The sequence below is a fragment of the Juglans microcarpa x Juglans regia genome, chromosome 4S, assembly GCF_004785595.1.
Source record: "Juglans microcarpa x Juglans regia isolate MS1-56 chromosome 4S, Jm3101_v1.0, whole genome shotgun sequence".
NCBI classification, from domain to species: domain Eukaryota; kingdom Viridiplantae; phylum Streptophyta; class Magnoliopsida; order Fagales; family Juglandaceae; genus Juglans; species Juglans microcarpa x Juglans regia.
This window is the reverse complement of record NC_054601.1, coordinates 16,629,585-16,701,673: the sequence shown is the minus strand read 5'-3', so window position 1 is coordinate 16,701,673 and position 72,089 is coordinate 16,629,585. Positions and strand designations below refer to the sequence as shown.

Below are 72,089 nucleotides of genomic sequence, written 5' to 3'. Positions count from 1 at the left end.
ATCAATCAGTCATGCATAGCATAAGCATCAGTATGGACAATCATGAATTTAAACTCTCAGCATGAAAATTTTTATGAAAACCTTATGTTTATTATGTTTACGTTGTGATGGATTTCTTGCTGAGTTTTCGACTTATTTTAGTTTATTTTCATGTTTTTAACCACCCAAGTGAGAATGATGAATACGAGCAGGCATGCCAGGATTAGAAGGAGCAGTTAATTTTAGTTTCCGACTTTCAAAAATAAAATTTGCTTTTATGACATGAATTTATTCAGTTTATTCATTTAATATTTTTGGAAGACATTTTATTAGACGTTTTTCTACAAAATAAATTTCTAATTTCATTTATGAACTAAAAGATCTCTTTGCCAGGTTTATTTTATGAAAATACGTGACACTCTTAGCCTGCAGGAAGATGGTGTTACAGAAACACTTAGACCTGATAGCATAGTCCTCCAAGCCGAATAGAGGCCCAAATGGGCTAATGTTAATTGGCTATTAAGGGGCAAAAAGGGAATTAGACAAAACCCTAACTAGGGGTTAGGGCATGGTGGCGCCTACTTGGCAAAAGGAAGGCTATTTTGTGCTTTGCCTATAAATCTCATCATTTAAGACCTAGGGAAAGGGCACTCTTGGTTAGCACAAAGTTGCCACTTTGCAACCATGCATGAGGGGTTCTAGAAGAAGCCAAAGATAGAAAAGAGAATGAAGGGTTCGACACACATAGGGCACATGCCCCACTCTGGGATACCCCATATGATAAGGATAAAGGTAGGTAGTCGATGAGATCCCACATTGCTTGGGAAGGAGAAGTTCTTGCTCTTTATAAGGTTTTAATAGGACTCCAATTGTATCATTGACTAATCCGTTTGGAGTATAAACCATGTGGTTTGGACTATTTTGTGCCCATATGTGAGTTCTTATCATTATAAGGCAGTTTGTTTTTCGTCGTCACCACATCCATCTTATGGCACCTACTAGAGTTAAGTGCTACCTCGCTCCTGTGTCATTTAGAAAGAACCCATTCAAGATTCGCCAACTGTGTTTCATCAATCTAGGGGTTACCACTTCCAATTTATGTACTCTAGAGTGGGCATAAAAGTTCCACTACGACGTTCCCTCGTCCTAGCATTTGGGGTCGTGACAAAACATGAAATGACATACTCTTTTGAGAAACGATACACAACCCGAAATGCATGTGACATGAACTTTGAGACTCTTCTTCTTTTATGAAAGACCTGATCATGCATGATCATGAGTTACATAATTTCATGCGACACCTTTAACCATATCACATTTACGGCTTGAAAAAATTTGAACACACAATATACTTGACATAAAACAATGTTCGGTGCCTAGCATGATAAGCAATAACATTTGGATCTTGGCAAACTAGTTAAGGCCGAGTATCACAATATCCATAGACAACACATACAAGCATGGCAAACTTGTTAAGGCAGAGTATAAACAACACATACAAGCATGGCAATAACATTAGAACTCGCATATAGAACATTTGACATTCAACAATTCCATAACCCAATTTGTTCGATAACATGAAAAGTTTACACAATACAAACGAATATTTTCCAAAGGTAGGTTAAGAGCTAACTTACAAAATCCGACGTAAAGAACACGGTCAAGCAAGCTAAAATACAACTTATTAGAAATAAGGAAATCATAACCCTTAATCCGACATGTGTGTGGTGCACGTTGCCATGTGTGGTGATCATCACTCTTATGGCCGAAACCTTATAGAGAAAGGAAACCCTAGTTTGGACCTAAATGGCTGCCGAAAGTCTCTCTTCCTTCCATAGGTCTCTTGTTCACTTGTGCTTTGCTAATGGTGGGTAGGTTTTCCTCTTGGAAAACCCTAGTTTTTCCATGGTTTGAAAACAATCCAAATGAAATCCTAAACACTCTAATCTTCTTCAAATCTCAAGATAGAGTGGTGTCTTTCCTCACCAAAACCGAACCCTTTCTTCCCACGAGAATCCTTGTGAGCATGTGTGCTTTGAAGAAATGAACGTAGTAGAGACTTAGTAGTTGTTACCGTGCAGATTTCCTTCTAACATGGGCTCCTTGCTTCTCTTCCCCACCTTGTAGTTGGGTGAATGGAGATGGTATAGGAGTGGGTAATGTTTGGTTGGAGAGAACGTGAAAGAAAAATGACTTATTCTTCCCCTATGGTGGGCATGCTTGAGAGAGAAGAGAGGTAGGGCTGAGCACCGATCGTGTTGGAGTCTCCGACTCTGACTCCGACTTTGTCGGAGGTTGAATCTGACCTCTGACTCTGACTCCGAGACATACAGAATCAGCTCCGACTCCGACTTGTCGGAGCGGAGTCAGATTTTTTGATTTTTTTTTTTTTTGTCTTTTTTAACTTCATATTTGACCCACTTCTTTAAAAAAAAAAATTGCGGGCTTTCAAATTTCAATTTTCTCAACATTACAATCTAAACTAATTAAACTTTTGATTATAACAAAAAATACAACTAAATAAAACAAGTAACATACTAACATGCATTCAAAAAAAAAAAGTCCTATTTTTACATGTACTCGTATCATCCATATCCTGATATCCACATCTAACTAAATACTAATCACTACAATAAACATCCACAAACCACACTTACCATCCATCATCCACATCTATTATAATAATATTTACTTACCACTACTACAATAACGTGCATTCAAAAATTAAAAAGAAAGTCCTATTTTCACGTGTACTCCCATCATCCATATCCTGATATCCACATCAATGACATCATTCTAACAACAAAAAAAAATTCAAAATGTTCTAAGAGCCAACCAAAATAAATGTTTCCAACAACATTTAAATATTTAATTACGAACTTCCAAATGCACCAAAATAAAATAAATTACAAACTTCCAAATTACAATATTCTAAATGCCCAACAAATGAAACAAAATATATTAAATGTCACAAAGTACAAACTTCCAAATGTTCCAACTTCCAACTTTCAAGTTGTGCCTGAAAAAAAAAATATTAGTAAGGAAAACAACCCAACTTTAAAATCATATGAAAAATAAATTTAAACAAACATAAAAAGCATTAATTCTACATTAAGATGTAACTCAAACCTCAAAGGCTCAATATGTCCAACTGTTAATCATCTTCACGAAGTAAGTTGGTCATACCAGTGATTAATTCTACATTAAGATGTTAAAGTATAGGAGGTTAGTATCACAAAATGTCAAAATCAACATATATAACAACTTAAAAAATCTCTAAATACATTACCTGAGTCTAACTTATAACTCTCCGCATCATCAATGGCATCTGTATAATTTTGACTCAAGCATATAGGAGTTGACTTCAACCAGTTTTGCGTGTACACAAGAGCTTCGACAGTTCTAGGAGTCAAAGAACTCCTAAATGGATCCAGGACACGGCCTCTGTGCTAAATGCCGACTCAGAAGCAACGGTGGTGATCGGGATGACCAAGATATCTCTTGCCATTAGAGCAAGAACCGAATATTTGCTTGAGTTGACTTTCCAACATACCAAAATTTCAAAATTCCCCGTAGGAATCTCAATATCCTCCAACAAATACCGCTCTATTTTAGACTTACAATCCATCAAGGATGTTGATTTTCGATCTTTATGGAATCCCAACAAAAAGTCCATGGGATCATCATCATTACAGGTACTACTACTCCCCATTGATGCACTAGTCTCACCACTCCGACTCCGAGTTGACTTAGACCTAGTTACGCAGCCACCACAAAACCCTACATATTGTTCATACAAATATTTCATATTCCTCTATAGGAGTACAACAAATTCCTCACCCCTCTCATCGCCCAATGTTTTGTTAAACCAATATTCTTGAGCAACCAATTTGTACCGTGGATCAAGAATGGCAGCAACAAACAACAATCTATTTATTTTTTCAAGATCACCCCAATATTTATTATATTTTGTCTTCATTCTCAAAGCCATTGAACTCAAGCGTCGATTACTATTGTTACAAAAAGCATTCAAGTTTTTATGAATATTAATGAGCTCTTGGACATACAAATTTGATGTGACATATAGTGTACCAGAAATACGCAGGGTGACATTATAAAATACATGAAGAAACTTCGAAAAGTTTCTTATGGTCTCCCACTCATCAACCCCAGGAGCTCCTAGACCCTTTTTCCCATGCTTATCCTCAGACAAATAAACTCGTGAGTAGGGATCCTCATCAAGCAAAAGTTGGAAGGCTTTTTTATAGTTCTCAGCCACATCCAACATAAGAAAAGTCGAGTTCCATCTAGTAGGCACGTCAAGACACAAGAAACTAGAACATGTCACTTTTGACCTATCAACACTAGACTTGAAAGTGGCAAGTCTTTGGGGAGAAGACTTCACATACTTAATCAGATTTCTGACTCTTATGATCGAGTCATCAACATCTTTCAAACCTTCACTCACAACAAGGTTTAAGATGTGTGCCGTACACCTCATGTGAATAAACTCATGAGCTGCAACATAATCCTCACTTCATATTTCTCTTGTTCTCAACTAATCAATAGCAGAATCGTTAGAGGTAGCATTGTCCACCGTAATTGTGAGGATTTTGTCAATGCCCCAATCAAGCATACACTCCTCCAACTTCCTCCCAATCGTTGCCCCCTTGTGGTCGCTAATCCGAACAAATGAAATGATTCTCTTTTGCAACTTCCAATCACTGTCAATAAAGTGAGCGGTCACACACATGTAATTAATATTTTGGATAGAAGTCCAAGTGTCGGTGGTCAGGAACACTCTTTGTTTAGTGGTCAAAAACATTTTCTTCAAGCTATCCTTCTCTTTCAAGAATAGTCTCATACAGTCACGCATTACAGTAAATCGAGAAAGAATTGGAAACCTAGGATCAAGGGATTTAGTGTATTCCCGAAACCCTTGGCCCTCAACAACCCTAAATGGTAATTCATCCACTATCACCATCCTAGCAAGAGCTGTCCGGATTGTTTTCTCATTGTACTTGGTCATCCCTAAGCTCTTCTCCCATTGGCCTTCAATTCTTGCTTCCGGGACCAAGAATGTTTGAGTCTTGTCCAACTTATTCTTACGGTTTTTGGGACAAAGTTGGATGTGTGTTTTCATGGCCGAAGTGCCTTGCCTTTTGGGATTGCATTTCCATTGCCTCCCACAATGGTTACAAGTAGCTATAGGCTCTTCGGGATCATAATCGGGCACTCTTGTGAAGTGGACCTATACCAAAGACCTATTCTTGAGAACTCTACTACTAGGTGGAGGGCGAGGGTTAGAACAGAAGGCACTAGGAATGCCTATCGAAGATTCTATTGGTCCGCTGGACTCTTCAACTATGGGACAGGGAGCATCAATAGGCTGTTCTGGGATGCCAGGAGAAGATGCAGCTGTGGATGTAGGAGTGTTTGTGCCTTCTATATTCATAATTTAAGAACTAAAACACAACAAACCAACAAAATAGTACGGTTAAGACAATCACAAAATAATCTAACAATTTCTCCTTTATTAATTTCTTAACTGGCCACCTTACAATTAAGAAATATAATATATATATATATATGATAGTTTTTGAAAACATTTATAGTTGTGTTTGATTTAAAAAAAGAAAAACAAAACGGTTGGCCATGAATGCTTCCAAACAAACCCTTTGTAATTTACATAAAAAGATGCTTTTATTAGCTGCAGGTATGGCAGTTTTTATGGTACTTGGGGTCTTAACTCTTTAGGTGCTGAAATCTGCTGGATATAGCCAGCTTATTCATTAGAGATGAATTGCCATCATTGTCGGGTAACAGTTGATTTTCTTTGGAACTTAAAAAGCTAGCTCTATTTTATATTCTAGACATCTTTTTTTTTTTTTTTTTTTTTTTTTTTTTTTTTTTTTTTTTATCGGTGTTTTATATTCTAGACTTCTAGAATATGTATATGCATGTGTAACATGTGTGGAACTTAAAAGCTAGCTCATTTATATTTTAGTTCGTGTAGATACGTGTGGGCACACACCTTAGTATGTGAGGCTGTATATGTGCTAAATAAATGCTTCTTGTTTCCAAAAATGCAACCTAAAATGGGTTATATAGTTACTAGGTCATTGTACAATAAAAGAAAAAAGGACCACTACGGCACTACGTATAATCAATGACATTGTAAATTAGTGTAAATTATCAGTTTTGTGATAACTTAACTTGCACAAAAAAAATATTCATTCGGGAATGCAAACAAAAACAAGCAAGAAAGACACATTTCAATCCTTTTTTTTTTTTTTTTTCATTTCAAAATTCCTTATTTGGTTTACACATAAAATTATGGAGATCATTTTGTTATGTATTAAACTATAATGCCAAATCTGGAAATAAACATAGAAAAAATCAACATTACCAACCTCAAAGATTTGATTAAAGAACAGAGACATGGGTTTGGGTAACCTACCGACTTCGAATCTTCAATGGGCAGTGATTGATCTATGATCGAGGGACGGTGTTCCGTGTTTGCACAGCTGCAATACACCTCAAGAAGCCATCGACGGCGACGGGTCACGAGACCTAGGGTTTCAAGGGAAACTTGAGAGAGGCTGCGGGCGAGAGGAGCTGCGCGAGAGAGGGGTTGCGCGAGAGAGGGGTTGAGCGAGAGGAGCTGCGTGAGGGAGGGGCTGCGCGAGAGGAGCTGCCCGAGAGAGGGGTTGTGCGAGAGAGGGGCTGCGCGAGTGCAGCTGCGCGAGAGAGGGGTTGGCTACGAGAGGGAGGGGAGGGCTGCGGCGCTGCGCGAGAGAAGGGAGGGTTGACTGCTGAGATTTTGAAGTGAAGAATGAAGATGATTGATGAAGATGAAATCATGAAAGAATGGAACTCGGGAACCCTCAGCACCTAAACGATTAATGGGCAGTGATTGAAACGGCGCCGTATTGTATAGTAGTATACTCATTAATAATTTAATATGAATCTATTTTATATATTATATATATATATATATGAATAGTCATAAAAAAATATATGATATATATATTATTATATATAAATATTAAAAAAAAGGCACCATATACGAAATATTAGTAATACACTAATATACTTGATATATATATATATATATTAAATCTCTAATATCTTATACTTGATATATATATATATATTAGTAATACACTAATAGTATTAGTATATTAGTATTAGTAATAGTGATTTCGTATAACTATATTAGTATAAGTTATAGTAATTTAGTATAACTATATAACATATTAGTATAAGTTATACTGTTATAGTGATTTAGTATAGTTATAATACTATAAGTTATAACTATAGTCTATATTAGTATTAGTATTAGTTATAGTGATTAGCATAATTATATATTAGTTTTTGCTATAGTGATTTTAATTCAGTATAACTCTATAATAGTATTAGTATAAATATTATACTTACTATATCACTGATTGTATTAGTACACTAATGTCTAATACTAGTATATCACTATAGTTAATAGTATCATATAGTAATATAGTATTAGTAATTAATACTATAGTGATTTATATAGTAATTTATATATAGGCTTAAAGTGGTTTACTAATTTATATATAGTAATTTATATGAATAATACTTTAGTTATTATACATTAGTATTATATGTTATTATAAATTTATAGATTAGTGTTTATCCATTAGTATTACAATATTACATGTTGATGTTATTATGCATCTTAGTGTTTATAGTATATTATATATATAATTTATATGAATAATACTTTAGTTATTATACATTAGTATTATATGTTATTATAAATTTATAGATTAGTGTTTATCCATTAGTATTACAATATTACATGTTGATGTTATTATGCATCTTAGTGTTTATAGTATATTATATATACATTAGTATTACATACTATTATATTTATACATTAGTAATTTAGTGTTAAATGGTAGTAATATTGTAAATTTGTAATAGTATGATATTTACATATAGTCATATACTAAACTATTATTAGTTAATTTAGTCTATATATTATAGTATAAATATATTATTTAACTATAGTTGTATAAAATTTAAATAATTAATATATAGAAAAACACATATTTTTATAAAATATGTATAAAATCGGAGGCGGAGGTGGAGGCGGAGTCGGAGGGCCACGTCGGAGGCGGAGGCAGAGGTGTAACCCCTGCTCCTTTCTTCTTACGTAAGATTTTCTCTTTCTTACATAAGGCTCCTCCTTTCTGACGTAAGCAAATTTCGATGACGGAATTATGCAACAGTCTGCCATTCTTTCTGGCGACTGCGAACATCGTCATGTGTACCCAACCATGACGACGTGCCTCTCGAGATATTAGGCGACTTCTAAGGTACGCCTAGTGTTTTAAATGTACTGAAAATATTTATATGAGGTATTTCCAGTATCGTTGAGTTAAACTTGTTTTTAAATGAGACAATTATAATATTTTGAAGAGCTCCAAAATATTATAATTGTCAGAGATCATTTTAATATTAATTATTAAAATGATTCCAGTTATTTGAAATATTATTGGGATTTAAATTATGTTGAAAGCTTTAGTTAAATTAAATGGTTTCATCCTTTTAAATATATTAAATAAGACTTCATCATTTATTAATGATGAAGAAATATTATTTTATAAACTAAAGTTAGTTTAAAATAATATTTACCTTAATTCCTCTAAGTGCTTCTAATTAAGTTAACGTTTACGCATTTTCAAATAAGTATTTTAATATCTCAACGTTAGATCGTTTTGAGAACCCCAAGACTAAGGGACTGGATTATAAACCCAGACCCCCCTCTCTCTTTCCCTCACTTTTCTCCAGCCCTCTCTCTCTCCTCCCTCTCTCCTTCGGCGTACGCTGTACGCAGCTCCTACGCCCGAACTGCTCCATGCCTCAGCCCGGCGCCACCATGCGTCGGCAGCTCTCATCGCCGGCACTGTCGCACTCCTTTCCCTCTGACGAGTCCATCCACGACAGCCCCTCTCCCTTATGCTCTCTCTTCCTCTTTACTGGAAGTGCAAAACCCGAATGGGCTTGATGCACGTAGCGCCGCCATGCGTTGCCCAACGGCGCCACCACTCCCACGGCAGCTTCCTCTGCCACCGGCCACCACCCTCCAGCAAAATCAGCACCTCCCATGAAGCCACCTTCCTTGTAGCACGCACGTACAAGAGACCCACGCACGGCTTCACAGTGCGCGACCTCTAGGGCCGCCGTGCGCGACTCCCACGGCCACGATGGACCTCCCCTTACCTCCCCCTTCCTCCTCCATGTGACCCGAGGCCAGTAGGCCTCCTCCATCGCAAGGCCTCCCTCTCCCTCACACGCACGGGTTGCACACCGTGCACCACCACCCACGGTGGGTAACCACCATCATTAGCCTCCTCAGGCCACCACCAAGCTATATCAACCACCCACGGTCCCGATCTGTCACCCATGCATGTACAGTTTCTCTCACTCTCCCACGGCCTTTCACCTACTGTGCGGCCAGATCCACCGTCGTGAGCCACCGTGGCGCCACCTCGACGCCACCACGAGATCCACCGCATTTCCCTTAGCCAAGTCCTAGGTCCAAACCACCACTTTACGTGGTGGGTAATCACTGCACGTGATGGACAGTCACTGCGCGTGATTGACCGCCACTGTACACGGCTAGAGCCGCCATGTTATGCCCCTCACCACCATCACGAGGCCTTCACGAGCCCTTCCAAGACCACCCTTAGCTATCCAAACACCCAAACAGTCAACGTACGTGGGTTAGCCGCCACGTACGACCTCTCCAACGTCATCGGCTGTGACGATCAGCGAGCAACGCATGGGTTATCCCGTCGATGGTATAACTCTCTATCCCTCGTTAATTATGTTAGATATTGATTAGTTAATTAGGTTGTGGACTGTGCTGTTAGTATTAGGGGAATGACTGGGTTGTATTGAGATGTGTTGTGTAGTGCGCTGTGATGTGTTGGGCATATCTGTGTAGTGTGGTGAAGTGATGTGCCGTGTACATGAAGCGTTGGGCATATTGTGTAGTGCTGTGTATGTGAAGTGTTGGGCTTATTTGTGAAGTGTTGTGGACTGTGCTGTGTAATGCATTTGTGGAGTTTGTGCTGTAATTATGGCATGGTTGTGCTGTGCAGTGTAGTTGTCGGGCATGTGCTGTATTGGTGTCGTGGAATGTGGAGTGGGAACAGTACACGCTGAGTGTACTTTGTGTGTGGCGTAGTGTGACACAAAGAGAGTATATTTACTCTCCTGGCATATTGTAGATTGGGAAGAGTACAAGTAAAGTGTACTCTGTATGGCGTGGTGTGTGAATGGAGTACATGTGAAGTGTACTCCATATGGTGGAGTAATGCACCATGTGGTGGGTATGCCATAACGGTGATGGGTCATGGCGTGTATGAAGGGAGTATACGCGGAGTGTACTCTATATGGTGGAGTGATGCATCGTATGGTAAGTATGCCATAACGGTGATGGGTCATGGCGTGTATGAAGGGAGTACACATGGAGTGTACTCTATGTAATGGAGTGACACACTATATGGCGGGTATGCCATAGTGGTGATGTGGCATATGCGAAGGGAGTATACGTGGAGTGTACTCCATGAGGCAGTGACACTTTGTGTGGCGTGTCGCAGAGATAAGGATGGTTGTGCAGTTGATGGGTGTAGAACATGATGAATAGTGTTGAGAATTGTGGAACAATGTCCCAAAGTAGTTATGGTGCAGCCTGTAGTCTGAGGTGACAAGTGTCACCGTGATTGACTTACGGCTGGAAGTATGCGTGAAGTAGCAGAACAAGTGTAAGAGTACGCAGCAGAAGCGTGACTGGGCAACGTCACGAAGTGACGTGGTTACTGACAGTCATGCTTATGATGGATAAGGAGTTAGCTTTAGAATGGCGTAATGGGAACGTGACGAGATGTCATGATGTGACGGAAGTACGTGAGGAACCGTACTCGTGATGAGTAAGAAGTTGGTGTAGAAGTGACGTAACAGGATGTCAGGTGACGTGACAAGGTCACGGTGTAGCTTGAGAGTAGTCTCGAGCTATGTGACGTGACGCAAGGCGTGGTTGTGAATGGAGCCTTGTCGCACTAAGTGTTGGGATGAACTGTAAGAAGGGACAGATAACATGAAGAGTCATGCTAGCCGAGTTAAGAGAATGTTGGTATCGGAATATGACCCTTGTCCCTCCGAGCAGGTGATCAACATGTTATATGTTGATCTTAGGTGATACAGGGGTAAGGTACATGTGTAATCTGGTTAGACACATGTGCCGGGTGGATTCACCATATGTAATGGGTAATTTGTCCTGAGCACAGTTACACAGTGCTTAAGCCTCAGAGTTGGCTTAGAGCCGTGTGGCTTGTATGGATGGGAATGAAGATTAGTATGGGCTAAGATGCATGAAGATAGTGACGAGTGTACTGTCTAAGGAAGAGATGCGTGACTTAGTTGGTCTGAGTCATGCGTCGGAACATGGTTAATGAGAAGAATGAGACAGAGGTCTTAGTGTCTTAATCCTAAGGTGAATCATGGGTTCACTTTAGTGAATGGGCACTCGAGGCAAGACATTGAGTTGGAAGATGTGGTGACCGTAAATGGTCCCCGAAGGTTCTAACATAGAAAAGGGCACGTAAGTGCACGGGATAGAAGGAGAGTGTTTCAAGTATAGTGTAGTTCTATTTCTAGTTCAGTTGCTTATGCATTAGATAGAGAATGACGTTAAGGTGATGTATGCATGTAGGTTGCCAGCTGACACGCGCATGAATGGACTGCATGATATGCAAATAGCATGGAGTCCAGGTAAGTATTACGTTCATGCCCTTCTGGAGTTTTCTAGAAATTACGAAACGAAAATGAAAAGCTTTTCTCTTTAAGAAAATGCTTACGAAAGAAGATGCCAAGCTTTCAAACGTATATGTACGTACGGCCCCTCCATGATAGCCCATTTTTACGCACCCAAAGTTACTAATTGTACGCATGCGAATGGATGACTATATGATGTATCTATTGTATGTATTTTCAAAGAAAACGAACTGATGTAAATGCATGAAAGACGAGCTCGAGCCGACTCCTTCGTGGATCCTACGGACCGACGCGGTCGCGAGCGCCGCGAGGTGATGCTCACGGACGCCACGAAGGCCAACGTTCAAGGTGATGCTTGCGGATGTCGCGAAAAGCGAAATTTGAGCCCGTGCTTTATGTATTATGGACGGTGCGAACTGATACTTTTGTGTACGCCGCGAGGTGATGCTCGTGGACGTCATGAAAGAGGACGTTCGAGCCCACGCTCACGAAACAATGTTTTCTCACGAAAAGAAATGTTTCCTCATGTTAAATGAAAGAAAGAACTGAATGAAAGCTCTAGCTCTTCAGAGCTAGCATGAATGAATGAAGCTCCAGCTCTTCAGAGCTGGCATGAATGAAAGCATGAAATGTATGAAGATACGTAACGGCCACATGAATGAATGAAAGGGTACCAATGAATGGGCAGATTGCAATGCCGGGTAAGTAATACTGGTAGTGCACCCAGTGCTGCCCCCTACGAAAAGGGATTCCCAACCTGTGGCCACTGGCGAAATCCAGGTCAAAGGGTCGCTAACCCTAACACACGGGGCGTAACAATGTGTACCGGCCTATGAAAGTGAAAAGAAAGAATGTACGTATGTACGCATGCACGAACGCACTTTAAGAAATGAAGGCACTGATGGGTGACACGTTTTACGAAAAGAAAGGAAAATCCCGTCCAGTGACGTTTTCAAACGAACGCACGTATGCACACATGCATGTAAGTATAGTATGTATGAATGATGAATGCATGAATGAGTCGGATTGTCAAATTTTTGCTCAGCCCTAAAGAGAGGTGAGAAGCTCTTTGCAAAATCACAAAATGACCTTTAGGTGACTTCTTTGGGGGGGCCCTGAAAGAATTCCTTATATACTTCTCAATTTCCCACACTCGCTCTCTCTCGTACCATCATTTCTGACATTGGAAACTCGAGTATATGTGCATGGAGGCCATGTGGCATGCCCTTCCTCTCTTAACTAAAACTTCCCACTTTCCCTAATGATCAGTGCTTTTCTTTGAAAAACCAAAAGACTCTTCATCATGCATGACAAGTGGCGTGTTCTTGCCCTAATTCCGAAACCCTAAAAGTCTCTTTGCATCCTCCTTTTGTATCTAGGTTCAATTAACCTTCGGGCATGTATGTATTTTTACCAAAACCCTAAACCAAAAGTTAGGGTTACGCGTGTGCATGCTTGCCATGTGGCAAGTGGCGTGTGTGTGTGTTTGTGCCCATAGCTGACCCTCTCTCTTCCTCTCTTCTTATAAAGATTCTTCTAGAACTTTGGGGAGTGTGTGTGCCCCTTCCCCATGCAACCCTTCTTCTTCCTCATCATTTCTTTCTTCTAGAAAATCCCTAACCGTGCATGCGTGACACATGGCAAAGTGATGGTTGGTTTTCCTTGGATAGACATGAAGCCCTTGGCCTAATCCCTAAAGTCTCTTGGAGACTCATTCTTGAGGACCTTGGTATCCCCATGCTCCTTTCCCCTTCTTCCCCTTTCACGTCTAGCTTCAGTGTATCTTAGAGGTGGACTTGCATGTGAGCCATGTGGCATATGGGTGGTTTAGTGGGGGGTGTGCCCTATGTGTGGCAAACTTTTCATTCTCTTCCCTTTCTTTGGCTTCTTCTAGAAGCTCTCATGCATGGTTGCCAAGTGGCAACTTTGTGCTAACCAAGAGTGCCCCTTCTTTAGGTCTCAAATTATGAGATTTTAAGGCAAAGCACAAAATAGCCTTCCTTCTCCCAAGTAAGCACCACCATGCTCTAAACCCTAGTTAGGATTTTGCCTAATTCCCTTTTTGCTCCATAATGGCTTATTACTAGTTAGCTGTTTTGGGCCTCTATTGGGCTTGGACGCCTATGCTGTCAGGTTTAAGTGTTTCCTTCATGGTTCTAGCATCTTCTTGGCTTTTAAAAACATTGGGTCAACTCTAACTAAGTTAAAATTAAATAAAAAATAATTTAAAAAAAAAAACAGTGAGGATTTTGGGGAAAATCCAGGTCATCACACAAAAGGATGTCTGACAGTCCTTCCCAATAAAAAGGATTGGAAATGGGACAAAATCTCACTTTTGAGATCTTAAACATCTGAGAACTTTTGGAACCTATTTCTTCAGAGAAAGCAAGGAAGAAATGGAGCAACGATGTAGCAATCCTGATGCTGAGAGGTTGGTTAGCTTCAATGACAGGGAATGTGGGGTGCAACGACCTTAGGAGTAGACCTTATAAACGTTGTGAACTCCATAAAAGATTTCACGAAATGAGCGATCGATTAAGTTTTAGTTCGATAGTGTAATCAAATCCCAATCCACTATGATGATAGAGTTGTCTTTCTATTTAATTAGGGCATTTAGGAGTAGAATTTTGCCAAACTAATTGCACCAGTAGACTTGGATGAATATATAGAATTTTACTGTGCAATAAAAAAATTCAAGTTTTTTGGGTGAATAGTAGACGAGAGTGCCTTTGTTTTTTATTAAGGCATTTAGGAAATGAATTTTGTGAAATGAATTGCACCACTAGGCTTGTATAAATATTTAAGATTTTATGGTGCAATACAAATTTTGAGTTTTTTTATGAATAGTAACCCTTTCGGGAGAGTGCCACGTGGCAACTGGTTCAAACAGTTGTCAAATCACTATATAGAATGTCCAAATCTACTTAGGATCATAAGGAAAACTTTTTAGGACACATGCTCAACCCTAACCACTCAATTGGAAACCCTAGGACACATTACAAGTGGAGGACAAATGTGCAAGAGCACTCCTAATAGATTCTTCATCTTATCCTTTAAAATACATCAACAAAATCCACTTTTTCTATTTTACATACTAATTTTTACAATATATCATACATTAGTTTATTTATTTTTTCTTCATATCATTTAAATATTATACTTTTTAAATTTTTTTTTTCATTTCAAATATTTTCTCTAACTATCAATTATATTCTCAAATCTTTTGATATTTGCAATATCTCTCCATATACAATTTCATATAATTATGTTCTATTTTAAATTAATCCAAATTTATAAACTAAACCAAAATATAAATTAATTCAAAAAATAAAAAGAAGAGATTATATAACGAAAAGAAAAGATTAATTCAGTTTCATATTTTGTCTTTGGCGCCCAACAAAGAAGTGTGGGAATGAGAGATGATCTTGAATGAAAATAAATGACTTTTGAAGAAATGGAGAAAATCAAATAGCAGGAGAGAGAAACTAATTTAAAATGTTTACATTGATGAATAGTTCCCTCCACATCTAGCATGTTATTATAGCAGAATGTAAAATGAATGATGAAATACAAGATCTATTGAATGGCACTTTTAAGAGAATTTCTTTATTTTTTAAAGAAAAATGTATTATAGAGCATCCATTGGGAGTGCTCTAAGTGTTGGAGTGTAAATCAAGCCATGTGATCGTGTCTTATACCAAATACTATTCCATCCAGCCAAACACTATTTAGTCAACCAAAAGAGGGTTTCAACCCTGAGATGGACAATACTAGAGAATCTAGTTTTGCTTATACTATTTGGTGTTTCCATTATAGCTTGCTCATGGGAGATAGAGGTTAAGATTTTGTTAGATGGTAAATATGACTTACTTGATTAAGTGAGTTTGTGATGCAATTGTCGTTAAAAGTAATGACTAGACTATTATGATTGTCTTTGGGGGCAAAGGCCCTAATCGCTTTACCCTCAATGAAAAATAAACTATGGTTATCTCACATGCTTTTGTTGAGTACAAGAGATTTATATGACATCTTGAAGTCACAAATTAAGTTTGTTGAGTGACATTTATGGTCTCCTTGTAGATTCTTAAAAATCGCAGTTGGACTTGTTGACTAGAATCTAAAGTTTATATTGTGAGTTTGACCTAAATGAAATTCGCGATGAGTCGCTGCTGACTTCATGGTTGTACAAAGGACTTTTATATGTAAAAGCAGAGTCTCTTGGTAGGAGCATGTTTTGAAAAGTTACTACACATTAGAATGCACATGAAGAGAAATGGTCATTAAACACCACTTGAGAGTCATGGTTTAATAATTTGTAGTTGACCATGTGATTTCTCTCTACCTTATGGTATTGCTCGTCGTGCGCATTATACTGAGGTGTTCTATGGTCATGTGGCGTGATTGGAAGCATTTTTTGGTAAGCACACACATTCACCATAAATTTAGGAGTTATGGTGAAAAAAGTATACTGACAAGTTTAGATCTACTCACTCACACGAGCGATCGTCTTTGATGCTACAAAGAGTTAGCAAGTAAAGATGAGACAATGTGTCACTCAGTACTTGTCCAGAAAGGGATAAGTTGTAAGACACAAAAGATATCTTACCTTAGTAGGAGCTAAGATGAGGTCCATCATATTTAATAGGACCGTGCATGGTTAGCCACAATCCATATAGCCTGTGGTTTAGCCAGATGCGAGAACCCCTTTGGTGCTTCGGATAGCGAGCAAATGGGGGGACTCGGGTTAGGCGCTGAGACAACGACTAAACTATGATCTGTACGGTGTATTGAGATTAGATATACTACACGTGCTTTTACGGCCAACTGTAGAGGTGAGTGAATGAATCCTTACTTCATCACTGTGTGAGTCATGTAGGTCATAATTGATGACCTTAATTTATTTATGCCGTTAGGAGACCTTTGACTATGTCACGAGATTGATGTTTTAGTGTCTGCTACTTTGGCATGTTATCTATGGTCATGAATGATACGGTCTGAAGAGACATTGCTGTGAAAGTAACTGAATTAAAACTAAATGACATGAGGGCGAAGGGAAGACTATTTGGTAACACATTGATAATGATATGTACTCACTGCCGACAAGTTATATTGCTTATTGGGAGTTGCAACATAGCTGTGAGTACATTATGTTTTATGGAGATTGAGCATTGCTCTGAGTCATTTGGACTCGAGAGGGATTAGGGATGCTTAGTCTGATGTGACCAAATAAGTCGGGGCATAATGAGACACTTTTATGGATGTTGCTATGCTAGTCTTCTCTAGGAGAGATTTGGTATAGTGCTCCTATTTTTCTTTTATAGTTGTGCTTGATGGTCGCACGGCCAATTTGCCAGTTTGAACAAAATTGAGAACATATTGACGGATGTAGACTTGAAGTCTTGCCACTATGTATGAGTGGGAGATGTAAGAAAGGGGCACTCATAGTGGGCACTCATTCACCTTCTCTTAGAGGTTATGAAGTAGTTTAAAAACCACTTCATGAGACTTGATGGTTAGCCCTTAATAGCCAGTGGGGGATTAGCTTAGAGGGGCTATTTCTCCCTTGTGAATGATACTTTGACTCAAAAAGAACAATCTCTCTCTCAAATAGTTCTCTCAAGTCACGGCATCTAGACTGTGAAACATGTGAGTGTTGCTCTGGTATTATCATGTAGCACACTCCACCATCGATGTGAAGATTGTGGACGAACAATGACACTGGAAAATTCGTGGAACAACCGCACTAGATCTACGATTTATCAACGAAATAATATCGATTCCACTGTGTACTTTGATATAGTATTTCTAACATTTGCCGATTAAAGCAATTTGACTGATAACTTAGGGATGTTTGGACACAAAATGAGATATGAAATTCTCAAAAATTTTCATAATTTCATTCTCAAACATTAAACACAAAACACTTTTCAATTTCAAATATTCGACTTTCTTATCTAATCATTATCCAAACAGAAAAATCAATAAAAGTTTTTCAAACTTCAAAATAAAAATTATATTAAAAAATTATATATAAACAATTTTCTAATTTTCTAATATTTTTAATCAATTTCTTCTCTCATTTTTTAAAACTCAATAAAACATTTTAATTCAATCCGTTTTATTAATATTCACATAATCCTAAAATATTCCAAATATCCGAACCAAACTTAGCATAAGAATGGAGGGACAAATTGGGAAAAAAGAGGGCCTAAAGCGAAAATAAGAGAAACCAGCTTGACATAAGTTCTCTGTGTGTGGATCTAAAACGGGGCACCTTGAGAGTTGAGAGATATAGAGAAAAGTTATATGACCACTCGAGCTACCGAGAGACAAAATAAGATTAAAATATTGTTGGCTGAGTTATTGTTTCTATCCAATATATGTTGAATGAGAATTGTTACAGATACAAAGATATATATATATATATATATAAGTAAATTTATAAATTGACGTGGCTTCACGTGATGCGTTAGATCTACTTTATATTAAAAGTAACTTTACAATCTAACGTAGTGCATCAAGCTATATTAATTTGTGAATTTATTTTTATATGATTTTTTTGTGACTAAAGTATTTCTCGTGTTAAATCTTGAGAATGGTTAAACTATGCCCAACTCATGTTTGCCCAATTTGGGCCAATTTAGCTACATTTTGGCTTCCTGACGCCCTCGGCTTCTCCTTAATCAATAGGGTCAACGAGACATTGAACACGTACTTGTCATGGTCCTCTAGTGCTATTAAATTCTATGAAAAATGTATGAACTGTTTAGTTAAATTATCAATTGTAGAGAAGCATTCAAACACATCATACATTAAGGGAGGTTATGATAGTGAGTTGAGATGAAATGAGATTAGATGAAAGTTGAAAGTTAAATAAAATATTGTTAGAATATTATTTTTAATATTATTTTTATTTTGAGATTTGAATATGTTGAGTTATTTATTGCATTTTGTGTGAGAATTTGAAAAAATTATAATAATTAAATGGGATGAGATTAGATGAGTTGATAGGCTCTCTCAATCTAAACAACCCATTATTATCAGTTCAAGTCCAACTTGAGTCAATATGGGCTCAATAATATTAAATACATATATCTCACACTTAGCTCTCTTCAAAGTCAACCTCATTTTCATTATTCCCTTCTATAGTATGCTTAACCACACCTGCGAACTGCAATTTTGTTTTACAGGTACCATATGTGATTATGGTGAGATTTATGTGATGCCTCTTGCACTCGCTTAGGATTTGGCAAAAGGTTGTGACGTCGAGACGCACACCACACAGGTTATCAATTATCCATAAGTCACATCACCACCATAGTTAGGACATTCCAGACCATAATTTGTAAATCACCCAACTTAAGATAATCAACAAAATACTATAAGAAAATAATAACTCAAACAAGGACTGGCCCCAATACTAGTCTACAGGCTACACTGGTTCCTCTTGCTTGTAATCCACCTTAATTCCTACACTTGCATCAAAATCTATAGTTTCGTGGAGCGAAACCATAGTGAGACTATAATGGTAAGATTTCAAGAAAATTTCATTAAGTTATATCTCAAGAGAAAATTAATAATGCAAACAAATGGTGATGAATATAACAATCAGAAACTTAAAAGTAAATAAAAAACAATCATACACACCGAGGTGAAAAGTCTCCAAGAAATTAAAGTAATAATAGTTCACATAAAAGTTACCGAGCATCCAATGCCAAAAACATCACATAAGAATTTAATTAAAGGATCGTAGGTCCATTCCACAACATGAAAACCATCTTACCAATCATTTTTCTGATTCTTAATGTGTGCACCATTGTCTCGTCTTAGAATGGTCGTATGCACACCCTGACTCCCTTCGCCACACCGTGAGTAACGACCACGCATATAACTTCATAACGAGTGTCGCTTAGCTCCACGGCCCGTTCTTGACCACACGTCCTTTAACCTCTGCCAGTTGAGAGGCCATGATTTCTACCCAAGAGCGTTACCATCTATATTGAGCTCATTGTCGCTCAGCGACAACTCAGGGGAAGTCACTCAATTCTTAGACTTTCCTAAGTAACTAGAGAAGATCCACCGAGATAATGCATTATCTTGACTTGGAGCCGTGATTCACTCACACACACAATTACTCCCCTTATAACCAAAAAGTAAGCATTTTTAAAAGAATCATGTCAACATTTTTAGCAAGATTGCCAATGAATCATAGTGATATAATGCTCATACCCAAAAATCACAAGATCAAGGTGATAACATAATAAATCATATCACAACATGATTGCAATCATTAACCATCGTTGTTAGCGTTGCTGCAAAGAATGACCTACCTTAGCAGAATCAAACCAGACCAACGGCAACACGGTGGGTCTCCCACGGTAACAGTATCGCCATGGGTGTCTAGTGCATAGTCCTGTGACAACGCAGCACTGTGTGTCAACATCGACCTAGGGATAGACCCACGACATCTCCATGAGTCTAAGGCCGTGTTTGGGTAGCGAGGTATTATAAGATATTCTAGAAAATTCTCATTATTTCCTCCCCAAACACTATTCAAAGACAAAACACTTTTCAATTTCTAATATTTAACTTTTTTATATAATCATTACCTGATTATTATCCAAACGCAAAATCCAATACAAATTTCCCAAACGTCCAAGCAAAACACAAAAAAATACAAAATTTTCAAATTTGAAAAAAAATATAACAATAAAAAGTTATATTCAAACAATTTTTTAACTTTATAATGCTTTTATTCAACTTCTCTCTCTCCCAAAACCCAATAAATCATATTAATTCAAACTATTTCACTACTATTAACAGAATTATGAGATGTTCTAAGTTTCCATTGAGCTCTAATATACCTAGCGAAGGACCATGGATAGAGCCAAGACACCTCCGTAGGTCCAGATTGACCAAGGGATGGACCACAGCGCTGCCATGCGTTTAGACTGACCATGGAGTGAGCCACAACAGAGATGGATGACCATGTTGTCATGATCAGATATGAACTTGATGGAATACTAGTACGCCCATGTATTCGAGCAATTCGATCAGCACGATTCCCAAGAGTTGAGGTCCCATGTAAAAATGCTCCCATGTAATCCAAAAAATTTGAACGAGCACGATTCCTAAGCACATAATGCGAGTAAAGTGCTCATCTCACAAGTGTTAGATGTTGCTCACCTTGGGTAGCAAGCATTTTTACTTTTTGGAAAGCTTGTGCGATTTGCGTGAGCTCTCGCAACAATTGGGCAACATTCCCAAGCATATAATACAAGGAATTTTTCTTGCACCATGCAAAGTTCTTGCCTCCAGGTGTCATATAACTTCATTTATTTGCTTGAATGCTTGCCCCTAAGAGGAGCATGTTCGGGGGGCGAGTTCAATTTTTGGTTAGTTTGGTTTGAGCAATGTTGCTAGCCTTGAGCGCGAGCACTTTCGCTCGATTTGGCTGAGCAATCTTTTCTCGCCCTCTTTGGGCTACAGGCACTTCTTATCAACATTGCCATTGTCCAACCCGAGCACTCAGCCCCTGGTCAATCCGGTGAGAACTGTTTTCTTCATGTTGTTTCTATAACTAAAGTTTGAGCACTATATGCTCACACAAGGTGCAAGCTATCTCCCTAGGGTGCGTATGTTGTTGCTCAACCCAGGTTTGTGCTCCCCTTGGTCTCCCCTTGGGTGAGCATCACCCCTTACCCCTGGGTGCAAGCACTCTTTCCTAGCCCACGTTGCGAGCTATTAATGCTCGCCCTTGAGTCCGAGCATTGCCTCCCAAGGGTGCAAGCAACTACCTCCTCGGAGTGGGATTGATTTCTTCGATTGAGAACTTTATTGCTCACCCTGGGCTACGAGTGCTCTTTGCTTGCCCCTAGAATGAGCAGCTTGCTTGCCAGGGGTGTGCAATTGACACTCACCCAGAGGCTAGAGCACGTTGTTGGGTGTGAGATTCTTCAGCTCACATCCAAAGTGCAAGATGTTGTTGCTCACCTCCGTGGTGCGAGAACTGTTACTTGCCCAAGTGAATAGTGAGCACTTTCTTGGGGTGAGAGCTTTTCGGCCCACCCTCTAAGGTTCGTGTAGTCTTTGCTCACTCCATTTCGCTCGCTCTGGAGTGACCTGCCTTGGAGAAACAAGTAGTTTTGCTCGCCTTTGAGGTTGAGTTGTCTTTGTTCAGGTCGTGGGTACAAGCACTATTGCTCACTTCCTGGGATGCGAGTGCTCTTTGCTCGGTTTGGTGTTCGAGCATTCTTTGTTGGCCTATGGAGATAGTAGATCTAGTGGAGCTATTACGAGTTGCCCAAGCATGTAATGCAAGCCAAGTGCTCATCCCTGGGTTCAAGATGATGTTGCTTAGTTGTCTTGGTGAGGACTTATGAGTCGCCTCGGATAATTTTGCTTGGTTAGGGAGTGGGAGCACTTCTTCAGCGTTGCCACTCACCTGGGGTTTGACCATTTCACTCGTGTTGTGAGGACTTTTGCTCACACAGAGCAAAGTGCTCGCCCCCCAAGTACAGGCCTTTTTGCTTGGTTAGGTGTGAGCACTTGGTAAGGTATACAAGCACTGGAATTGAACTCTATCGAGTTGGATACTTTTAGAGATTAGGGTACACACAAGAGCTGAGCTCCTAGGTGATTAGGGTAGTCTTTTAGATATCAAGGTTAACATGCTCCGGAGCCGAGTTCCCACGTCCACCAATCTCTATAAGTATCCGACCTCAACAAAATTCGCACACTTTGCTGAACACCAAGGGCTAGTTTTTTTTTCTCGTCCTACATTTTTCATCCAAGATTTATATTTTCGTCATCCCATCATTTTTCAGTACTACCTTCGTTCTCAATTTGAGCTTCATTTTTCTGTCCAATCTTATTTTTCAATCCTACCTTTATTTTCCAGCCAACCACATTTTCAAATTCTCTATCCTAACTTCATTTCTCCATCCGAGCATCATTTCTTTGTGCTCCTGTCATTTTCCATATTACTTTATTTTTATGTCGTTCTTTTTTCATTCGAGCTTCATTTTTCTATCCTACCTTCATCTTCCGTTCTCCCATCATTTTTCTGTGCAAGCATTTGTCTACTTGCCCCTAGGTCCGAGCACTGTCCCATGCTATTTTGAAAACATCAATTCTTGTTTTCTTTTCTTCAAATTCTAAATAATTTTTATAAGGGGAGCCGAACACTTTCCCTCCTACTAGTAAACACTTTCCCTCGTCCAAAGTTTATGATTGTATATAATTAACCTAAGAGATGTCACTCTATTTTTATTCACTCTAGAGTGATCGAGGGAGTTATATTGAGACTTTCTCTTCCTACCTAGTAGAGTTGTGATAAAACATTCAATCTTTCATTCTTTTGACTCGTTTGGATATTGATATGAGATAAAATGAGACGAGAAATCTGTAAATAGTTTATGAGTGTGCAAAAGTGCATTCTAAGTGCCTTATTATTAGATTAAAATGTTAAAATATGAATAGAAATAATGAGATATAATTTATATTATTGAATTTAATATCTATTCACACTGAGATATATTTTAGCATGATTTTATAACATTTTAAATCTCAAATATTCCATTATTGGTTGGTGAGAGATAATTTGCATTTGGACTTTACACTTAAACATTTTTGGAAGGTTTCAATTTATGCAATAACCCATGTTATTTTCTGTTAGATTTTAGGGTCAAGAAATGGAAAGCATATAAAAAAAAAAAAATCACATCAACGAGATGCGGAGGGGGAATTCATTCTTATTCATTGGACTCACACACACGTGGGACTCAATTTTTAGTTTGGAACTTTGGAGAAAGTCATAGTACGCATGCTGACAAAAAAAAAAAAGGTCTCTTGGTTTGGAAAGTAATGGATGCCACACGTGGGCCATTTTGATTTTTACCTTTTGGGTTTTACAGAAGATGTTTTTTTTATGGTTTTACATGTGGGGGGCACGACACAAGATGGGGCCCGCACAATTGAAGTCACACATTCATGCATCACACGGCACCTCATGTATATTCTTAAGGGAAGAGCCAGATCACTGTTGTCGGAGAAGACGGGCCGAAGAATGAAAGAAAATTAATTTGACCGTTGTTTGTTTTATTTTTTTCTTGAAATTTTTGTTATTTATTATATTTATGAGTAATTAAATTATCAAGTAGGGCTAGGGATAAACTCACGCAGTAGATAGTATTTTTAATTTAGGTATTTGATTTTCAATTATAAAAACTCTTTTGTTTTATTATTCTCAATTCATTGTTGATGTTTTCTTTTCCAAATAATTATAGAATTTATTCTATTTATGGATTCAGTCATGATTTTTGTATTAAATGGATTGATTCTTAGATTATGGATAAATTATTTATCTATATTGATTTAATTCTTTGTTGCAATATCGCTCCTTGAGTATATTGTCGTCGTTAGATTTTCTTAATAGGGATATTAATTTACGTATTTTAAAAGTGATGAATGGTTTTTCAAAGGGTTACATTTGATTTAATTTTGGTTTATAAATGTATACCTTCCGATTGAAAAGTTTGAGAATTGAGTTCTCAATTTAGTTATTCAATGAATTAATAATAATTAAAATATTAGATTTGTGCAAGGGATTCCCGACGCTTTATATTTGTCAAATTCTAGTACTTTTTTCGTTAGTTACTTTATTTCACTTTAATTTACATTTAAAATTAATCTTTGTTATCCGTTAATCATTTCATATTTTTCTTTAGTTTCTTGTCCTCCTGCTATTCTTTTAATTTGTCTCTATGTGGAATCGACACCCCAAAGCTGTGCTACAACTACTACATTATTCTTTGGGTGTAATCAAATTTTGGCGCAGTTGCTGGGGAGACGGTAGAAGAATTGCTAGATAGTTTTTCTTTTCAGCAGTTTTTAAAGGTGATAACTTCGTTCCCTCTTTTAGTTTGCTACATCTTTTTTTTTTCCTTTTTTTTTTTGTAGTTTTTTTAGTGTTGCATTTTTCTCTACCTTGCATGCACATGCATAGAGACCTTCTGGGTCGGTTTGCTTGTAGACCTATGTTAGAGTTAGAGTCAGAGTCAGAGTCTAATTTTTCTAATCATTTGTTTGATAATTCTTCTAATTCTGAGGAAATGAGTGAACACAGAAATCAAACCACTAGGACCCTTCAAGATTACCTCCACCCTACATGCACAACCACACCATCATGCATCATGTTTCCAGTTAATACTCGCCAACTGGATTTTAAAACAGGGATGATACAGTTACTTCCTACTTTTCATGGCTTGAAAAATAAAAATCCATATGTACACATTAGAGAGTTTGAGGAAGTAGTTGTGACTTTTCATAATCAAAATGCAACTGATGACGTTGTGAAACTTAAGTTCTTTTCTTTCTCTTTGAAGGATAGAGCTAAGAGTTGGCTATACTCGTTGAGACCACAATCTATTGTGCCATGGAATGAGATGACTCGAATCTTCTTTAATAAATACTTTCCCCAACATAAGACCAACGCTTTAAAAAGACAAATCTCCACCTTTGCACAAAAGGACAGTGAGACTTTGTATCAATCTTGGGAGAGATTTAAGAAGTTGTTGAGTATGTGTCCTCACCATAGTTTTGAATTGGCACTTAGTGAGCTATTTTTATGAGGGACTTATACCTAGAGAGTGCCAATTTGTGGAGATGATGTGTAATGGTGAGTTCTTACAGAACGATCCTGATGGGGCCATAGAATACCTCAATGAGCTTGTTGAAGAAACTCACACTTGGACTGGACCTAATACTACTGAGAGCACAAATAGGTTACGACCTGTAGGAAACCCAAATGGTACTGAAATTTACTATCTAAGGGAAGAGGATAACCTAAAGGCTAAGGTTGAGATGCTCACTAGGGAGCTAGATGTGTTAAAGACTAAGGACTTAAAGCCAACACACGTGGCTAATCATGTCGAGTCTTTTGGACTATGTTTTGTGTGTGGCAGGATAGATTACCTCGCCCAAGAGTATCCCATATTTGTTGAGATGAGAGGGATGTATGAGGAACAATGTAATGCCTTAGGTATGTACAAGAAACTTTTTACACCTTACTCTGATACCAATAATCCGGGATGGCACAATCACCCCAATTTTGGCTGAAAGTTTGAAAACCAATTGCCTGTACAACCCCCTAGATCATATCATGCACCTTCATCTTCTAGGAATCCTTTAGAAGACACTTTGCATGCTTTTATCGAGACTCAGGGTAAAATTAACCAAAAGTTTGAATCTTTGATTACACATGTTGTTGAAGAAAACAAGGAGATAAAGAGCCAAGTGTCCAAATTGATGAGTTCCTTGAGTGTGAATGGGAGGTAAGTTTCCTTCTCAAGCTCAGTCGCACCCCATGGTCAACACATGGCGTAAGAGAATTTGAAGGATGTAAATGCCATTGTGATATAAAGTGGTAAGTCATTACACATCCCAACAACGAACAAATAAGAGAATGTGGAAAAGAATCATGATAGTAGTGATGCTGAGCTGCCCAAGGAACCTGAGATCAAAGAGTCCTGTTAAGGTACCATTCCCTCAAGCTTTAAAATCAAGCAAGCGAACTTTGGATCCTAACAATGAAATTCTAGAGAATCTAAGGTAGGTAAAAATCAATCTTTCTCTTTTGCATGTGATTAAACAAGTTCCTACTTATGCAAAAGTTCTCAAGGACTTGTGTACAGTTAAGAGGAAGCACCATGTGAAGAAGACAATGTTCTTGACAGAGCAAGTTAGTGCTCTAATTGAGCAGCGGATTCCTCTCAAGTACAAGGATCCTAGTTGTCCAACTATTACATGCAGCATTGGAAATCATGAGTTTGGGCAAACTTTGCTAGATTTAGGAGCTAGCGCAAATCTAATGCCATATTCTATTTATTTACAGTTGGGGTTGAGAGAAATCAAACCAACCACTGTGGTATTGCAATTGGCTGACCATTCAGTCAAAGTACATCGGGGTGTGGTAGAGGATGTTCTAATTCAAATTGACAAATTTTATTATCCTGTTGATTTCCTAATCTTTGACACTAGCTCTATTGTTGATACTACTTCTAAAACTCGTTTGATTTTAGGTAGGCATTTCCTTGCCACTGCTAATCACTGTTTTAAATTTCATACTGTATCGGCCGGTACGGTTGAAATTTTTCATTTCGGCCGTTCGGCTGGTACAGGTACTATACCTGTTCCGTACCGGCCGTACCGGCTGGTACCGGCCTCAATTTCAGCCTATACCGGCCGATATTTCGGCCTGTGTTTTTTTTTTTTTTTTTTTTTCGTTTTTTCAAACTACAAGCTTATTTTTTAACTTCCAATTCAGACTATACTATTTCTAATTTATATATATATATGTATTTATATATAATTTATTTATATATAGACTATTATTTTGGAATATAATTTTTATATATATAATTTTTTTATATATCGACTATCCCGAAATGTTATCCGGAAACGCTATCCCGAAATGGTACCGGTACCGAAATATTTCGTTCTAGTGCCTTGACCGGTACGGCGTCCGGTACGGTATTCAAAACATTGTTGCTAATGCTCTTATTAATTGCAAGAATTGGCTCGTGAAACTGTCTTTTGGAAACATGACTCTCGAGGTGAATATATTCCATATTGCAAAATAGCCAGAAGATGATGACGAGAGCCACCAGACATACATGATTGACTCACTCATGGATAGGGAGTTTCTACAACTCATGATTTTGATCCCCTTGAATATTTTCTTATTAATTCTGAGTTTGATTCTATCAGTGATCCATTTGATGTAATTGATATTTGTGCTATTTTTTATAAAACTCAGGATTATGGCACTCAAGCATGGCAACTAAAGTTTGAGGAGTTGCTTGAGAGAAGTGAAAAATAAATTTCTTCAAGTGTGGAAGCACCCAAAGTTGAATTGAAGTCTCTGTCTAAGGGTTTAAAATATGCATTCTTTGGTCCAGGTGATACTTTTCCTGTTATTATCTCATCTGAATTGTCTGAGTCTGAATGTGAGAAATTAATTCGGACCCTAACTGAGCATAAGTCAGCCTTACGTTGGATTATTGCTGATATAAAATGTGTTAGTCCCTTGATCTGTTCTCATAAAATTAATTTAGAGGAAGGAACTAGCCCTCGTAAAGACCCCGAATGTAGGCTTAATCCTATTATAAAAGAAGTGGTGAATAATAAAGTGTCAAAACTATTAGATGCAAGAATCATATATCCTATTGTTGATAGTAAATGAGTAAGAACTATACAGATTGTTCCTAAGAAGTCAGGTGTTACTGTGGTGAAGAATGACCCTACAAAACTTGTGACTGGGTGGCGGATGTGCATCGATTATAGAAAATTGAATGCTGCCACCCTAAAAGACCATTTTGCTCTCCATTTTGTTGATCAAATTCTTGAGCGTGTGGCTGGTTATCCTTCCTATTGTTTCTTGGATGGTTATTTTGGTTATTATCAAATTGAAATTGCATTAGAAGACCAGGATAAAACCAATTTCACTTGTCCTTTTGGTACTTATGCTTTTCATAGAATATCATTTGGATTGTGTAATGCATCTACTACTTTTTAACATTACATAATGAGCATTTTTAGTGACATGGTTGAAAATTGCATGGAAGTATGCATGCTTATTGAATTTAGAGAGAGTGTTGACTCGTGAGGAGAATGAATTGGTTTTGAATTGGAAAAAATGCCACTTTATGGTACGTTCAGGTATTGCCTTAAGGCATATTATTTCTTCTAAGGGGTAGAGGTTGATAAATCTAAGATTAAATTAATCTCTAAGTGTAATGCCCGTCCTTGTGATGAGACTTTTTATAAAATGAATTTAGAAAGGACAACGAGAATTACCGTTCGATTTAAAAAATTTTACTTCCATACTCAGGGTGCAAGACTCTACGTTATAAAATAAAATGTGTGTTGCGAATAAAAGAGGTTTACTGCGGAAAACATTAATTTTAACAATAAAAAGTCTCTCATACATTTAAATGCTCGTGCCTAGACTTCCGTGCTCTTCCCCATGGGCCGTGTCCGTCCTGACGCGTACTGCTCATTCATTCCCAGTGGGGGGAGGGGCATACATAAAAACTAAAATGAGTCGATGACTCATAAGCATTACCTCATACAGTTAAAATATAATAACATATATTTTCATTCATACATTCATCATACCGTACATACTATACGTACATGCATACATGCATACGTGCGTTCTTTTGAAAACATCCCTGGATGGCATTTTTCTTTTAAAATGGAGCTTTCTTTTCGTAAAACGTGTCTCCTGTTAGTACCTTCATTTCTTCAAGAGTACGATACATTCATACATTCTTTCTTATCACTTTTATTAGCCGGTACACACTGTTACACTCCGTGTGTTGGGGTTAGCGATCTTCCTTTGGACCCGGACTCTGTCTGTGGACAAGGGTTGGAAATCCCTTTTCAGTCAAGGGGCAGCACTGGGTGCACTACCAGTACTACTTACCTGGCATTGCAATCTGCCCATTCATTGGTACCCTTTTCATTCATTCATGTGGCCGTTACGTATTTTCATACATTACATTCAGTCCTTTCTTTCAGTCCAGTCTTTTCATTCAGTTCAGTCCTTTTATTCTTTTTTTTCAGTTCATTTCAGCTCTATCCTTTCAGTTCGTGGAAAAACGTCGTTTAAAAGCATGAGCTTAAACATCATCCTTCGTGGCATCCATAAAGCATCAGTTCATTGGGGCATCCTTAAAACATCAGTTCGTAGAGACCATTTAAAACAACATATTTTCTTCGTATCGTTTAAAGCATCAATTAAAGCATTAGGTATCAGCCTCACTTCTTTTCTTAGAAAATACATACAATAGATACTACATATAGTTATCCATTCACATGCGTACAATTAATACTTTTGGGTGAATAAAAAGGGGCTGCTAATGAGGGGCTGTACATACTTATACCTTTGAACACTTAACATACTTTCGTAAAAACATCGTTTTGTAAGGCATCGTAAAGGAAAAACATTTCGTTTTCATTTTCGTATATTTTAGAAAGCTCTAGAAGAGTATGAATGCAATACTTACCTGGACTCCATACTACTTTCATATCATGCAGTCCATTCATGTGCGTGTCAGATGGCAACCTACATGCATACACATAACCTTGACGTCATTCTTTATCTAATGCATAAGCAACTAGACTTAAAAGACATAACTACAATTCATTTGGAACACTCTTCTTCTATCCCGTGCTCTTACGTGTCCTTTACTATGCTAAAACCTTCAGAGACCACTTACGGTCACCACCTCTTCCAAACTCGACGTTCTACTACAAGTGCTTATGCACTAAAGCGAACCCATGATTTGCCTTTGGATTAAGATACTAAGACATTCGTCTTACTTTTCCTGTTAACCACATTCTGATGTATGATTTCGACCGATGGAATCACGCATCTTAATCCTAGACAATACACCTGTCACTACCTTCATGCACCTTAGCCTACACTAAATCCTTATTCTCATCCATACAAGCCACACGGCTCTAAGCCAACTCTGAGACTTAAGCACCGTGTAACTATGTTTAGGACAGATTACCCATTACATATGGTGAATCCGCCCGGCACATGTGTCCAACCAGATTACATACGTACCTTACCCCCTTATCACTTAAGACCAACATAGAACACATTGATCACTTGCTTGTGTAAACAAGCACCATACTCCGATACCAACCTTCTCTTAACCCGGCTAGCATGACTCTCCATGCTACCCGTCCCTTTTGACAGTTCATCCCAACACTTATCACGACAAGACTCCGTTCACAACCATGCCTTACGTCACGTCATATAACTTGAGATTACTCTCAAGCTACACCGTGACCGTGTCACGTCACCTGACATCCTGCCACGCCATTTCTATGCCAACTCCTAACTCATCACGAGTACGGTTCCTCACGTACTCCTAACATATCGTGTCATCTCATCATAATCCCGTTGCGCCATTCCTACGCTAACGCCTCACCTATCATAAGCACGATTGTTGGTAACCATGTCACCTTATGACATTCCTCAGTCATGCTTCCGCTGCGCATTCTTCCACTTGTTCTACTACTTCACCCATACTCCCAGCCATAAGTCAATTACGGTGACACTTGTCATCTCAGACTATAGGCTACACCATAACTACATCGAGACACTGTTCCACAGTTCCCGACACTACTCATCACTCTCTACGCCCATCAGCCACACAACCATCCTTATCTCTGCGACACGCCATATGCTGTGTCCCTGAACCTCTTGGAGTGCACTCCACATGTACTCCTTCTCAAACGCTACGCAACATCACCACTATGGCATACACGCCATATGGTGCATTACTCCATCACATGGAGTACACTCCGCTTGTACTCCTCCCAATCCACACAATGCTAGGATGGTATATTTTGTATATACTCTCCTTATCCCACACAACGCCATAAGAGTACATTCTCTTCCCAATCCACATGACGCCATGCTACCATTACAGCACATATTCCACAACCACACTACACAACACAATCTACAACACTTCACAACACACTTTCCAACTATGCCCAACACTTCACTACACGGAATGCCCAACACTTCACTTCACAGCACATCACAATACAGTGAACTCCATAAATACTAATAGCACAATCCACAACCTAATTAACTAATTAACATCTAACATAAACAAGGAGAGATAAAGGGTTATACTATCGACAGGATAATCTGTGTGTTGTTTGCTGACTGTCACGATTGACGACATTGGAAGGGTTCTACGATGCTGCTAACCCACGTACAGTGGCTGTTTAGGCATTTGGATAGCTAAGTTGAGAAGATTTTAGACAATAATGGAAACCACAGCAACTTGCATATGGCGTGGGAGATTCTATTATATAGAAACTTTACAAGAAAGTAAACGTTACAGACTATTAAAGTTGAACAAGCTATACAAGGAAAGATGACTATACATTCTATAATTAAAACAAATCAGTTCCTACATCTATGGCTCTTTACATTGTCGTATATTGCTTCCTTGATATCAGCCTTGATTCTCTCCTTGATGTCTGTCATAATTATCTCTAGAGAACAAGATTGTGTTATCTTCAACACCCCCCCTCAAGTTAAGCGTGGTTGACAACACGCAAAGCTTGGATCTGAAGAGCTGAAACAGAGGACGGGATAGACTTTTGGTGAATATGTTCGCGATTTGCAAGTGTGATGGCACATGTTTAATTGTTAAAACACCATTGCAGACTAATTCTCGAACAAAGTGAATATCAATATCAATATGTCGAGACCATTTTTGAGCAATTGGATTTCGAGTCATGAAGATTGCACTGGTGTTATCACAAAGTAATGTTGGCTTCTCTTTTGGCTGAATGTGCAAATCATGAAGGATGTTCAACATCCATTTAACTTTAGTTGAGGTTAGAGCTAATGCTCTGTATTCTGATTCCGTAGAAGATTGAGACACTGTGGATTGCTTTTTAGAAGTCCATGACACTAAATTGTCTCCAATGAAAATTGCATAACTGGATGTTGATCTACTTGTATCGGGGCAGCCAGCCCAATCGGCATCAGAGTATACCGATATATATATATATATATATAGATTGTTGGATGGTCTGATATGGAGACTGAAATGGAGAGTGCCTTTAAGATATCGAAGAATTCTTTTAACAGCTTGAAAATGTTGATCTCTTGGTGAATGCATGAATTGACTCACTGAATTCACTGCATGTGTAATATCCGGCCTTGTAATTGTTAAGTATTGCAGTGCACCAACTAAAGATCTATAAGTAGTCGGTGAATTAAATTCAGAACCAGCAACAGTTAAGTGAGTGGAGACAACCATTGGTGTTGCAATTGGCTTGGAATCGAGTAAGTCAGAGCGAAGAAGAATATCTCTTGCATACTTCATTTGACTGAGGAAGATTCCAGTTTCTGAATGAGTAACTTCTAGCCCCAAAAAATAATTTAAATTGCCAAGGTCATTCATGGAGAATTCTTGCCGTAGTTTTTCAATGAAATTGTCAATGAGAGACTTGTGGCTTCCTGTGATGACAATGTCATCAACGTATAAGAGGAGGTAAATAAGACCATTAGCCGATGAGTGAACAAAGAGGCTAGAATCTGACTTGTTGCAATTAAAACCAATGGTAAGTAAGAAGTGGATAAATCGATGAAACCATGCTCTCGAGGCTTGCTTCAAGCCATAAATTGCCTTTCTGAGACGACAAACATGATTTGGGTAAGAAGCATCAATATATCCCGGTGGTTGTTCCATATAGACTTCTTCTTGTAGAAGACCATGTGAGAAGGCATTTTTAACGTCAAGTTGACGTATGGTCCAGCTGCGAGAAACTACAAGGGATAGAACAATTCTTACTGTTGATGCTCGAACAACTGGGCTGAATGTATCATTAAAATCAAGTCCATAGTGTTGAGTATAGCCTTTAGCAACAAGGCGAGCTTTGAGTCTATCAATAGTTCCATCCGAATGATATTTGGTGCGAAAGACCCATTTTGAGCCAACTACATTTTTTGCAGGTGGTCTTTGAACTAGTTCCCATGTTTGATTGAGCTTGAGAGCATGGATTTCATCATTCATTGCAGGGAGCCATCCTGGAGTCTTAGCAGCACTTTTGAATCCCTTTGGTTCCTTCACTACTAGAAGAGATGATAGTAAAGGAGAAGATGGAACTTGACAAACATAATTGTAATGTTTTGACTTTGATATTCCAGCTTTGCCACGAGTTGTCATAGGATGAGAATTCTGATGTGAAGAACTCGAAATTGGTGGAGGCTGCATATCTGATAGTCTCAGTTGCTGGATTACTGATAGAAGGCAGAGGCATTGATGAGACTCGAGAACTGTCCAACTCCAAGGCACATGATTTACATGGTTGAGACTCAGTTTCTTGTGGTAATGGTTGGGAACCTGCAGAAGGATTAGTACTAGGCAAGGAAAAATTTGATGTGCAGGTATCATGAAAGGAAATGAAATCTGAGAGGGCTGCATACTAGAAGATGAAAATGGAAATGTTGTCTCATCAAGTCGTGCATGCCTGGTTACAAAAACTCGATGTGTTTTAGGATCTAAGCACCGAAATCCTTTATAGGAAGAATTGTATCCAAGAAAGATGCAAAAAAGACTTCTTGGCTCAAATTTATGTTTAGCATAGTCACTCAAATATGGAAAGCACAGGCAGCCAAAGGTGCGAAACATGGCATAAGTAGGGGACTTACCATACATAATTTCAAATGGAGAGACCTCATTCAAGACCAGTGTGGGCAAGCGATTAATGGTGTACACGGCTGTACTGAAAGCTTAAACCCAAAAATGAAGAGGAACATTAGCATGAAAAAGCATTGTGAGGCCTGTTTTAGTGAGGTGCCTATGTTTCCTTTCGGCTCTACCATTTTGAGATGGGGTATAGGGATAAGAAATTTGATGATGAATGCCACATTTAATTAAGTGAGACTGGAAAATGGTACTTTTGAATTCACCTCCCCCATCACTTTGGAATTTTTTTATTTTTTCCGAGAACTGATTTTCAACCAATGTTTGAAATTTTATGAAGGTTTGATAAAAATCAGCTTTGTGCTCTGATGGATAGAACCAAGTGAAGCGCGAGTGATCATCGATAAAAATGGTATAATACCGATATCCTGAGATTGAATTTATAGGTGCTGGACCCCATAAGTCGCAATGGATGAGACCTAAGATATTGTTGGAACGACTTTCACTTGCTTGAAATGGAAGTTTATGGCTTTTAGCCTTTTGACAGCTAACACATAAAGAAGGATTTGGCAATATAAAGGTAAGAGACAAAAAACCTTGTTTATTAAGCATGGAAATTATTTTTGATGATACATGGCCCAAACGAGCATGCCAAGTATAAAAGGAATTCAAAGATTCTGTTTGGCAATAACAGAAGAAAAAACATGGTTTCCATGCTTCAGTACATAAAGGCCATCTACTCGATTACCGCTTGCCACCACCTTTTGAGTTTGAAGATTCTGTATGATAAAATCATTGTCAGTAAAGGAAACAAAGAAAGGAAAATCATTTGTAAGCTTACTGACAGATAACAGATTTTCGGTTAAATTTGGCACAACCAAAACATCATTTAATGTAAGAGAAGGAGTAGGAGAGCATGAACCCATGTGTGTAATGGGTAGAGATGATCCATTACCAACAATAACTTTGTCCGTACCAGTGTAAGGTTCCACCTTATTAAGTTGAGGCACATCTGAGGTCATGTGTGCCGATGCTCCTGTATCAGTATACCAGTCAGCAGTGTCATTGCTAATTGTGCAATTTGCAAATGCTTCAGCAAGATGTGCATCATTTTTGTGTATCTGAGTTTGCAGTCCGTGGCATAGTGCCCTTCTTCATGGCATATTTGACATCGAGGAGGACGTTTATACTGTTGTTTGCCACGATTTCCTCCCTTGAATTGGCCTCCCTTATATTTCTGTTGATAATTATTAGACTTTGCATTTTGATTTGTAGATGAGGCATTAGCAACATAAGCAGAGGCACCTGCATTGTTATCAATTAACTTGGAAAAAAGATCAAAGCTTTCAGCCTTAGGAACAACATCTTTGAAACTTAGAATTGGAGTTAAAGAGAGTTGAGTAGTGGAGAAGGTTGAGAATTCATGGCCTAGATCACGTAAATACCAGTGAACTTTGTCAGTATCTTCAATTGGTCATCCCATTGCCGATAGTTGATCACAATGAGATTTGAATACGCGAGAGTATTCTGAAACGCTGCGAGAGCCATGCTTCATGAGATGAAGTTCACCCTTGATTTGAAGCTCACAAACCTTGGACTTATGGCTGAAAGCAGTTTCAAGGGTAGTCCAGACATCTTTTGATGTCGTGAGTCCAATGATTGCAGATAATGCTTCCTCCGTGAGAGAGGAAAGGAGAAGGCTCATGAAAAGTTGGTCATTTTGCTTCCAAATATTAATGGTTGTGGGATCAGTGGTAGCGGAAGGCATAAAGGTTGAGCCATCAACATAACCATAGAGTTTTTGGCATTGCAGCAGGGGTACAACTTGGCTGCGCCAGAGCAGAAAATTTGTTGAGGATAATTTTATTGTAACCATGTGAACCATGGTGTTGAAGGAGAGGGTAGAAGAAGAATTTTCTGAGGCCATAGGATCGATTGGAGTTTAATCCTATAGAGCTCTTGATACCATGAGAAGATTTTAGACAGTAATGGAAACCACAACAACTTGCATATGGCGTGGGAGATTCTATTATATAGAAACTTTACAAGAAAGTAAACGTTACAGACTATTAAAGTTGAACAAGCTATACAAGGAAAGATGACTATACATTCTATACTTAGAACAAATCAGATCCTATATCTATGGCTCTTTACATTGCCGTATATTGCTTTCTTGATATCAGCCTTGATTCTCTCCTTGATGTCTGTCGTAATTATCTCTAGAGAACAAGACTGTGTTATCTTCAACATAAGTGTGATCTTGAAAGGGCTCATGGTGGCGGTGAAGGGCTGTACACAGCTTATCTAGCCGTGTACAACGGCTATCCACCACATAAATTGGCGGTTCTGGGAGGGGCTTGGAAGGACCTTGGCGAGGTCATGGTGGCGTCGGGGTGGCGCCACAGTGGCCTACGGCAGCGGGTCGAGCTTGGCAAGGAGGGAGAGTCCGTGAGAGAGCTTGGAAGAGGGGGAGGACTTGGCTGGCATGGAGGAGTTCGGGGAGGTGTCATGGTGGCCAGAGGAAGCTTCGGTGGTGGTGCAGCGGCCTGGGTAGCTACGCACGGTGGCGCAAGGGAAGAAACCCGTGCGTGAGGGAGGAGAGAGCCCATGTAGTTGAGGGAGGCTATGGGCCTCGGATCAAGTGGAGGAGGAAGGGGGAGGGAAGGAGAAGTTCATGGTGGTGCTAGGTGGGGCTGGAACCGGCGCACGGCGGCGCTAGGGCCATCGGTGGCCATGAAGCCGTGCGAAACCCATTTATGGGTTTCGTGCATGCATGCAACGGAGGGGGAGAGGAAGGTTGTCGTGGCTTGGGTTCCATGGGAGAGGTTCATCGGTGGAAGGGGAGGCCATTGGTGGCAGTGTGGTGGCCTGGGTGGCTGCGTACGGTAGTGGAGAGGGCTGCGCATGGTGAAACCGTGCATGAGAGGCTGCGTGTGTGCAACGGGGAAGGTGGCTGCAAGGTGGAGGCTGACTTCGATGGTGGGAGGTCGCTGGCGTGAGGGGAAGCTGCCGATGGTGGAGGTGAGATTGGGTGGCGCACGGCGGCACCTGGCTGGAGGAAGGAAGAATCGGGCGAGAGGGGAGGCAGCGTGCGACGTACTCTGGGGAGAGGGAGGAGAGAGAGAGAAGGGAGGGAAAAATGAGAGAAAAGAGAGAGGGCTTCAGTATTTAATCCAGACCCCTCATCTTGGGATCCTTAAAATGATCTAACGGTGGAGGAATAAAACACTGATTTAAAAATGCGTAAATATTAATTTAATTAAAAGCACTAAGAGGAATTAAGGTAGAATATTATTTAAACTAAACTTTAGTTTATAAAATAATATTTCTTCATCATTAATAAAATGATGAAGTCTTATTTAATATCTTTAAGGACTAAAATCATTTAATTCAATTAAAGCTTTTAACATAATTTAAATCTCATAATATTTTAAATAACTGAAATCATTTTAATAATTAATATTAAAATGATTTTCGACAATTAGAATATTTTTGGAGCTCTTCAAAAATAGAATAATTGTCGTATTTAAAATCAAGCTTAGTTGAATGACACTGGAAATACCTCATATAAATATTTCTAGTGCATTTAAAACATTGAGCATACTTTAGAAATCACATAGTATCTTTGAAAACACGTCATCAGGGTTCGGTACGTATAACGAGGCTCACAGTCATTAGAGAGAAGGGGTGGATTGTTGCATAACTTCCGCTCTCGAAATTTGCTAACGTCAGAAAGAAGAAGCCTCACGTAAAAAAGAAAGAGTGTACGTCAGAAGAAAGAAGTGGAGTGTTACACTAAGTTGCCTACACCTAGGACAGTAAAGGATGTGAAATCCTTTCTTAGTCATGTGGGCTTTTATAAAAGGTTCATATAGAATTTTTTTCACCATATTAAGACCACTATGTGACCTCCTAGCTAAAGATGCCTCATTTGAGTGGACACAAGCTTGTCAAGAGGCCTTTAAAATGTTAATTAGCAAACTTACCTCAGCACCCATAATGCAGCCACATGATTGGACTTTACCTCTTGAGATCATGGGTGATGCTAGTGATTTTGCTGTAGGTGTTGTTCTTGGATAGCGAAGGGAGGAGAAGCCTTTTGTCATTTACTATGCTAGTAGAACTCTAAATAGTGCTCAGATGAATTACTCCACCACTGAAAAAGAGTTGCTAGATGTAGTGTTTGCTTTGGATAAGTTTCGTGCTTAATTGATTGGTTCTCCTATTATTATTTTCATAGATCATGCAGCCCTTAAGTACATTCTTATAAGGAATGATGCTAAGGCGTGACTAATATGGTAAATTTTAATTTTGTAAGAATTTGACGTCACCATCAAAGACAAGAAAGGAGTAGAGAACGTAGTGGCTGGCCATCTCTCAAGGCTCACATTTGAGGACACCTCTGACCACCTGCCAATCAGAGATGATTTTTCTGATGAGCATTTACTTACTATTACTTCTCTACCTTGATTTATTCATATTGTGAATTATTTGGCTGTAGGTAAGATGCCGGTGGATTGGAGCGTTGAGGACAAGAGGAAGTTTATGATTGAAGTATGCAATTTCTATTGGGATGACCCTTCTCTTTTCAAATACGGCCTTAGAGTCAACTAGACATTTATTCAAAACTATTATATATGCTTCGAGTAAAAATCAATCCACATCTCATTAGTGCATTAAAAGCACAAAGCAATAATCGATTTCCTTTATAACATACAGTTCTAGTATAAAAACCTCTACTTATAGTGTGCTCAACTTTTTAGTTTATATTTGTGGCTTCTCGGTTTCTGTTTAGTGTAAAAATTATTAGTGTACAATTTAATTTTACGAAAATACTTTTTTAACCTTGTAAATTATGAAAATTCTAATTTTACCTTTCTTTTTGTATTTAATCATGCTTTTTCCATTAACTTTAACTGATCTGCATTTTGACCTCTAACTTTACTAAAATCATATTTAAACCTCTGTTTTCGCCATTTTCTTCATAAATTAAAGCAAATTGGTTGGAACAAACAAGGCATGAGAGTTGACTGTTGTTCACAAAGTCTCTCCCCTACGACATATGTCCAATCAAGAGAGGTTGGACCTCTTTGCTGGATGCCAGCCCATATTTCAATAGAGCTAGTCTGCTGTACCAACTATACAGTTTAATGTGACCGCTTGTCAAATTTTTTTTTATTTAATAATTAAGAAAATAATTTTAAATATATTAATGTAATTTTTTATTTTTTTAAAATATTTAAAAATAATAAATAAATATAAATAAAAAAATTAGATAAAAAAACATTAATTTTGCACTAGCGGTCACTTGCAGCGGTAAGCTGCAAGCGGCACGCTAGTGCTACTCGCCCATATTTATTTGCTGTCTGAAAAGGCCGCTTAAGGAGCTGCCGCCTGAAATGTCCAATGGCCATTGTCATGTTTTTAATAAATTCTACAAACTTTTATTAACATTAATGGTTAGCCCAATGCTATCTATATATATAAATATATATATATATATATATATATCCTAATTAAGCAAATTTTTATTAGAAACGGAAATGATGATGCATGAAGAGAGGGGGTGGGATTTTCCAACAAAAGTTTTAGTGCAAAAAACTACAGTACAAAAGAGGTAGAAAAAAGAAAAAAAAAGATTTTGAGATCAATTTTTTAGTTTCTATTTATGCCTTATAAAGAGGACGCCGTCTTAAAAGATGAGAATAAACAATTCGTAAAGTTAGACAAACTATAGAGCCATCGTTGGTGGTAGTGGAGCCTCTACTGTAAGCGGTGATGATGGTGGGTACACTGTAATTTGCTATCCTAAAATATTTTTTGAGAGATTCATAGTCCATTTTTAAAGATTATTAGTTAGAAAAAATGATAATAAAATAAAAAATATGACATTAGATGAGCTGATTTGTGATCAATCATCTGCCTTCTGGCGCATCTATAATGGTGCATGACAACCACGTACCGGTGAGATGGAGGCGAGGCAGGCCCAATGTCATAATCTTTTAAAGCAGTACAGGCTTTGTTAGATAAGATATTATTTTTATTATATTATCAAAATATAATTTTTATATTAAAATTTTAAAAAATTAAAAAATTAATTATATTTTATAAAAAATTTTAAAAAATTATAATAATTAAATAAAATCGAATGAGATAGTTTGTGAAAATAGTTAAATAATCATTGGGTATCAAATAATCTCAATTGCCTGTAAGAAAAAGAGAAGATGGATATGCGTGTACACGTGCAGACGCGAAGGATGAATGATGAATCGGTCCTCTGTTGACGGAGAAAACGCAGTACAAAAGGGATCTGCAGTCCGCAATTTAGGGACAAAAGAGTTGCTCCAATTCTCTCTCGCCCATCGTCTCCGCTTTCTAGAGTGAGAAAGAAATAGAATTGCTTCAGATAGCCATCATTATTAATGCTTGTGTGTGAATGAGAACCCCGCCATCGCTGCTATCTCTCACAGTTGAGTCAGCTCTTCACAACCTCTGCAACATCTCCGATCTCTCTCCTCTCCCGGATCACATCCTCCTCGACCTATTCCTGGTGCGCTCTCTCTCTCTCTCTCTCTCTCTGCACCCCCTTTTCTCTGTGTGTTAATTTGCGCCTTGGCTTTGGATGGTAATTTATTGTGTTCTTTTACCCAAATGGCACTGGACACTACTCTAGGAGACAGGAGTACATTGGTTTCTGTCTTTGAGTGAAAGTTAAAGCTTAATTTACTATAAATTAGGTGGCTTCTTTTGGATTTTGTTGATGCTCAGATGGTTAGATGTATTTTTGACGCATCTTAATATTGCTTGTTAACAACAAAACTACGTGTTACTTTCTGAAAGTAACTAATTCCAGGATGAGGCCATTCTGGATTAGACCATTCCATTATGGGACTAAATCATCTGTTTCTCGTTTCTGTTCCGTTCTTTTAAGCTATGTCGTTTCCGGTGGTGGAACCAGACATTTTTCTGCGGGGGGGCCAATTTTCGAACATGTAACGTTTGTTTAAAACAAAAATGTATAAATCTCAAGTTTAATATCACGGCAAATCATTAAATCATAACTATCTATAAAAGTTACGTCCCGGTAAAATCATCTTTGAATAAAGCTTTTATTTCAAAGAAACAAATCTATAATTTGCCATATACATGGGGAAATAAAATTATAAAAAACACAACTAGCATCTCCTTTAAATTTATTATGACAGTCTTTCATGGAATAGTATTGATCCATTACCATTTTTGTAACGATTTTTTTAGGAAATTTTTTCTCAATAAAAACTAACAAGTGATTTTCATAAGCTCATCTTTCATTCTAGTAGGTAAGCTAGTTTATACATGTTTCATATAAAATCTGGATATTATGGTGCTACATTAAGTATATAATGCTACAATTGAGACTTCAAATGAACTTTTTCTTGCTTGAGGTGGGGTTGTTTGGATGTTGAGATGGTTTCATTTCATCCTATCTCATCTTGTCACATCTCAACATCCAAACACCACTCAAACATATACTTTTCAAATTTAAATTTTTAACTTTTTCATTTAATCATTATCTAATCATTACAACTTTCTCAAACTTCCAAATAATAATAATAAAAAAATAACTTTTTCAAATCCCAAAACAAAAATAGTATTAATTTTTATATTTTAATACTATTTTAACTTTATAATATTTTTATTCAACCTTTTCTCTCTTCTTTCCCAAAATCCTATAAAACATGATAACTCAAACCATTTCACTACTAATACAAACCATTTCACCACTATTCACATATTTCTCATCTCATCTCATTCCCCGAACATTAGTTCTCAACTATTTTTTCATGCAAAATGTCAACCATAAATGATTCTTGTGTTTTTTTCACTTTGGATTCCGTATTAAGAAGCTTTATTTTGTATAATCAAGAAATTTGGGATCCATATGAATAAGTTTATTATTCTCATAAATTTGAATTTAGTTTTAAGCTTTTTTTAGAATTTGCACATCAATTGAAAGAATTTTGGGGGCAAAAAACTTAATCTTATAGGGGCCACACCATAAAAAAACACATGATATATAGAAATTAAATAAAATTTTGGGCGATTCAGGAAAAAATTGGAGAGAGGCATTTCTATTTAATACAGATTTTAGAAAGTTTTGGAGAACTTGTGAAGGTTATAATTTTTTTTTTTTTTTTGCCCCCCCTCTAGCTAATAAGGTGGTTCTGCCACTGGTTGTTTCCATTCCTTTCTTTATCTTAGGGTCCAAATGAACACAGTCTAGATTATTCAATCCCTCTTAATTCATCATTTCCTTTCCTTTATAAACTACCAAAGAACCTCCCTTAAGGTATATGTGTGTTTCCCGACTATTCCGTACCTTACCTTATAGTTTCCTTTCCTTCCATTTCTTTATTTGTTTAAAAGATAATAATTATACATATGTCATGGCATAGTGAAGCATAGATAAAAGCTCTTTTACATTCACAATTCTCATAAATAAGGCTACATGTAACATGGCTGACATGGAGTAGGCTATACACCATGTGTTTAATTAACATGTACATATCACATAACTTTAAAAAAGAACATTTCGCTTACGTGTTTAACAAGAAGGCATGATCATAACCATGATCATAAACATGGTTGAGTGGCATGTTTCTAAGGTCATAACTTTGCCTCTATCAGTCCATTTTGACAGTTCCTTTGAGGGTTACCTTGCTGGAATTTCCAGAAGGCATGTTGAGTGGAACACACTGTGACAGTTTCATATTAACATGAATGTGATGCTGTCCAGTAAAATGGCAGCAGGTGGATTATGCAATATGCAAACTATTTTATCATGCATGGCATCACTTAACATGTATATGAGCTGTGGATGAGTGCGTAATGCTTTCATGATTCATAAGTGAATGTTTTTGGGTCATATCACATGCTGTTTGACTGTGTAAATGCATGCACTTGTAAACAGATCACTGAGCATTGTACAAAGATATGTAAAAGTTCTGACTTTATACATATTTTTATTCCTAGTCTCCGCTACATGTTATGCATAGATGTATGTACATGTTTCATGTCTTTGGCATGTAAAAGGTGCATGTAATTTCACAAAACAGTTGCTGTTTGTAGTGCATGATGAAAACTGGACCTCCAGAGTCAATTGGGGTTGATAACAGCAACCCCTTTTTAAGCTTTAATGAGATGTTGACAAGTTTTTCAAAGAATTATGCATGTCATGTTTTGGGTATGCACATGGTTCCGAAATTTTCTTTCGATGTTATGAATACCATATGGTAGTAACTAAATGGAGTCCAAGAAGACAAATATGCAAAATTCGTGGTTTGATATATGTTTGTCCACGCTCATGCTGCAATCATGTCGAAATGTCGAACATTAGAAAAATCTGGCTATTGAGTCATGAAACTATACTTGAAACATGTACATGTTTTATGTGGGTGATGCACATTTGATTTATGTGTGCTGTAAATCTAGACATGTCTTTCTTGAGAAGATCATGATATAAATAGCTGTCTGGAGTTGCTGTGATGCTGTCATGGTCATGACAGCTTGTGTTTTGTGTGTGTTCCATTAAGGGTGTCACAGTATATGTATAGGGGCTTCAAGTGCAAGTTCCTAAGCCTCTTACATGCAATACTAGATAATAAATAGGGTTCTTGGTCTGTCTAAGTTGCTGGCAGCAAACCTTAAATTTTGGTGCTACAATGAGTTGAGTGGTTTCTCACCTTCAAGGTCTCGGGAGGCACTGGCCATCAAGGAGGAGTGTAACACCCCCTCCCTATAGGTTAGGAGTGTTATGTACCTTCGTAACTGTGCTTGGTAAAGAGGCTCAGCATAATAAAAGCACCTAATTTTATCGGAAATAAATTCCAAAAATAGCATAAAAAATAGTCTCATAGCAAGAAAATTTAAAACTGATATTTTTGTGAAAAAAAAAGACTCATTTACTAAGTCTGAAAATCCCTTGACACATGATCTATTCCTGGCCATCAGTTTGCCAACACATCTTCTTTACCTGGACATTTTAAAAACACAAAAAAAAAAAAAAAAAAACAAATAAACAACCAAAATGGTCGAATTCTCAATAAGTAGTACATCACACTTCAAATATAATAAGCACAGGGCTTTCTTGAAAAGCGTGCATACTTAATACTAAATACTATTACTAACATAAACATGTAACATGCACTATGCATAACTCATTAAACTTGTCTTTCCCTTTCTTTAATGGCCAGCACACCTTAACTCCTGTGTGCAGAGTTGCACACCAGATCCACTACTTGTGGCCACAAGGGGAGCTGCTTAACTTATCATAACATTTATGGTGGATCACGCTTAGGTTTGTGGTTTGCACATCCACCCATAGGCCATAACTGCATCTCTTATGGCCATTCTTAAGGCTTATTTCATAACTTATCTTTTATCTTTCTTACCATGATGCATGTAGAGCACATAATGACATAGCTTATCGTAATCATAAATGGAAACATATTGTGATGCATGTAAAACATATAGTAACATAACATTTAAACTCACTTTCATCATATCATAACTAGGTACGTATAAAGGAGCTTTCAATAAAGGGTCATACATACGTAATACTTTAAAACAAAAAAAAAAGACTGCTTACCATACATACATGCAAGGTTATGATAATGCTACTTACCTCTTTTATTCTATCGATAACAAACACATCAATAATCACGCTGGAAAAGGGTTGGACTTGATAGGGTGAGGCTGGTTCTTTTTTCAATCTCCTGAAATTGGAACAGTTATCTAAGGTTAGGGATTTGTCTTCTTGAAGAACATTGCATGGGATTGCTATAAAAACTTCCAGACTCACAGCAGCCTCTGTTTTTCTAGTTTTCAGGCCATACAGTCCTTTTAATGAGACCTAAAAACCCTAATAATAGGGCTGTACGAATTGAAGTCAGTCTGTTTTGAAAAGGGGTTCTAAGAATCCTAATGGCTAGAAGTTCTAGCATAAATATGTTGCTATTTTGGATCCATTGAGGAGTCATATAAATGGGGCTGATTTCTACTTCTCTAGATCTGGAACAGCTCAAATCCCATCTTAAAGAGTCCTAGCAGGCTGTAACACACTCCTGTTGGTGCTAGAATTCTTCTATAACAACCTAACTGTGGATAAACTTCATATAGAGGGTTTCTTGGCACCTAGTCTAGTTCTAACTTGTCCAAAAAGGGCTGGTTTCCAATTATCACAAATTTAACGACCAAAAATCAAATGGGCTTTGGCTAGAAAATACTTGGGTTTATCCATCCGTATCCATGCGTAATGGGCTGAGCCTTCTTCAGTTTAGGGTATGTTTGGACACTATAAGAATTCTTAGAATTCTCAAAATTCTCAAACCTTCTGATAATTCATCCCCAGACATCAATCAAACACAAAACACTTTTTCAAATTTTCAACTTTTTCATCTAATCATTACCTAAATATTATTCAAACACAAAAATCAATACAACTTTTACAAACTTCAAAACAAAAATAATATTAAAAAATTATTTTTAAACAATTTTATAACTTTATAATTTTTTTATTCAACTTTTTCTCTCTTATTTCCCAAAACCCAATAAAACATCTTCACTCAAACTATTTCACTACGATTCACTAAATTCTGAGATACTCCAAATTCTGAGATACTCCAACTGTCCAAACATGCCTTCTGAATGGTCCATAATTTCATATCCAATCCTATCTCCTCACTACCAGATCCTCAAATAATAAAGCCTAAAAAATTGGGCCCGTGGTCCGAACTTAAAAACCTAAAAAATTTGGGTCTGGATATTACAAGGAGGGTCGGGGTTCTTCTTTTTGGTGCTAGACCTGCTGTCTCAGTGGCTAATTCTGGAACTTGGTGGTGTATTTTCCAACTTCTCGGGCAACCTAGAGTGGCAGTGACTTGATTCTTGGTTTGCTGCTGCTGGTTTGGCACAACAAATCCTTGTGCAGTAGCAGGAAGGATTGGTGGCACACTAGATGCAAGAGGTTGTGGCCCTCTCTCTTGGTGGCTTACTAGAATCAAGAGCCAAAGGGCTTTCTGTGCTGCTGGGCGACACTGTGGGGAGTGGATGGGTTTCTCCTATTGTTGCCTTGCTAATTAATAGGATTAAGAGGCTGCTAGGGTAAGTAATAAGGTCGGCAGAAAAATATTAGGGCTGCTGGGAATAGCCTGGCCACCCTTGACTTGCGTGGTTTGGAAATTCCCTAATGCTTCCTAATGTTTGGGGATTCTACTCTCAGTTAAAGGTAGCAGCAGATTACATGCGTATATGGGGTTGGTTTAGTCAAAGGCTTCCTATTTTGAAATAGTGCGTATGCTTTATGCTTTTGCATGATATAGTGTGTATGGTTCTGGTTTGTATCCTGTGATATATAATGAATTTTGATTGCATTTTGCAACTATAATTTGATTATTTGCCTCTCTGCAGGATCATATATTGCCCTCTTCCATTTATGTAAAAACTTTCTTTGGATGATTGTCAATGTCCTTACAGTAACATTTACTATTTATGATGGGCAGAGAACTTTGCAAGCTGGTAAACTGACTGAAAAAGTTTTGAAGCTCTTCCTGGCAACTGGCAATGACAAAGTCCTTTCACTGATCGAGGCTCTTAATATCCAGCACATCCTCACACCTGTACTTCCTACCAGTATGTCTGTCTTTTTCTTTCAATGCTCCTGTCTTTTCAGTAAATTTTAGCGGAGCTCAGAGCAGTTCTATTCTGATCTTCTTGGCAGGATGCTCTGAAAAATTTTAAGTTACCGTTTGCATTGCGTGAGCGCACTTCAAAACATTGAGAGTCCAGACTTCAGCTGCTTGAAGGAGTTTGAAAAAAGGTTTGGGTTTTGGGATCATCTTTTGATAAGGCTGGGAAGATGTCTCAAGCAAATATTGAGGACAATGAGGTTGACATTGTGATTGCGGCCCTCCACTCTGACCTGACATCATTTATGATTGAGTGGAAGCCTGTGTTTTCCCGATTCCATCTGATAATTGTAAAAGACCCAGATCTCTCTGAGGAACTCCAAATACCAGAAGGCTTCAACCTTGATGTTTATACAAAGTCTGACATAGATCGAGTTGTGGGTTCTTCCACTTCCATTGTCTTCTCTGGATACTCATGCAGATATTTTGGTTATCTTATATCCCAGAAGAAATATATTATTTCAGTTGATGATGATTGCATTCCAGCTAGGGACAGTTCAGGCTCTTTTGTAGATATTATTGCCCAGCATACTGACAACCTGAAAACTCCAGCCACTCCTTTCTTTTTCAATACAATCTATGATCCGTACCGTAAGGGAGCAGATTTTGTTCGTGGTTATCCATTTAGCCTGCGAAGTGGGGTTGCATGTGCTTTGTCTTGTGGACTGTGGCTCAATCTGGCAGACTATGATGCACCAACACAAGCCCTCAAACCAGGACAGAGGAATACTCGATATGTGGATGCTGTTCTGACTGTGCCAGCTAGGGCTATGATGCCTGTAAGTGGAATCAACATCGCTTTTAATCGTGAGCTGGTGGGGCCTGCTTTGATCCCAGCTTTGAAATTGGCGGGGGAAGGAAAGTTGCGGTGGGAAACAGTGGAAGATATATGGTCAGGAATGTGTGTTAAGGTTATTTGTGATCACCTTGGGTTAGGTGTCAAGAGTGGATTACCTTATGTTTGGAGGAATGAAAGGGGAAATGCCATAGATAGCTTGAAGAAGGAGTGGGAAGGTGTGAAGCTGATGGAAGAAGTGATCCCTTTCTTTCAGTCAGTCAGGTTGCCGCAATCTGCCATCAAAGCTGAAGATTGTGTGGTTGAGATGGCAAAAACTGTGAAGGAGCAGCTGGGACAGTCGGATCCAATGTTTGCCCGTGCCGCCGAAGCCATGGTGGAGTGGGTCAAGCTCTGGAAGGCTGTTCGATCAAGTCAACTGTCCACTTGATTTTAGGAGGTATGATTGGTTCCCTTATATTTTAAGGTGTTCCAATACATTCCTTCGTAGCTCACGGTTTACATACAATATGTGGGGAGGGAATAATTACTTTATGTTTAGACGGGCAGGCTGCAGGAATTCTATTTGTTTATGTTTACACCATGACTTTTGTTTGTTACTAGCAATGCTTACTGTTTGGCTCCTCTCTCTCTCTCTCTCTCTCTCACACACACACACAGAGTTTTACACATTCGAAGTTCATTGAATTTCCATTTAGGGAACAAATAAAATTGGACAGTAAAGAGAAGTTTAGCATGGTCAGTGCAAGGTTTAATGTGTATGCAATGGTGAGAATTCTTGATTGATTCATTCAAATCGTATGGGGAACCTTGTAGAGAAAAAAGGCATTGTCATCTTCTCTAATGCTTGAAATACAGAATGAAAAACAAATTAGCACTCCACTGGCAATACATGCATGGTCTTGTACTCTCTCTCACACATAGGCCTGCAACCCGATGACATTTAACTGGGTTTGGACCCGACCCGTCACTGTTTGCACGCCAACCCGGTCCGACCCGACCCCTGTTACATGTCACAGACCTTTTTTTTTTTTTTTTTGTCCTACCTGCTACTTTCCACAGTGGTTATTGTGACATGTAATATAGTGAATTGTTCTTTGTGCTTTTAAATGAGATTAAAAAAACCATCAAATCAGTTGTGCTGCTTTCTTATTTGTTTGGATAACAAACTTAGCTACTTAAGGTATACATGACATCTTTCTCTTACTCACTACCTGTGCCGGTGCCTTGCTTGGCTTCTTTGAGAATGAGTTCCAAGAGCTTCTTGTACATATCAATGGCAGATTCAAGCATGTCAATGGCTCTGCTCCTGTCCTTTGACACAAAGTCAATATCTCTTCCATTTCTAGTGTCTGCTTCATGGGAAAACTCAACTCTCTACCAGAAAGACTCCGATTCCTTGATTCATCAGTTGCAGAAGTTCCTCCAACGCCATGCCCCTTGCCATAACTAATCCTCCCTGTGCTTACCACCATATCACTAATGCTCCCCATCTCATTTTTAAAAGCCATAATGAGCTCTCCCGTCGTGATTACCTGAATCCATACACTTCCATCTTCTGCTGCAGATACCAAATTCCGCCCCTCATTTGTTATCCCCAAAGATATGACTGCCCCATCATGTTTTTGGGTCCATTTCACCAGTTCCCCCCCTTGGCTAACAAGTTTTTTGCTTCCAACCTTCAATGTTCCCTTGTAAACAGAACCATCTAACCCTGTTGCATGAAACTCAGACTCTGTTGGGTCTAGTGCAACTCCAAAAATTATGCATGGGAATGCCACTGTCCTAAGATGTGTCCCACGTGAAAGATTCCAGAACTTACATGTACAATCCAATGAACAAGAGATTATTGTAGAGTTGCAGAGCCCCACTCTAAGAGTAATGTTAGTAACTGAATCAGCATGTGCTGGAAATCGATGTAGTATGATATTGCCTCCATTCTCATGCCTGGCTAAAGAAAGTTCAAAAAATTTCAGAATTTTAGCAACCTCAAACTCAACCTCATAACAAAATTTCAGCAAAAAAACAATGTATTTAGACCAGTTTTAGGAAAGGTACCCAGAGGAAACAAAAACCCCAATGTATTTATTTATTTATTTAGTTCTTATAATAACAGCACATTGACACAACTCAATTATAGTGCAGATGGTTAGGTATTCCACAAAACAAAGGGTATTTTCAAACTACTCTGTATTATTTCAAACTACCTTGCAATTCAACTATTCCACAAACAAATTGTGTTTTCAAACAAGTTATAAACAAAGGATGTAAGTCACCGCAGTCCTCGAAGTCCTCCTTTCACAACCTCAACACCCCTCCTGCTCCTTCCACATCTCTGAAACTAACATACCCATCAATCAAGCAATTATAAGTCACCATTTCTTTCAAAAACTCCAGGGCTCTACCCATTGACCATACGCGGCAAAATTCCTATTAATAACTAGGAGAATAGGTTCTTCTACGGCAAAGACCCAAATTGAACTTCAAAAGACTAACAAATATAGCTAGATTCGAATAAATAATTAGCATTCAACATTTATAGACACCATAATTAGACTAAGGAACATGATTTTTCAGTTTACAGCTATATCACTCAAAAATATAGGAATATGCCATTCACTACTTGCTTTATACACTTGCTCTCGTCCAAGTTCATCTAAATACTTATTGAGATAAGGAAAAAGGAACACAACAGTAGATGGCGCGCAACTAAGATGGCTAAAGTTAAAATAAAGACCAGTAGTAGTGTTTAAGCACAGAAAATATTCAGACTGCTCTTAACAGAACACTTACCACGGTCTCTCCCTTCATCCGGCAATAGACCCAAAGTCCCAAACACATCCCCAGCCCCACCACTCCCTCTTCGACCCACGGGCCTACCCAAGAGCAGAAAACCTAAATCTTACTGAGAGAGAGAGAGAACGCACCTCTGCAATGACAGAAGACGATGATGGCAAACGGCGAGTCTTTGTTTTTGAGTCTGAGGTGTTTTCGTTTTGAGTCTTTAACAGGGTTTTTCTTTTGGTTTTGATGGATTTGACGGGTTGTTTGTATAAAACTCGTAATTAACTTTTGATCTGATGAACCCGTGTTTGTTCGGGTTGAAAAATGCAGGTCTTGCAGACGGATCGGTTTATGGCCTTTTATGCACAGGCCTACTCACACATACTTGCCAGTATCCGTACCCACCCGAGTGATTTGATCCGTCGAAAATGAAGTGCATGTGGACCGAGGCTTCTACTCCATCGAAGGCAAGGCATCTAGTTGAAAATGAAATGGCATACCCTATACGCTAACGCCACTTAGATTCTACCTGCTGAAAACCAGTCCTCTAGCTATCATGACAAATCCAACTCTTTTTAAAGCCCCTAGGCACTATTGTGAAAGAGAAATAATTGCTATAGTTGTGAATGTACAAGCGTCATGCAATCGCTTTAAAAAAATGAATAAATACGGGACTCAAATAAAAATGAATTAATTTTTAATAGCGGACTCTACTCTTTTCAAAGCGGTTGCACGACGCCTGCATACTCTACGATTGTATGTAATATTATGATATAAAAGTAACATTGTTCAAAAATATTTTATACCTAAATGTCAAGCTCAAAAGATTAACCATCAATAAATGCCATGGCGATTAACCAGTTAACTACACCGGAAGGGCATTGGTGGTGATCTTTGGGAGGGGATGGCAGTTGCTACGCATAATTCACCATGTAAATAAGTATTTCATAACATAATTCAACATGTAAATGAGGATAGTTTTATTGGGCCCATATTAGGTTTAATGAGCCATTTTAGATAAGCCCACAAATAGTATTTATTGATGAATTTTAATTAAGCCCATAGGTCCAAAAAGTTTATTTAAGGCTCGTTGAGGTTTAGAGAATAATTTTGGATGGTATAATGGACTAATATTTTTGGGAAGTCCAAACGAGACTTATCAAGTAATTTTGAATATGCAACGGATCCAAAATTTATTACCATGCATTATGGAATCTTTATTGGACTCAATAACTAGATTAAAGCCCACTTGATATTTATTGAGCAAACATAAACATTTTATTGGGTAGTGGTGTAACGCCCTAGTGTTAAAACCCCTAGAAAAGTGGCCTCAGGACAAGCCTCGACACTGCCCTTGGGAGGCAAGGGCAGCACCATGGCCAACCTACACGCATGCCTTGGCCTGTGTCGTGACACGCACGGGGCGCAAGCATGCAAGCCAGCGAAGTTAGTAGCTGCACGCAGCCCAGTGAGTGGCCTGTCATGCACACAGCCCTGAATCGCGAGCCCATTCACGCTGCCATGTGCGCCCCTGAGCACGTCCCTGTGCGTAGCCACGCGCAACCCCTTGTGCGAGCGCTCCCCTGTGCGTGAGCGCCCCTTGCGCACGCCCCTGCATGCGCTCCAGGTCGCACATCAGCGAGGTTAGTGGCATGCCCTCATGCTTCCCTCACAAGCATGCCATCCAGCGCACAGCTCCAGCCCGTGCCTTGCAAGCTAAGCCATTGGCATGCCCACCAGGCATGCCATCCAGCGTAGGGCTCCAGCCCATGCCGTGCAGCCCAGCACCCAGGCCACCAGCCTGGGCAATGCAGCAATCATACATGGCTCACTATCAGCAGGCCTTGCATGGCACCAGGCCATGTCACCTAGCCATGGACCAACCCGAAGACCACCATGCACCATTCTAGCCCACCATGGGTCCATGCATGCCATGGCCAAGCTTGGTTCATGCCACTATCTTATTTCTTTTTTATTTATTTTATTATTATTTATTTCCAATGAACCTATTGGGGGCTTCCAATTTGTAACTCTTATAAATAGGACCCTTAGTCTTTTCTTTTACATCTTTTGACAAAGTCCTTTTGGACGGCTTTGTTCTTGAGATCATCTATTTCGGTGCTTAGCACTTGGGTTCTTTGGGGTGCAATTCATGAATCCCTAAGGAGAGAATCACATTTTGCAATTCGTGAATAAGTGTGATTCAGTTTATCAATCTTATGAGTATTATTCAGTCATTCTTTCGTCTTCCATTTTCTTTCCATTGATCTTATTATTTTATGTGCATTGTTCTTGAATTGTTCTTGAGTTGTTCTTGAGAATACATTGTGTTCATCGATTGTTCTTTGCCATAATCCACTCATTGCCTCATTTGATCCATCCAAACACTTAGTGTCGCCCACTATAGTATTTGCCCTAATCCACATTCCATAAATAGCCTTGCCGCCACTTCCATATAACCCTAGCCAAATCCTTCCTTCCATACACGGCACTTCCATATTTGCCCTTCTTCCATCCCCTTTTGCCCTAGCCAAAACTCTCATTTCTCCATAAGGAAACATTTTCCTTTTAGAAGTCTTGACTTCCCCAATTCAAATCCCTTGATTTAAGGAATTGATCATCCTCTTCAATCCCTTAAATCCCTCATCCCTTAAATCACTCAAGTCAACTTTGACTTTCCAAATTAGCTCAACCGAATCCTCAAAGATTCCTATCACTTAGGAATCTTTCCAAAATTCCCTCCAAACATCATTTTTGGCAACCCTAGTTGCCTTACAATCCGAAACCCTAGTCTCCATTCCCCTTGGGCAACAACCCTAATTCCCATTAGCCGATTTCGGCAACCCTAATTGCCTCATACCTGAAACCCTAGCCTCACTACCACTCATCAACCCTAGCTCCACCTATTTGGCGCCACACTCAAGGAACAAACCCTAGCTGTCCACTTGCAAGCCCTAAACACTTAGCCTACCCAATTCCACCATCATTCCATCACCCAAACACCTACCCATTATTGAAGGCCAAGCAAGTTGGCAAGATCACTCATTCACCATCATCACCAAGACGAGCTCATGGACTTAATGTTTAGGGACAAGACTAAGGTCCCTAACACCTAGGCTCCACTTGTAGTTTGGCAGAAAACCATGGTGTCAAAGCATGCAACGCTCGGCCGACACACCCCATTACGATCGAGAATGTTCGAGTGCTCGTATGCTTTGCATACTCGTGTAGTGAATTCACAACAGAAAAGAGGTAAAAGGCACATATTAGATCTACACATACAAGTACTAGAGAAAATCCAAAAACTCCAAACATGGCCTCAAGTGCCATCCAACTCACAAAGTTACAACTCCATATTTATCAAATTCATTACAACCCATAGTGTTTCGAAAAGGATCACAAAGAACCACATCCCCATTGGGGTGAAACCAATACATAATAATAGGAAATAAGCTAAGCAAATCAAATTTAATGATCCAAATGGGGGCAGACTCTCTTCTCACTCCTTGGGCTACATCGGGTCGTCCTACTGTTAAGTATCCTCGTTGCCCAAGTCTATAACAAAGTCTATGGTTTCAAAGAGCGAACCTATAGTGGGACTACCATGGTAAGATTACAAAAATCTTATTAAGTTTAGTTCAGTGGCAAGTCATATAATGCAGGCAATGACAATTGGTATACTAATATAAGATGTAAGAATGTTGAGCAACATATGTATAAGTTAACGTACGTAACAAAAATCTTAAGCAATGGTTCTGCTACGTACAACCACCCTTGCGGAATCGTGTGTAACTGGATAAAGTGGCTTTGGCAATTTTTTTTTTTTAAAGAAAAAGAAAATCGAGAAGACCATCAGACCAGAAGAAGAAAGAAGGAAGAAGGACTGAGATCTTGAAGGAAGAAAGGACTGCATGGTTCATCAGCTTGAAATCGAGAACGTCAGACAATATCCAAAGAAATTGTAGTCAAAGGGAAATTAAATTTCCAAGAAAATCGTTCTGCAGAGAAAGCGATCGAGCAAAGGGAGCAAATCATGGAGGGCGTAGACAACGGAGGGATAGAGACGGTGTTGGACTCCAAGGACATGCATCAACAGAGCAAAGCCTTCGACAAGCTCACCGACTGCGTTGAAGATTGCCAGCTTGACTCCACTCACGCCAAGAGGCAATGGCGTCGATTGTAGCATCAACAGAAGCAGATTGGAAAGCTACAAGATTGAGAGAGAAAGAACTAGCTTCTATTAAGATTAGCGCATCTGATGTTGACATAATTGCAAATGAACTAGAGTTGGACCCAAAGGTGGCTGAAAGAGCCTTACGTGAGCACAAAGGCAATGCTACTGCTGCCATTCGGCATTTGCTTCGGTAGAAAAGGGGAGTGGAGTGATTTATAGGAGGTTGCATTTTCAGATTTTTCTAGAGTCATTTGTTTCTATTGAAATATGAATGATTGTTACGGATAGCTATATTGTTTTGCCCTCAGAAGTCTCTAGATATGTCTCTGCAATGGAACATGTTGCCTTATAAATTCTCTGTATGTAATGACTCAGATTTGTTATGATGTTGATGAATGTTTTTTTACTCAAAAAAAAAAAAAAAATCTCAGGAAACAAGCAACCTCCCCACTCCCCTCTTTCAAACTGAATTCAATCCATATTGTCCAAAAAGAAGGACTGCGTGGTTCATCAGCTTGAAATTGAGAAAGCCGGACAGTATCCAAAGAAACTGTAGTCAAAGGGAAATTAAATTCCCAGGAAACAAGCAACCTACCCACTCTCCTCCTTGAAACTGAATTCAACCCATATTGCCCATTCCCATGAACCCAAGCTCCGGCTCTCTCTTCATGTCAATAGTAAGCATAGTAGAGTGAGCAAAACCAACCAACCCAAATACATTTCTCTACAATGTGAACATTGATGAGAGAAAGCGCGAAGCACGACTACTATTCCACATAAGAAGTGTTCTAGAGAAAGCAAGGGTTTTAAGGCTGGGTCACAGGGAGAGAAATCCCACATGCAGTGTAGACACTTTTTTTATTTTATTTTATTTTTTTAAATGTGGCGATTACCCCGTGGTTGCAAGTGCCGATTGTAAATAACATTTTTCATAACTTTAAGACAATAAGAATCCTAAGCAATAGATGTATTTCTTAATTAACATAATTCCCAAGCAATATAACTTAAAAAGAAAGCTCGTGAATCCAAGATCCTCCATGTTCTCTGACATCCATAAAGACCATCCTAACCATTTTCTGAATCGACCCATGTGCCACAGCCTCCTCTAAAAGTTCCTGCACATGACCTGGCTCCCTTTTACACATTGTGGGTAATAGCCGCCCATGTGACTTTGTCTCAAGAATCGTTTATGGCTTGACATGACCGTAGTTCACCATAAGTGATCTCCAGCCGTCACTAGCCAAGAGGCGACCACTTGACCCAAGATCGTTACAACCTTCCCAAACTCATTGATAGCCTAGCGTTAGTTTAGGGGATGTCACTCTATTTTTAAACACTCGTAAGTGATGAGGGGAACTCCACCAAGATGATAATTCATTCAGACTTGCGGTTGTGAATCACCCACACACCCTCTTTGTTGAAAACAATAGATCAAACATTATAATATCATGTTATAAGGTGGAATACGAAGATAAAAACTACTTACATAATCATCATACGAGATATGAGAATTGTAAATTGTCGGTGAAATATATAATAATATAATAAAAGTTATAATTAAATTAAAATTAAAACGAAACCAATCTGCAGTGTACATAGTCTCAAAATTAATCGGTGCAGCAAAACTCCTATTGACTTGACTCATACAGGATACAATAGTCCAACTGAACGTTGTATAGCCCGAACCAACTCTGCACAAGCAGTTGTGCCCGCCCAAAACTCCACTCAAAGAACACATTTATTTTATCTGGAAATACTCTCAAAAGTATCCATGTACACTTCTACTAGTTTTTTCTATAATATTGTACAGAGAAAAACAACACCACACTGGAATGAAAAGATCGATACATAATGGACGCCAACCTCCATCAATATTTAAACAAATCAAAATACATCCGGTAACTATTGTGCAAAGAATAAAAGAACACATTAATGAAAGTTGACGTTTTTCTCTTCAGGAAACGGCACAATCAATTATCAACCAATATTAAAAGTAAAAAAATAAACCGATCTACATAATTTATTGGACCATATTAATAAAGATCCGGTAAGATAAAATTTAAGAGAAAAAGTTTAAACGACGTAAAAACACTAACGGACTCAGAATTAAAAGGCCAACGTTAACAACTAAATATTAAAACCCAAAGTACCGGCAATTTATTACCAGCCCAAAAAGCAAAGGCGAGCAACAGTAAGAAATAAATATTATTAAAAAATACGAACATTTATCAAAGTTGCAAAAATGTTTGAGTTACAAAGCGAGATATGAGGTTAAAGCCACTCACACCGCGCGCCACCATGAAAGCCGTAAACTGATCGAAATGTATAACCCATAGTCATCGAATAAGCATTAGTAAGCACCGTCACTGAAGATAACTTACCTCAAGCAGCGAGTATTCATAGAAGCTACGGATGGTCATTGATTGGCATAACTCAAGTGTTGAGATTGCCCAATTCGATGATATATCGTAGTGTTTAAGTGTGTGCGCGCGCGCACGCGCTTAGAAACTTAGAGAGAGAGAGAGAGGAAAGGAGCTTTGAACATCTAAACAAAAGGTTTAGAAATAGCCTTCAAGGAGAAAAGAGAGGGAAACGAAGCTTCATAGGTTACCTGCATAACATCGTGAAATTTTTCCTCTCGTTGGCTGGCATCCTTCCGTCCAGATGTACGTTGTATTGGAGGGGTAGAGGCAGGTAATGATGCTCATGTCGTGAATGAGACATTCGGCCAAGCAGGAACGAGTTCCTCCATCGAGGCTGGTCCTTTTGATCTGCCATTGTGGATGTAAGGCATGCGCCAATAAAGCTTCTGATGCTTAGCTGTGATCGATCGAGGTGGAGTGTGAAGGTGGTGAAGTCTGTTACGATTTATGACTCGCACGAGTTCTTCGCGAAACGATGTCGTATTCATTAAATGAAGACTTTCTAGTAGATCCGTGGGGGCACCTCGTACGGTCCCGAGCACTGAATCAAACGTATAACACTTACGAGATACGTTTCATTCTAAGTCACGTCATATACCAGATGAACTGAGGGGGTATCTAGGGATGCCTAGATTTCTCGGATTGCGGTATCTTTTCGTCACGACCACTATTACTCACCTAGGCTTTTGCTTGCCTATTTCTTTGCTCGCTCTGATGATGTCGTGTTTCATGGGCCTGGGTAACTTCTCACCTCCGGTATCCAAGCACGATCCTGCACAGTCAAAACGGAGAGGGGACCTTGGGGTCTGTTAATTCTATGATGTTTAAGTCAATATCTTGAGGGGAAAGATCAAAGAATGGAAGCAAGAACGATGGACAAGGATGATACTATTTTTTCTATTACTTCATTTGCCGCTGGGTTGACCCTTATTTATAGTTACCGTATAGGATTTCCCCATGGTAGGGCGTTGCGTAGTGCGGGGCAGTTCGTCCTGCGTACTTCATTACCGAGCAGCTTTCACGTTGTCACCTCACCGAGCAGCGACAGCCCCAGGCCTTCTTTGTGCTCTACTCTGGTCTTGGGCTGCATTCAATGTCGTACATCCTGTGCCCTGGGATGCATTTAATGTGACGTGGCCTTTGTTCTGGGCCGCATTTAATGCGACGTGGCCTCTGTTTTGAGCTGCATTAAATGCGACGTGGCCTCTGTTCCGCGTCCCTTCCATCTGGTGACCATCTCACAGCCTTCTTCCCTCTTTCCCTAGTCTTCCTCCAAATCTCCTGCCCTGACCTGAACTCCCTGTCCATATTCTAGTCTGGGCTTTTACTTTCCTTGCCCGGGCTTAGGTGACCAGGTTGGGCCTCATTGTCGGCCCAACTCCCCGCAACGACCCCTCCCTGCTATCCTGGGCCCAAGGTAATGATTTTTCCCCCATCACAGTACCCCGCGAATTGTAAGCATACCTGTGGGCTGGAAATTCAAAAATCCTTTCTTTTTTGTGATTGTGAGCGCCGGATTGATAACCTAGCGTCAGTTAGTTCCTCGCGCACATGCTGTGATAACGCCGCGCCGTCTTTCTGCTATCGAGGTGCCTCTTGAATCCCGCGCCGTCACTTTAATTCGAAGGCCGTTTTATTACGCTACCCCCTTTTATATTTACGTTTCATCTCTTACCTTTCTCCTTCTCTGATACCTTCGTCTTGTATTCCCAACCATCCTTTTGATTTCTCCTCTTCACCTTCCGCCATGACTAAGCAGACCGTTGACGAATATCGCTTCAACTATTTCGCTGGGCATTGATGGATTTCGTCCATGACCAAGACCGAGCTCCGCGCTTTCTGCAGGGAGTTTCCACTTCTTGACGGGACCTCGGTTGAGGTTCCGTCATCCCTCGTCACTATGGTGGACTGCCAAGGTCTGGCGACGGTCGTGGTGCTTTACCCCCACATGTTCTCCATCGGGCTTCATTTCCCGCTCTGCCGCCCTGTCCGTGACGTCCTGGACTATCTGAAACTTGCCCTTGTACAACTTAATCCCAACGCCTAGTGTTTACTCTTGGCCAGCTGTGTGGCCTTCCGACTTGTTCTATCCGGTTCGGAAGATAACCCTTACTCAACCGCTCGCGAATTCCTGAGCGTGTACCGAATCAATCGACTCGATGGGAATTGTTGTAGTTTCAAGTCTTATACTGCCGAAAGGCGTTTTATATTCTTGGAGAGGCGCTATTCTTCAATAAAGGAGTGGCACCGATTGTTTTTCTTCTTAAGGGGCACCGGTTGGGAGTGCCCCGAGGGGGAGAGGGACTATGGTGAATTCCCGGTTCGGTCTGTATGGGGCAAGGTTCCGACCACCAAATCTTTGGCCATTACTTTATCGGAGCGGGAGGAACTCCGAGTCGCTTCCGTCGTGTCCTGGGTTTTGGCCCATCCCAACCTGTCAGAGACTGACGCGCTTTTGAACGATGACTACATCCGTCGTTACCTCGTCCTCCCGCCCCACAACCACGTATTGGGCCGGGATTTCCTGTTGGGTCCACTTTCCCCGACCAGGGAAAAATGTCCTGCTCCTTCCTTTCCCGAAGGGGAACACCCCAAACGTCAGCGCACTGAGCCGAAGGCACCAACCCCCCTCGGCCCATTCCTGCCGAAGAAGTCCCCGTCACTCTACCCCTTCCTTCCAAACCCGAAGCTGCCTGGTGAAATGGGAAGAGCTCTCAGTGAGTGGCACCTAGAGGAGAGTCTGGTCGGGCTGCTCGCAAGGACGACTCGATCAGAGCCGTGGAGAGAGCCCGTCAGCCCGCCTAGGATGTCGATCCTTCTGGAGGTAGATCACCATAAATTTTCAAACACATATATATATTTTTTGTTTGAGCTGCGAATAATTACGTTTGCTCTTCCCGAATTCCCAAACAGGCCCTGCAGAAGAAGAAGACGCCGAAGCTGCGGTAGCCTCACTCTTTGCTTCAGCTTTTGAAGGTCCCGAGCCTTTGGGGACAGCGTAGGTGCCGGGTGCCTTCACCTCCTTTGAGGAGGCTCTCCTCGAAGAGGAAGAACTCCTACGCAAGCGGCCAACCTCTTTCGAGGAGATGCTTGCTGAGTTCGACGCATCCTTCGAAGGGGGTTTCCCTCATTCTTCTACCTCTGTCCCCGGGCACTTTAGCTCGACACATTCTGGAGGCTCCCTGATCCCCATCCCGACAACCCTTCTCTCAGAAGAAGGATTTTTGCCTGCCGGGGGGCCCGAATTCCCTAAGGTTACGAAACAGAACCCCGATGGGACTGCTCCTAGATCGGAGGTCTTCTCTGTTTTCATTGATGTTCGTTTGACGATTTGTTTCACTTGTTTTCCTTTTGTTATCTCTCCTCGTGTTGGGTTGTGTGTCCCGCTCAGGAGTGTCAGATTCCGCATGATGCGCCTTCCCCTCAGCAGCAAGATGTCGCCATGGTGGAGGTAGAGGACGTCCCCTCCCTGAGCTGCAGCCCCCTTTGCACGGGCGATGTGCAGGGTGAGAGCCCGACCCAAGCTGGAGGCTCGCCAAGCTCTCACTCCGCCCTCCCGTAGGATCCTCCCTGTGAGGTATCCTTACCGAGCGAGGGGGAAACGACTCCATCGCCCTCACACCAAGAGGTTATTCTGCCTCTGGTGCCCATCGAGCCCCCTTCTTCTTCCGAGCCAGGGGCATCGCAGGGTCCTGGGTCTAGCCATGTCAGGGCCCGCACAACATTCTTTGAATCCTACTTCCAGAAGTTCCAACCCCTTTTTGCCAATGTAAGTGTTCTTCTGCGCGGCAACCTTTCTTTCCGCTCTGTTCTCTCCTTTTTTTTCTTTCTCTTTTTGCTTAATCGAAGGGGTTAATGTTGACTCCCTAGGCCGTTGAGGAGTTTGCCGACCTGGTCTCCCAGAGCAAGAGGCTCTGGAAGAGGACCTCAAGACTTAGAGGGCATTAAACAAATTGCTGAACCTTCACGGGGAGAAGCTACTGAGTGAGAAGCAGTCCTTGGAGGTGGAGAACGAGTCCCTGAGAGAGAGCAATGCACTCCGTCTTGAGAAGATCCATGAACAGAGGAAGCTGAATAAGGACATGGCTAAGCTGATGAAGATCATGAGTCTGGAGCTCGACCTCAAGCGCAAGGAACTCCAACTGAAGGGCATTGAGACGGACAGACTCCGGGTTAGACTGACCTCCACGGTCGCGGACCTGGAGTCTACACAGAAGGAGCTGGAGGTCCTTCTTGCCCAATCTGGCCTCCTCTTGGCCTAGGGGGAGAAGCATGTGCAGAGATTCAGAGGTTGGGGCGCGAACCAGAGTCCGCCCGGGAGGCTTTGGAAAGGAGCGTCGATGCTGCTAACGCCTTGGAGGACGAGCAAAGACGCGTGGCCGAGCTGGAGCGTGAGCTAGAATTCGCTCAAGTGGCGTTGAAGCAGGGCGAGGGGTCAATTGAGACACTAGAGGCCGAGAAGAAGCAGTCCACCCAGATTCGGGTTCTCATGTTCCACCAGTACATGGGGCTCATCAAATCTGTGGACGTGACTAAGGCTTTGGCCCGAGCTTCAGTTTCCCGAATGGAGTCCTCTTTGAAGGCTGCCAAGGAGCGCTCAATCCAGCTAGAGTCCCAACTTAGGAAAGCCCCTGCCCTCCGCAACAAGGCCTGGATCAACGGGTACAGGGAAGGCCTCGAGCGCCTCCATGGACTACTTCTCCAGAACTCCGGGACTGATCTCCATGCTCTAAACCTTCGGGAGATCGTGCTGGACGTTAAAGCTTACGAGAAGATGCTGACTTGGGGCGTGAAGGAGATGCCTTTGGCTTTCAACAACCCTCCTCCTTAGATGTTTTTTTTTTTTTTTTGTTGTATTATTCTTTTATTGTTTTTTTTTTTGTTTTGTTGTATTCTCTTTTTTGTAAATACCAATGTATTAAACTTTCCTAGAGTAATAACTTTGATTCTTTTATTCTGACCTGCACCCTCCCTTTAGCTTTTGCAGTGTGCCTTGTAGTCTCTTGATGTTAAGTCCTATTGGACCGAGTAGGGTGTTAGGTTCCCCTGCGCTGGTAAGTACCCCGAAGGGCAATTACAGTGCTGTGCTCCTTAGCAGAGCCCCTCAACGTGGCTCTGTCTACTGGGCGTAAAGTGACGCATCCCATTTTTTTTTTATTCTGGCTCGCCTTCCACTGGGCAGCATGCCACATGGGTATTAAGGTGCAACTGCTCGCTTAGAGGGCATTTTCTCGTTTGGACTTAATTTTCCTTGGCATTTCCATATGGGTTTAAACGGGTGACATTACTTCGCATTCGGTGATTCTTCAAGTTTGAACCCCGCCCTGTGATCTTGTCGGGTAACTATCACACTTCTCCAAGTGTCCTCCGAGCCGTACGCCATAATCCTCAAGCACGTGGGCGGCTGAACCTACTGTAGACCTCGTGATTATCCCGGAGTTGCTTTTTACTGACACCTCTTTCTTCCTTGTTTGGCCCAAGCGTTGTCCTACTTCGGTCAACCGCACCAGGTGTCTTTATTACACTCGCGACTCAAGTTTCGTACTCAACTTCTTCATCAGTCACCTTCTTTATTTTGTTTTATGTGTCGGCTAAGATTTTCCATGCTTAAATCTCCTTACCGACCACAACTCGGGATTCATCCTCCACAGGGGACACGTGGGTAAACCTTGGAGTCCCCGCAGACATGTGGGAGCCCCCCCGCAGACACGTCGGAGCTGGGGGGCTCTTAGGTGTCGTGGGGCCCCGGGGGTGCCCGAGTCGTTTCCAGCTATAAAAAGGGATGTTTTCATCTTCTGTGGGGGTGTAACCAGCCCTGCCTTCTCTTTCCTTTATTAGCTTTGACAATCTACTATGACCTTTTTCCCCCCTTCTGCAGTTTAAGGGAGGCGGACGCGTTCTATTCTGGTGTTTGGGATGCTGCCGGTAGGGGTTCAGTTGTTGGGAACACGACCAACTCCACACATCTCTTGTTCTTACCCTCTTGCTTATGACGCCTCACTTGTTCTTGCCCTCTTGCTTATGGGGGTCGACCTCCGTGAGCATTTGAACCAGAACCTGCATCCCACAGGTTCTGGACGGTGCTCGATCAAGGCAGTGGCGCAGCAGCCGTGGCTGAAGAGGATGGGAATAGACGTCCGGGGGGCGGGGGGGGGGGGAACTACACCTTAGTCGTTGCCTGCCCATCGATTTCTTGTTACCCGCATTGTTACCGCCTCCCAGTTCAACCTTGAATCCCAATTCGACACCAGGGGACTCTTAGTTGGGTGCCACCTAGCCTCTCGCTTGCAGAAGAGGGGACGTACTTTGCTGAATCTATTGGGCGTCCATCTTCCCAGTGCTGCCGTGTTTATTTTTGTAGTAACTTTGTAGTTGGACCCCTTTTTGTCTCGTCTTCCCATTTTTTTTTTTTAACGATGTAAGACTTCCCTTATTGCTCCACTTGTAACTCTGTTCGGGATACATATAAAGGACTCTGTCTACCTTCTTTTCTGCAGGCTTTCTATATCTTGTCTCGCTCTCGCTTTTGCCTTGGTGATCGCTGTCAAATGTCGGAGCTCATAGCTCGGTTTCGGTGCTTCCTACTTTGCAGGTCAGCACCCGTAGGTCGGTAGAGCCTGAGGGCCTTGCTCCCTCACCAATGCGTTTCCTTCTTTCTTTTTGCAAGAAGCCCGGCAAGTCATTTAGACTGCGTTGAGAATAGCTGTTAGCAGGTAAGAGCTCATGGCTTGGTTCCTATGCTTTATACTTCGTGGGTTGGCACTTATAGGTTGGCAGAGCCCGAGGGCCCTGCTCCCTCACCAATGCATTTCCTTCTTTCTTTTTGCACTAAGCCCGGCAAGTCACTTAGACTGCGTTGAGAATAGCTGTTAGCAGGTTAGAGCTCATGGCTCGGTTCCTATGCTTTATACTTCGTGGGTTGGCACTTATAGGTTGGCAGAGCTCGAGGGCCCTGCTCCCTCACCAATGCGTTTCCTCATTTCTTTTTGCACGAAAATCGGTGAGTCATTTAGACTGCGCTGAGAATAGTTGTTAGCAGGTCAGAGCTCATGGCTCGGTTCCTGTGCTTTATATTTCGTGGGTTGGCACTTATAGATTGGCAGAGCCCGAGGGCCCTACTCCTTCACCAACGCGTTTCCTCCTTTCTTTTTGTACGAAGTTCGGAAAGTCATTTAGACTGCGTTGAGAATAGCTGTTAGCAGGTCAAAGCTCATGGCTCGGTTCCTGTGCTTTATACTTCGTGGGTTGGCACTTATAGGTTGGTAGAGCCCGAGGGCCCTGCTCCATCACCAATGCGTTTTCTCATTTCTTTTTGCACAAAGCTCGGCAAGTCATTTAGACTGCGTTGAGAATAGCTGTTAGCAGGTCAGAGCTCATGGCTCGGTTCCTGTGCTTTATACTTAGTGGGTTGGCACTTATATGTTGGTAGAGCCCGAGGCCCCTGCTCCCTCACCAATGCGTTTCCTCCTTTCTTTTGGAACGAAGCTCGGCAAGTCATTTAGACTGTGTTGAGAATAGCTGTTAGCAGGTCAGAGCTCATGGCTCGGTTCCTGTGCTTTATACTTCGTGGCCAGTCTCAAGATCGGGCTTAAATGACTTGGGCTATTTCAGGGAGACATAGTAACACAACATTTCAAAATTAGTTCATAAAAATTTTGACTAGTAATAGTTTTACATTCGTTTGAGCTTGGGTCGAATCATTTTTATACGAAATACTTTCTTAAGTGCTTCGCATTCCATGGGTGTGGCTGCTAGTTCCCTTCATGGTCCTTCAGCCAGTATAAGCCAGGTTTTCCGGTCGCCGCTACCAGGTACGGTCCTTCCCAGTTAGGACTCATTTTGCCTTCATCTTGGGTCATAACTCCCGTTTGCTTTAAGACCATATCACCTACTTTGAAGTTACGAGGTCGGACTTGTTTATTAAAATACAATTCAACTCTTCGTTTGTTGGCTGCCGCTCGGCTTACAGCTTCCTCCCTTCTTTCTTCCAAGAAATCTAGGCTCTCCCTCAATCGCTAGCTGTTCCAATCTGGGTCATATTGTTGCACCCTCTACGTGGGTATGGCCACTTCTGCTGGTATCACAGCTTCCACTCCATAGACCAGGGAGAAAGGTGTTTCTCCAGTTGGGGTTCTTACTGACGTCTGCTAGGCCCACAACGTGCTTGGAAGTTCTTCAGCCCATTCCCCTTTCTACGCTCCCAGCTTCTTCTTTAAGATGTTGAGTAGCGTCTTGTTGGTACCTGACCGTTGGCTTGCGGGTGTCCTGGAGAGGAGTACTTGGCCTTGATCTTGAGCTCCGAGCACCATTCTCGAGAGTGCGAACAATCAAATTGTCGCCCATTGTTGGAGATGAGGCTTTGGGGAATACCGAATCAGCAGATTATGGACTTCAGAGGAAATTTGTTATTGCTCGAGCTGTGATTGTCGCTAAAGCTTCCGCTTCTACTCACTTGGTAAAATAGTCTACCGCTACCACGGCAAATTTTACCCCTCCTTTGCCTACTGGGAGGGGACCGATGAAATCCAACCCCCATTGGGCGAAGGGCCACGGGGCAGTGACAGAAGTAAGTTCTGCTGGAGGACAATGAGGTATAAGGGTGTTTTCCTGGCATTTAAGAAATTTTTGGGCAAACTCGTCGGCATCCTTGTGAGCATTAGGCCAGTAGTATCCCACCCGAGCAGTTCGCAATGCCAATGCCCTCCCGCTCGCGTGATTGCTGCAAACTCCTTCATGGATTTCAGCCAATACGTACTGAGTCTGCTCAGAGGAGATGCACCTTAACAGAGGCTCATCGTAGCCTCTTTTATACAGAATTCCCTCTACCAACGTAAATCTGGCTGCTCGGTTCCTAACCTTTCGGGCTTCCTCCCGATCGTCTGGCAGAATTCCTTCTTTAAGAAACCTCAAAATATTCACGGCCCATGCCAGGGGCTATAGGACCTCGATAGCTGACACCCGAATTCCCACCGTAGCTATATCAACAGTTCGGGCGACCACATGGTCTGGAAGTGGGACCTCTTCTTACCCTGAGGCTGCCTTAGCTAGCCGATCCGCTTCCTGGTTCTCTCCTCTAGGAATCTGATGGATGGCAGAATACTGGAAATGATCCCGCTCTTCTCCAACTCGTTGAAGATATCTTTTCAAATTTTCCCCCTTCGTGAGGAACTGTTCGGTCACCTGCCCTACCACTATCTGCGAGTCGACTTTTACTTCAACTTCTGTTGTGCCAAGGGACCTGGCAATCGTTAGTCCCGACAGGAGCGCCTCATATTCTGCTTCATTGTTGGTAATCTTGAATCCGAGTTTGAGCGCGTAATCAAATCTCTCACCCGAATCTGTCACTATGTGCACTCCCGCTCCACCACTTGTCCGACAAGACGAACCTTCAACCTAGACCTGCCACGACTTGCCTTGGGGTGCAACAATCACTTCTTCAGGGAAGTTCGAGAATTCGGCTACAAAGTCTGCTGGTACCTATCCTTTTATCGACGTTCGAGGGAGGTATTCGATCTCGAACTCACTTAGTTCAATCGCCCAGCTAGTCATTCGGCCTGAGATATCGGGTTTCTGTAATATCTTCCTCAGGGGGACATCGGTTTGGACCTTTATCGGGTGGGCCTGAAAGTAGGGTCTCAACCGCTTGGCGGTGATTACTGATGCAAAAGCAAGCATTTCTGTTCGGGGGTACCTGGCTTCTGTGCCTCGAAAAGCTCTGCTAACGTAATAAACTGGGCGTTGAATCCCTGCCTCGATTCTGGTTAAGACAGAGGACACTGCATTGGGTGACACCGCCAGATACATAGTCAGGTCTTCTCCTGGTGTAGTTTGGCTGAGGCATATCCATGATGGCCCTGATCTTTTCGGGATTGGCCTCGATCCCTCGATCCGAAACCATGAAGCCCAGGAACTTCCCTGATTCCACCCAAAGACGCATTTATGCAGGTTAAGTTTCATTTTGTACCTTCTCAGCACCGCAAAGGGGTCGTCAAGATGTTGTTCTGCCTTCTTGCTCTTAACCAACAGATCGTCTACGTAGACCTCCATATTCCTCCTGATCTAGTTCTTGAACATTCTATTGACCAAGAGTTGGTATGTCGCTCCCGCATTTTTGAGACAGAATGGCATTGCCGTATAGCAATAAAGTCCTCTATCGGTAATAAATGTTGTTTTCTCTTCATCGCCTGGACTCATTCTTATCTAATTGTAACTAGAGTATGCATCTATAAAGCTGAGTAACAAATGTTCGGCTGTCGAATCTACTATCAAGTCTATCCTTGGGAGAGGAAAACTATCCTTCGGACATGCTTTGTTCAAGTGGGTGAAATCAACACACATCCTCCACTTCCCACTTGCCTTTTTGACCAGTACAACATTAGAGAGCCACTCGGGATAGTAAACTTCCCGAATGAAAGCCATAACGAGGAGGCGTTCCACTTCCTCAGCTATAGCCACGTATTTCTCTGCACTGAAACTGCGGTGCTTCTGCTTGACCCTTTTGGCGTCAGGATTTATGCTAAGCTGGTGCTCTATCACCGACCCATCGATACCTGGCATTTCTTCATGGCACCAAGCAAAGACATCGCGATGCTCCAGAAGCAAGAGTTTCATGGACTGGCTCAGTTCTTCAGAAATTTTGGATCCCATTCGTACAGTCCGCTCCGGGTCTCCATAATCCAATGGCACCAAGACCAGGGGTTCATCGGGCTCTGCTTGTCTTAGCGCTTCTTCATCCCTCACTTTGCGGTCCAATTCAATCACCGCCGAAGATGGCGGCTGGGCTGCCCTTCGAGTCTCATCTGTACTTGTGTCTCTTTGTTTTCCTCCTCCTGCCCTTGTCCTGTCTGTGAGGGCGATGCTGGTTCGACAGCCTACTCGTGGCTTGATTCTAGAGTTTGCATGGTTACTGCCTTTGACTGCATCTCCTTGGTGTAGTAGTCCCTCGCGGTCTGTTGTTCACCTCGCATCTCTCCTACCCCGCATGCGGTGGGAAATTTTACTTTTAGGTGGTATGTGGAAGTGACAACCTTCATTTGATTCAATGACGATCTCCCAAGTATCATGTTGTATGAGGAAGGGGCCTTGACCACCAGGAAGTCTACCATGAGGGACATGGTTCTGGGAGCCGTGCCTACTAGTACGGACAAAGCGATCGCACCAGCTGGTTGGATGGTATCCTTGGTGAAGTCTTTAAGGGGCGTTGGCGCTGGCTGTAACCGGTCGGGAGAAATTCCCATTCTGCTGAAAGCTTCCCAAAAGAGGATATCTGTGGAACTGCCATTGTCGATCAATACCCTCCTAGTCTGGTAGTTGGCTATCTGTGCTGTCACTACCAACGCATCGTCATGAGGTCGTAATAACCCATCTCCATCCTCTTCACTGAACGTTATCAAATGTTCCCTGGAAGGGTCTCTGCGGTGCGATCGTTGGGTGGAGAACACTTCTCCATACCTAGCCTTCCTCGCATGGGCCTTCCGAGTTGAGGAAGTCGCTCCCCCTGCATACCCCCGGCTATGGTATTGATCTCCCCTATGGGGGGTTCTTCCCTTCTTGAATTTCCTCGATGCGGGTCCCCTTTACGAGTGTTTGTAGTTCTTCTTCTTTTGGGACTTACACTATTCCTCCGGGCATAGTCCTGGCCTTCACGAACTGGGCTGCAGCTCCTGCGGACTGGATCTCATCTTCCCCGAATGGGACTTCGGTCCCGCTTCTCTGCAAGGGGCCCCCGAATGGGACTTCGGTCCCGCTTCTCTGCAAGGGGCTCCGGTCTTGGTTTCTCCAGTAGTAAGGGTGGTATCCTCGTCGAGAATCACTTCTTTCATTACCACGTCCCTCGGTTCGGGTCCCCGGATCATCAAATCTTCCCCATTTAGTATAACAGTCTTGAGTGTTGTGACCACTGCTCCTGTGAAAGGAACAATATTTGGGTCGTGCCGGGCCTTGTCCCCGTTCCCCTTGTTGACTCAGGTCTTCTTCCACTTCTAGTACCAAACTAGAGTGCAAGCGTGGGCGATGCTTCCCCTTGCCTTTGACTTCGTGAGCTCGTTTCTGGTGGGCTCCTAGGTCAAGCTCTCGGTGTTGTTCTGTCACTTTCTTGTCTGCTCTTTCCAAATCCAACTTCCTAGGCGCTGTCAATGCTTGGAGTGTGTCTTCCCCGTTTATGTAATCGTCTGCTCGGTCCATAAACTCCCTCAAAGTTGACGGTGCCCTGCGAGTGATTTTCGCCATGAATGGACTGCGAGGCCAGACTCCCCCTAATAATGCTGCCAATGTGATCTTTTCATCTTGATCGTCCGTTGTCATCCATTCCCTGTTAAAGCAAGAGAGGTATGACTTAAGGCTCTCGTCATCCCTCTGCTTAACAGTTAGCAGATAGGCGGCCGGCCTCCTCCTTGTCCGACTGGCCATGAAATGCGTTAAGAACCGACGCGCTAGCTCGTTGAAGCTATCTACAGTTTCAGGTTGCAAGGAAATAAACCACATTCGCGCCGCCCCCTTTAAGGTAAGAGGGAATGCCCTGCACGCTATCTCACTGGAGAAACCAAGAAGAGTCATGTGGGCTTTGAAGGTCTCCAAATGCTCCAACGGGTCCTTGGTCCCGTTATACGCTTCCATCTGAGGGACCTTAAACCTTAGAGGTATCGGTACCGCCAAAATCTCGGTGCTGTATGGTAGTTCAGCGTTAGTGAGCAGCTGATCCACCGTGGTGGGTTGACCTATATGCTTTGCTACTTCCATCTGAATTTGCAGGTTTATTTTACGTCGTTCTTCCTCTGCAGTGACTGGGTTAGGTTGGGGGTGGTCCCCTGAATTATGGCTCTGTTGATCTGCTTCTGTCTCTTCGACATTTCTTCGTAACACGATGTTCTCCTGTTGGAGAGTCTCCATATCTGCCATGAGCTTCTGTATCGCCTTGTTTTGCTGGTTAAACCTTGCTTCAACTGCTTTGGACTGCATTCTTTCACGCTATGAATGCTGGGAGAGGGTTGTTGCCTGCATACAAAAGACACGCTAGTTATGGGACAACAAACATCCCACAGACGACGCCACTGTTGATGTCGTGTTTCGCGGGCTTGGGCAACTTCTCACTCCGGTATCCAAGCACGATCCTACACAGTCAAAACGGAGAGGGGACCTCGGGGTCCGTTAATCTTCCAATGTTTAAGTTAGTATCTTGAGGGGAAAGATCAAAGAATGGAAGCAAGAAAGATGGACAAGGATGATAGTATTTTTTCTATTACCTCATTTGCCGCTGGGTTGACTCTTATTTATAGTTACCGTATAGGATTTCCCCATGGCGGGGCGTTGCGTAGTGAGGGGTGGTTCGTCTTGCGTACTTCATTACCGAGCAGCTTTCACTTTGTCACCTCACCGAGGAGCGACGGCCCCACGCCTTCTCTGTGCTCTACTCTGGTCTTGGGCCACATTCAATGCCGCACACCCTGTGCCCTGGGATGCATTTAATGCGACGTGACCTCTGTTTTGGGTCGCATTAAATGCGACGTGGCCTCTGTTCCGCGTCCCTTCCATCTGGTGATGCATGTCATAGTCTTCTTCCCTTTTGCCCTAGTCTTCCTCCAGATCTCCTGCCCCCACCTGAACTCCCTATCCATATTCTGGTCTGGGCTTTTACTTTTCTTGCCTGGACTTAGGTGACCGGGTTGGGCCTCATTGTCAACCCAACTCCCTGTAACGACCCCTCCCTACTATCCTAGGCCCAAGGTAATGATTTTTTCCCCCATCACATGCTCGATACTAAGCTCGCCTATCCTTTGTTGGCTTATCACCTTGCTCACCCAATTCTATGCTTGTCTATCTTGGTTTGCCCTCGGCCTTGCTCCCTCGATGCTATGCTTGCTTACCCTTTGCTCCCCCTTGACCTTGCTCGCTCACAATGCCATGCTCGCTTATCCTTTGCTCTCCATCATCTTCCTCGTTCTTCAGTTTGCTCGCCCGATACATCATTCCCTCTAATACAAGAGTCGTGCTACACATAAGTCTCATACTTTACATACTACTTAATGGATAAAAAAATAAAATCACATATTTTTAAGTAGTGTGCAGGAGAGTGAAACTTATGTTTAGAATTTTTTCTAATATAATTTTAAGCGGATAATATGGTTATGTCAATGCATAAGTAGTATGTTCTTACCAGCATTAGACGCGGTTCTCACAAGTGGGCTCGATAAGTTTTTTTGAAGTCCAAAAGTATTTATTGGACAACCTGGGTTTACTTTGGACTAAAACCCGGCCCATTGGAGTTTATTAAATACGTGGCCCATGTTAGGATTAGGGTCAATGAAGTTAGGGTGTTTGAGTTGAGATAATTTTTCTTATATGTTAGGATTAACTTTATTTACAAGTAAATAAATTTTACTTTTTATTGATGGACTACACGTTTTTTTAGTCGGTACAATACTTAGATTTTCTTGTTTTTACATTTTTATAAAATTTTAAATATAACATGGAAAGTTTTTAAAACATTGCACTCACTAGCCATGCATCAATCATGCATGTGGTTCCGCCATTAAACATAGGTTCTTGTTTTATTGGTAATTTTTTGCTTCATGTAATAAAATTTTATGGATTCATAAAAGGAAAGAATAATGCCGCGTAATCGCTGTATAATCGCTTTGAAAAAGAGTGGAGTTCACTATTAAAAAATTAATTTTTTTTATGTAGATCTTATGTTTTATTCACTTTTTTTCAAAACGATTAAGCGGCGGTTGCACAATTCACAGTTGTAAATATCTTTTCTCAAGAATATATAATACTCAAAACGCAAAAATCATTAATTAATTTGACATTGCCAATAAATTTATCTTGACGTGAAAAATATATAAGAACAATGCAAACTTGAAACTAAATATATAAAAAGTTTTTTTTTTAATAAATGGAATGTACGTGCAACTTAAGAATCCAATATACCATATAGTTAAATCCTGAAAAAGAAAGTTATGAACGAAGTGAACGCCAACGGTCCTAAAATATTGGATCCCATTGACTGCCAAGGATAGTTTTAAAACCAATCAAATGCGGTAAGTACTCTCCATGATAGAAAGGTCCAAGTGAAATTCTTTATATATATATATATATATATATATTCAGTTTCTAAAGCAACTAAAATCC

The 72,089-nt window shown here is 40.6% G+C and overlaps 2 protein-coding genes, 1 non-coding gene and 2 pseudogenes across 3 annotated transcripts in view; 3 read left to right on the top strand and 2 right to left on the bottom strand.

Annotated features, from left to right (window-relative positions):
• Positions 1-25,293: 25,293 nt before the first annotated feature.
• On the bottom strand, positions 25,294-25,402 carry LOC121263923. The gene has a single exon (XR_005940404.1). It is a non-coding gene; the product is annotated as a small nucleolar RNA R71 (small nucleolar RNA).
• Positions 25,403-40,296: 14,894 nt separating this feature from the next.
• Positions 40,297-48,202, top strand: LOC121262271 (probable UDP-arabinopyranose mutase 5). The gene is made up of 3 exons (XM_041164668.1): positions 40,297-40,608; positions 46,598-46,727; positions 46,964-48,202. The coding sequence occupies exons 1-3, from the start codon at positions 40,495-40,497 to the stop codon at positions 48,007-48,009; spliced, it is 1,290 nt and encodes a 429-aa protein (XP_041020602.1). The 5' UTR covers positions 40,297-40,494; the 3' UTR covers positions 48,010-48,202.
• A 578-nt stretch (positions 48,203-48,780) lies between these two features.
• Positions 48,781-49,988, bottom strand: LOC121262073 (annotated as a pseudogene).
• Positions 49,989-54,362: 4,374 nt separating this feature from the next.
• On the top strand, positions 54,363-54,943 carry LOC121262270 (annotated as a pseudogene).
• A 17,130-nt stretch (positions 54,944-72,073) lies between these two features.
• The window catches only part of LOC121262268 (uncharacterized protein At4g13230), a 1,416-nt gene continuing 1,400 nt past the window's right edge, over positions 72,074-72,089 (top strand). The window contains exon 1 of the mRNA XM_041164667.1: positions 72,074-72,089. This exon is cut by the window's right edge and continues 146 nt beyond it. The gene's annotated coding sequence lies outside the window, so the exon portion shown is untranslated.

What these genes read in the sequence shown, in the direction of transcription:
- LOC121262271 (XM_041164668.1), top strand. Translation starts at nt 40,495, where the DNA reads ATGAGAACCCCGCCATCGCTGCTATCTCTCACAGTTGAGTCAGCTCTT. An exon ending in TCCTCCTCGACCTATTCCTG is followed by an intron (nt 40,609 to 46,597) that starts GTGCGCTCTCTC and finishes TATGATGGGCAG; the next exon opens with AGAACTTTGCAAGCTGGTAA. An exon ending in CACACCTGTACTTCCTACCA is followed by an intron (nt 46,728 to 46,963) that starts GTATGTCTGTCT and finishes AGATGTCTCAAG; the next exon opens with CAAATATTGAGGACAATGAG.